Source organism: Balaenoptera ricei, chromosome 17 (genome assembly GCF_028023285.1).
Source record: "Balaenoptera ricei isolate mBalRic1 chromosome 17, mBalRic1.hap2, whole genome shotgun sequence".
Lineage (NCBI taxonomy): Eukaryota > Metazoa > Chordata > Mammalia > Artiodactyla > Balaenopteridae > Balaenoptera > Balaenoptera ricei.
In genome coordinates, this window is record NC_082655.1 from 21730566 (window position 1) to 21802654 (window position 72089).

At 39.2% G+C, this 72089-nt stretch overlaps 1 protein-coding gene across 1 annotated transcript; it reads right to left on the reverse strand.

The window, feature by feature from the left end:
• Window positions 1-8925: 8925 nt before the first annotated feature.
• On the reverse strand, window positions 8926-45408 carry SLC30A8 (solute carrier family 30 member 8). The gene is made up of 8 exons (XM_059901867.1): window positions 45338-45408; window positions 34037-34236; window positions 24021-24167; window positions 20769-20922; window positions 16739-16889; window positions 14984-15089; window positions 10434-10568; window positions 8926-9148 (listed from the first exon to the last, which is right to left on the reverse strand). Exons 1-8 carry the CDS (start codon window positions 45406-45408, stop codon window positions 9003-9005), a joined length of 1110 nt encoding a protein of 369 aa, XP_059757850.1. The 3' UTR covers window positions 8926-9002.
• Between the last annotated feature and the right edge of the window lie 26681 nt (window positions 45409-72089).

The following is a 72089-nucleotide window of genomic DNA, read 5'->3' on the forward strand; positions in this document are numbered from 1 at the left end:
TCCAGGATACGTGTAACTTATGAATCAGTTTTACTCTATTATCCTCAACCTCTTACCCTTCTCTCTACCATATCCCATTCTCTACCGCATATCTCCACTTTCCCAGTTTATTCTATTTCTGTGCACAATAGGAAAGTAATTTACACTTATCTTATTATCTGGGCTGGTGCCCTAGCAAAACAGGCACTGTGCCAAGCATTTTAGAAGCATTATCTCAATGCAATTTGCTTTCAATACCTTCCAGATATTGTCAGGTCCTATAAATTTGCATTATAACTCCTTTTGAGGTTATATCCAAAAAAGTTATTGCCCAAAGCAATGTCAAGCTTTTTCCCTATGTTTTCTTCAAGTAGTTTTACAATTTCCGGTCATACCTCTAAGTCTGTCATCCATTTTGAGGTGATTTTTGTACACACTGTGAGATAAAGGTACAGTTTTATTTTGCTGCATGTGAACCTGCAGTTTTCCCAATATCATTAAAGAGACTATCCTTTCCAAATTGTGTGTTCTTGGTACCTTACCGAAGATCAGTTGACCATAAATGCATGGATTTATTTCAGGGGTCTCTACTCTATTGCATTGGTCAAATGTCTGTTTTTATGCCAGTACCATACTGTTGATTCCTGTTGCTTTGTGATATGTTTTGAAATCAGGAAGTGTAATGCCTACAGCTTTGTTTTGCTCAAGATTAGTTTGGCTCTTTAGGCTCTTCTGTGGTTCCATATGAATTTTAGGATTGCTTTTTCTATTTCTGTGATAAATTGCAATGGAATTTTGATAGTAGTTACATTGAATCTGTAGATAACTTTGGGTAGTATAGAGATTTTAACAGTGTTAATTCTTCCAATATATGAACACATGATATCTTTCCATTTGTGTCTTCTTCAGTTTCTTTCATCAGTGTCTTATGGTTTTCAATGTACATATTTTTTCACCTGCTTGGTTAAATTTATTCCTAAGTGTTTCATTATTATTTATTCCAGCACGAACATTCCAAGCCTATCTAACCCTCAAGTCATTGCCCAATAATTGCTATTGTACAGTGAGAGACACTGATATCTCAGTAATTGGAGAAGGAAGTGAAGTGAAATACTTCACCAAGTTTTAGAACTGTCAGTAAAATTTCATTAGGAAATGTGCCTAATTTCATGATTTGATTGCACCTGAGCAATATCTTTATAAAATACATTTTTTAAGGGAGAAGCAATGCAGGTGTGTTTACTTCTCAGAGTTGATATCTAGCATATGAGTATTAGGATTTTTTCAGGACCTCCAGGGTTTAGTCATTCAGTCATTTCTTAATCTTTGATATAAATAAAAGTCTTCTAGACTAATATAAATGTATCTGACCAATATCATACTCCCATACACTGTGCCTGACATGTATTTGATCAATAAATATTAGTAAAATCAGTTGAAAAAAGGAATTACATGAATTAACAAATTAATGAAAAGGTTCAGGGTAGGAAATTAGAAGTTTTCTTTAAAAATCTATATATTGCAGTATATATTGTGCAAATATTTATACCCAGGTAAAACATCCTCCATAGTTGGGGTATAAGTGGTAAAATCTAAGGTGTTTAAAAGCTATCAAAATAATATTAATTATGAGAAGAAGAAGAAGGAGAAGGAAAATAATTGCATATTCTCATCAGCTATGTTTGATCATAGTGCCTCCTTCAGAATTTTGTCTTTAGTCAACATTAAGGATGATCTCATCTAAGATCCTTCTCCATGGTTTTCTGTTTGTAAAGGATTGGAGATTGAATGGAAAAAGAATCTGCTTCTTATTTATGAATTCAGGGCTTACTGAGACAGGGAAATCTGAGCTGTCCTTTCCTCATCCAGATTCATACAAGGTGCTGAACTCTATGAGAAAGTGGAAACCAGAAAAGGAGGCTTCATCTTTCTGGGCTATTAATTACTCATAGAAGGTATTGCTCTAATGAAACGTCAACACAGAGTACTCATATTTTTCTGGTTGTGGCTTCTGCCATGTCAGAGACACATTTGGAGTGGAGAACGGGACAGTAAAAGAAATTCTTGTTGATAAATCCTATGTACAGGCCAAAGAAAATCCCCTATTCATCTCTGTAAAAAAAATAGGGGAGGGGATGGAAAAGAAACAGGGTATTAGTTTATGAAGTTCCTGCTGAATCCCATTTGAAGAATTCGGTTCAACTTCAAAGAAGACCCCAAGGTCACATCTGAAGCTGATTCCATTGTACAGGTTAACTCACCATGGTTTACAATATCTTCAGTGCAGCTGGCACCCTTTCTTCTTCTGTAGTACCCCAAAACACTCCTAGACTCTACAGGTCTAGGGAAATAGCATGTGACGGTGCCATTGGACTGTGTACATCAACCACGTGGTTTTAATGGCTGCAAATAGGACAATTATGTTTTCAACAAATGGGTACCCCTTTGAAGAAAGGAAATATAGGGCAATTATATTGATACATTATCTCCTGGGGTTTGCTTGACATACCTGAAAAGGGTGCAATTCAGTTTGACATCTCTCATCACTTCCTGGCCTTTATGGTTGAAGAAGCACAAGTGTGTTTGATTTTTTACAACTGTCAAGGGCTACCATAGCCTCTGACCACCATCCTCTTCCCCCACTGGGGTTTCATAGCAATGACCAGGGTGATTTCAGAAGTGCCTCTGATTCTTAGGTCACCTTTGATCTCTCTTAGACCAATCTGCTCCTCAAATGGGTTCTTCCCTCCAATAAAAGACTGAGAGTGGATGTGTGTATTCTCAATACAGTCCTGATTGGTGTCATGAGAAACATTTTCTGTCATGATTTTCGTGATCAAAAGACGATGACTTAACCCAAATTCTCTTTTTCCTCATTTTGTTTTAAACATATATTAACATTTTAAAATAGAATTTAAACAGATGCCCAGTAACAGAATGACAAACATGAAGTGTGAAATCTGAAAGTTAGGAAACTGAACCACATATGGTCACCGTTTTTTTCTTAACATCCGCCTGCGCTGGACTATTAGGTGGTTTCATCACTTTCAGGCCAAGCAGGACTTGTAAAACTGAGGAGGTGGGTATTCAAAGACAACATTTGCTTGGTGCCTTTAATGATTTCTGTAATTAGTCATTTAAGCAGATTGCCCTGTGATCCCAAACAGGGAGTACAGGGAGATGAGCTGAGAAAATCATTTCCTTAAGGTACTTGAAAGCTAATTGCAGAAAATGAGGTCTGTCTCTTTGCGGGGTTCTCTGGCTCCCATTTCATTGGGTGGGGATGGCGCAGGAGAGCAACATTCTCCAAGAATCTATAAAATGTATATGCCCAGGAGCACTTTTTTTTTTTTGACACCAGAGTGCTAAAGGCCTTTGTTGGCTTGCAAAATTTAACAGGTAAGTAAATGATCCGAATATGGCAATGACAATTTAGAGACCAGCAGAAGGAAATGCACCTGGTTAGAGCAAGTCTCAACTCCATGAGAGAAAGAGACACCAAGAAACCAAGGAAGTGATGTTTCATAGGAACAGGGTACAAGGTCTAGGGGGTCTATGACTCTGCCTTCATTGAACTGGACAGTTAGACTTTGCTAACAAACGCACTTTGAGTGACTCATTCAGCTTTTACTTCAAAGATAAAAGTAGAAGTTTTCAAAGCATGTCAGAAAGGGACGTAACTATTTTAATGAATCCAGGACTCCCTTACTAGGTAACACTCTCTCAGACAAGCCTTCATCTCAGCAAGCCTCAGTCGCTCCCTGTGAGAGAAAGCCCTGTTTAATTCTCACCGATAATTGGGCCATTCTCTTGTGGGAGTGTGTTGATGACTCAAAACCTTTTAAAAGTTGGCATGATATAGGAGATACGGGGATATATGTATATGTATAGCTGATTCACTTTGTTATAAAACAAACTAACACACCATTGTAAAGCAATTATACTCCAATAAAGATGTTAAAAAAAAAAATCTCTGTGCACACATGCATACATACTCACTTTGTACATAACAATAAATAACAGTTAAGATTTACTGAGTGCTAACTACCTGCTATGCACAAATGCAACTTCCTTAAGTGTCCTCATTTACTAAATTCTCATGCCTCTGAATAGGGAAGTTTTGCTGATCAGGAAACAGGGACAGAGCATTTAAGTAACTAGCTTGAGGTCACAGAGCTAATAAAGGGACGATTCAAACTCAGGCAGTTGACAGAACTGCTGTTCAAAGGATAAGCATTCTTTCCTTCATGTCCTTCAACATTCCCATTTTCCATCTCTAACCAAACATATGGAACCCATAAATTTCTTTTATGGGCCCTAACATCACCATGGAGTCCTAGATAAATCTTGACAGGCTACTGGATGCCAGTGAAGCATATTAAGGATGGAGGGGGGCAGCAGTACAATTGGCCTGATTTTAGTATTCTGCTGAATAAAGCATGTTGCTTTGAAAGTCATGAAAGATCGTTAATGTTTCAATAGCCAGAGAGAGTACAATGCCACGAAGTAAAGAATTCTACTACACTATTCCAGTAACTTCAATGGCCTGGAGTTCTGACCACGCCAAGGAGGGGGAAAAGGGAGCAGCAGACCTTCAACAGTGATGCCTGGCACATGAAGTCCCTTGGTGGCAGCTGCTCTTTCATCTCAAATCCTTAAAATCCCGATTGCAGATTGTCTTGACTTTAACACAAAAACATCTACCATCCAGAGTTTTCAATCTAGTCAACTAAAGAAGTAGAATTTCAGGGGAATAGTAGAAATGGCTTGGAGCCATGGGCCATTCCTTTGGTTGACATACAAGTCCATCTCCCTTATGATTACCTGGCATTCAATGTGTTTCTGACATAAAATCGAAGATTAACACGATTTCAAAAAAGAGCAGAGCAGACAGTGCCACTAGAACTTGTGTGTTTGCCAGGTCATCTGTCCTTTAGAACTCTGTCCTGTACAAAATATAGAAAAGCGAAACCATTCAGCGGCCCTTCAGACAGGAGACATGAGTTGGCGTGAACCATCCCTTCTGTTCCGAGAGCCAGCTGAGGCAGGAGCCACTAGGAACCTGAGTGCCCCTCATTCTGGTTGCCTAAGCGTGCTTCCTGAGGTGTGGGACAGGTCTGTTTGTCTCCACCGAGGAGGGCGAGCCGTCAGCAGAATGCTAAGTAGCTCTTTCAGCGGCACTGATTGATTTGCAGAGATGGCACAGATGTGACCTCCTCAGTCAAAGTCAGTGTTTTCTTGGCCCTCACAATTTCAGAAAAATACAAATGTAAATGAAAAATAATGACAAGGCCCACATATAGCCCCAGAGTCATTGCCTCAGCAATTATTGATGCCTGCTAGGTTTCCAGCACCCTGCTAGATGCTGACAATGACATAAAAATCATCAAAGGCAGAACTCCTGTTCTCCTCAATATTAATAATGACAAAGTAGCAAAAATTACATCGTTTTAAACATCACAGAGTTGATCGTTCTCTTTGCCACATATATTCTGCTTTTCAAATTAAAAACCAGCAGAAAAACACAAGCATGACTTACTCATAGTCTTCCCTTTGTCTCAAATGCCCTTTTATTCATCTGCCTGGAGGACCTCCATATATAATTCAAAGTCTAGCATGGCTGTCAGCTCAATGGCATGAAGTCTCAATGACCATGTCCACACTGCAATCTCAACCACTCTATGCTCCCTTCCTACCCCATCCACATGGCTGCAACTTAAGAAATTATTATAGGTATCTGGGTCTGTGTCTGAATCCCCCACTTAGTGACCTCCTTTGGCTGAGGTTCTTCTAGACTCTGGCTGTTCTTTAGAATCATCTCCGGGTATGTTAAAAAATACAGAAGTTCAGGTTCCAAACCAGACCCACTGAGGCCTGCACATCTTTATTTTACTCTCCACAGGTGAGAGCCACACAATAATAGCAGAATACAAATCAAAATAGTACGTCCTTAATATCTGAGGCAAGATCCAATAACCCAGTGAAATGTTTCCACATTCAGAACACAGGGCTCCAGCTGGAGGCTGACGTGAGCCTTCCATTTCCTTCCTACTACTTAAATCTAAATCTTGAGACCAGCACATTCAATTCCCCCTGTGCAAAGACGGGGTGGGAAGGAAAGATGGATGGCCAGATCTGCACAACAGGCCTTGGTGTAACTTACCCACTCAGCTCTCCGCTCAGGGGAGTTGGAAAAGAAAAGAAGAGAAGCATGCCTGGCCTGGACCAAGGAGACACACTGTGCCTGGGTTTATTTACCATGAGGCAAGGAGAGAAAAAATGAGATCATGTGTCCCTGGCTATAAGACACAGTAACCCTGTCTAGGAGAAAACCACAGCCCAAAGAACGTCCTAGTCTCAGACAAATCATGTTAAATACTCCTGTCCCCTTGTTGGAGGGTCTGGAAAGTGAACAGAAGTGGACCTGGAATGTAAGGAGCAGCCTCAAATTACTTCCTCTTATCCCATTGGCTTCTTGTCAAGAGGCAGCCATCCTGAGTGCCAAGACCTCCATGCCCCACTCAACTGCTATATTTTCCCTTTTAGTCTATAAGTGTGTGTGTGTGTGTGTGTGTGTGTGTGTGTGTGTTGTAGAGTGCTAGTAGTAGCTAGTGGGTAGAGCCCAGGGATGCTGCTAAACATCCTATGATGCACAGAAACAACTTTTTGCTGTTGTGTTGGAACAGTTCGTCCACAACAAAGAGTTGATCCAGCCCCAGATATCAATAATGCCAAGGTTGAGAAACCCTGGATTGGAAAGAATATCTATGGAGCACTCACTTTTTACCACACAAAGAACCTTGTTCTTTTTTTAATATTTATTTATTTATTTGGCTACACCGGGTCTTAGTTGCAGCACGTGGGATCTTTGTCGGCACATGTGGGATCTTTTAGTTGCGACATACGGGCTTCTTAGTTGCGGCACGCGGGATCTAGTTCCCTGACCAGGGATTGAACCCAGGCCCCCTGCATTGGGAGCTCGGAGTCTTAACCACTGGACCACCAGGGAAGTCCCAAGAACCTTGTTCTTTACATTATCCCATGTAATTCTAACAGAAACCCATTGATGAAAATATAATCCCCATTTTCAGATGAAGAATCTAAAGCTCAGAGAAATGGAGTAGCCCCTGAAGGTCCCAGATCTGGAAGGTAGCAGAAAGGGACTCACACCAAGGTTTCTAATTCCCTCTCACGTTCATTCCTTCACCACAGAGTCCCCTGTTTCCACCATGTCACTCCTCTCTCCCTTTCATGTCCCCATTGCCACTGGTATAATTCAGGGTCTGGGGGCAAGGTCTTTTGGTAGGTCAGCCTACAACCACTTCCATTAGTTTAGGTTTCCTCTTTCTTTCGCCAGACTTTTGTATAGACAAGATACAAATTTAGTGCTACCTAAGACAGGATATAATACAGAAGCACTGTCATGCCTTTACTTTTAAACTCAGCAATTTATTCATCCCATTCTTGGAGGAATGTAGGCTCGTCTTTAGCAGGCACTTCTGAAATAATGGTTGATTGTCAATGCAGATTACTTGGTCAAAAAGAAACAGCCAAAAAAAAAGTGTTCAAAGGGAAAGTGTAGATGGGATTTTGGCCAAATTAGATCTGGTTTCAGCTACTTTCTAACTTGGACTTGCTTATTCCTCCTGCTCTGGTCCTTCATATTGTTTAACTCATCCTTCACTTAGTATGCTTCAGCCACAGGGACCTTCCTCAATTCCTCAAATGCACCCAGTTCTTTCTTCAGGGTATCCACTCATTCTCTGGCTTCTTCTAGAATGTGCTTCCCTCTACAATGCATTTGGCTATCACCTGTCTTTTCATTCAAGTCTCAACTTGGATGCCATTTCTTCAGAGAGGCCTTCCTTGACCTCCCCCAATCTCAATCAGCCTCTTCTTTCATATCACTTGCTGCTATTTGTAGTACATTCTTGGTGGTGTTTATTAGAATAATGCCCAGCTCCCCACATAGGGGAAAGAGTCCTATGAGGGCAAAGGCCATGTCAGCTTGGTTTAACCAATGCTCAGCCCATAGCCTGCATCGAAAAATATTTTTAAATGAATGAATAAATGACATTGGTTACTTTACTTAACATTTACACCCATATCTATACAATGATGGTATTAATTTGAACTTTTTAAAGTTATCATTAGAATGAAATAAGAGGACATATCTAAAGAGCCAACTAGGACAATAATTGGTGCTCCATAAATATTATTCAAGACCTGGGAGCTCTTATCTTAATTCTTTGACTAAGTTATTTTCCATGTGACTTGGGGTAAATACTCTGCCTCTCTGTGCCTCCTCGTTTTCTTTTATTATTAGGCCACACCATATGAAAACACTCAAAAAGCAGCAGTTTCATCATTTTTCATTTGTACAGGTGCCTTATATACAGGGAAGTAAAATATAATTCAGCAGTTTCAGACATATCACAACATAATGTGCAAGCAAGATAAAGAGAGGGAATTCTATCCCATTTAGTGAATAGTGATATTGATAAGGAGTAGAAAGATAATGCCCCAAATTATATTACCGCTTAGGGGGGAAAGTCAAGCTCTAATGGAGTATTAGACCTCCAAATTCTCTTTTACCCCTGACTTGGCTCCTCTCATTTTTGCTTTTCGTGTTTCGGAAAAAATTTGTGACTCTTTCCTTGCCACTGATTCCTGATAAGGCTTTCCTGAGTTCAACTTTACCCACTCAGCCTCGGGATGTGTTATTGAAGGGAGGTGAACTTTTTATTACCTGTGGTTACAAACAGCTGTTATTTCAGCCCCAGTCAGGAATAATCTATACACACATTCCTGGAATTGAACACAGCTACTGATGGGTTGATAATCCAATGGACTGATGAATCTAAACGCATTTTCATCCATGGTGGATGGAGCTAAATAAAGAAGGATAAAATGTGCATTGAACTGTATCATGAATTTCTCAAACTTCTTCCTTTGGTTTCTTAGAAACTGCGGAGCAGCACGTAGTGGCCTGTCAAACTTGGGGAGCTGGCAGTGCGACTGAGCTAGTCCCGGGGATCTTCACAGAAAAGGCAGTCGGGGTCTTGGTCGGCTAGAGGTTCCATCTGAATGGTGAGTGAGTGCACAGGAAAGCTACTGCTGAGGGCTTTCGCAATTTCTCTCCGAACCACCTGGCTGTCCCGGCTGGCTGCTGTTGATAAAGAACCACAGTGAGATTGGCACTGATTGTACACACAGGGGCGACGTCTCAGCTGCAGCTTTTGTCTTTGAACTGGTGGGGTGGGGCACAGGCAGTGCACTCAGAAGGAGCCATGATGGCTCTGACCATCAGCTACATTCACACAGATAAGACAGGGGACATCCTAGTGCTGCAAAGCACCCCGTCACTATGGGAACTCTTCTCGCCCACAGCCTCTCTGGAGTCTGGCGCTCCTAGGAGCTGAGTATGAAAGTGGAGACAAGCCATGAAAAAGCCAAGTCAAAACTATTATTTCTTATACAGCCCTGCTCACCAGTTGCCTGGGTTCTCTGGGTTGCCACCCTTATAGCTAATCAGAATTTATATCAAAGATAGTGACAAGAGCCAGGAAGCATTTAGAGCAGCAAACCGCACTGCCATCTTTTCTCTTGTCCCAAAAGGTATCTGGAGGCTGTAAAGTTCCCGCCATAGTAACCTGATTGTTTACTAGATTCTTCCATTTGCAGTGAAATATTGGTGTAGTAGAGGCTGTAAATTCCCTGCAGCCAGGTCCATGCCTCTCAGCAAAGATGAGGATGTCTGAGAAAGCACAGTCCTCAAATGACTCTTCCTGTTCCCTGCCTCTGAGTAACTTCATGAGTTATTTCTTAGCAGCCTAATGTGTCATCCTTAGCCTGAGCTGTCTCCCGAGGCAGTGCCCATTTTCTCAGCCCTAGGACGTATCACGAACAAAATCACCTTCTACTTGAAAAAGTAGTTTTTAGGATAAACCCCAAATCCTAAGAGTTATCTCACATGGTTACAGAATTTCTAACCATTCAGTAAAGGAACCACTATTAATTCTGACTAGAATATCTTTTAACTTTTTAGAACCTTAAGGATGGGACCATCTTTCTGTCTTTGGTGATAGGCAAAGCATCTTACACACCAAAGATACTCAATGAAGATTTCTTCTTAAATTCTTCCTCTTATTTAACCGATAGGACATCAAGTCAAACAGAGTTTAAGGCCTTGAAGTTTGGGTGGCATTTTAGCCTTTTGTTCTACTCTGTAACCCTCTGCAGTTGGCCTCCAGGGTTGTCATAAGTATCACTGTTGCCATGACAACACTGGCAAGGGGGATGATTTTCACAGGCCCTTGGTCACACAAAACACTTTACAGTTGTTTTGTCAGGGGCAACAGACACTAAGGGCTACTCTACCAAAAGGAGGGAAACTACGGACTTTACAGGACAAGGACTGAATTTCGTGCAGGGTGTTTACAAAACTCACTGACCTGCAGTAACGTGAGCTGAGAGGATCACCTGGTTCATTGTTAGCGACCAGACGTGCAAGCTGTGCACAGACACCACCCCATCCACCGCTAAAATGAGCTCTTTCACACCATTGTAACTCAGGTTCTTTGGCACACCTGCCAAGAGGACAGAGTGGGAGGCTGTTGTTATTTCACTAAATACAGCTCAGTGCAATGGCCAATCGAGGATGCAAAGTCCTTAGTAAAATATTAACTTGCCCTTTCCATTTATGGTTTCTTATTTCAGATGTTTACAAAGCAGATTCACCTGACTATTTCAGAGGTTTTACCATCAATCACAGGTTCACAAAGAATATTTGCAGATTTAACTAGGCAATCATCAACAACAGTCATCACCCTTCATTTTCAGAGTGTATGGTTTACCCAGTTATCTTTGAAATTATCTGGAAAGGAAAAGGAAATCACATGGGATTTGGTATCAAATTATCCCGGGTTGGCATTCTGACTACAACTATTGTGAATTTACCCAACTCTTGGAACTTGTCTAATCCTTAGAACATTTGTAGTAAAATAAGGATGATAAGAACAATATGTAGTTAACAGAGTCCTTTGGGGACTCTGAAAATATCTCAGAAAATATCTGTCCTTTGTAAACTCTACTGCTATACTAATGTTAGTTATCCAGCAGGTCACTTAGTGAACGGTGTTAATAGGGGATCCTAATGTTTTAATACCATCTCATTATTCAGTCTGTAGAATTTCTATTATTTTAGGTATCTTAGGGTTTAATATTTGGGCCACAGAATGCAGTAGTTTGACTTTCATCCTTGTTTCTAAAGGAACAGTGTGGGACACACAGGAAGGTGGGAAGTCTGGCAGCCAATCAGCTATTCTTTGGGACTGAAGGAACTGGGGTGTCTCTAGCCTCGAGATGAGAAGGCTAAGGGAAGTAGGATCACTGTTTTCAAACATTGCCAGGATTGTCACATAGAAGATGACAGGATATGAAAGTGTAAGGGCCTGAGTCAATGGTTGGTTAAAATCATAGATGACATCAGTTTGATATAAGAATTAAAAAAAAAAATCAACTCAACTAGTACAACCGTGGTAAAGCCATTTGATGCAATAGGTAAATCCTTGTCAACTAAAGGTGATCCAAAGAGGATGCTGTAGAAGAGATTTCTAAGGATAAACACTTTTTAGCTTCCACTTCAATTGTATACATACATCACAAACACCTGGTGTGTTTGTTAAACATAAATATGCCTTGGCTCCTTTAAAATGCTCCTGAAGAAAATGTCTATGGATGAGGCTCTGAAATCTATATGCTTTCATAGTGGTTCTTGACCTTGGATGCACATTAGTGTCACCGGGGATTTTAGAAATCCTGATGATTTCTAAAATGATCAGGAAATTTAGAAATTTCTAAAATGAATTGTTGGGTTACACCCAAGATCAATTAAGTCAGATTCTCTGGGGATAAGACACAGCATCAGTATTTTCTTAGCTCATTTAGTGATTCTAACTGAGTCAAGGTAGAGGACCATTACACTAATATTTACCAGCTACTGGGCAGCTCTACCTTGCAGTGGTTCTCAAGCTTGGCTGCATGTTGAAAAACATCAAAGCCAGCCCCTATTAAATCAAAATCTCTGGGTCTAGGGCCTGGGTATAAGTATTTTTTAAAAGCTTCCCAGATGACTGTAATGAGCAGCTAGTAGAGAACCACTTACTTAAAAGGAATAGGGAATCCTTAGCTCTCCTTTTTCAGGATTTAAGAACCTTGCTCATGGGGATTTCCTCCTTGAGGATAACTTAAAGTTCACTACAGTTTGAGTTTAGTTTAGTCCCACTTCATATTTCATAGAACTGGTCAACATGGCTTTTTACTCTATGAGCTGCACAAAGCTCAGGGTACTAGAAACAAAGAAGTTCTTGTCTCAGATTAGCCATAGAATGTGCATGGAGTCATGGGTGAAAACGTTACATCATAATAATAATAACACCTTTATTGAGAAGCTACATGTCAAGGTTTGTATTGAGCACTTTATTTATAGTGATTATTTTATTTAATAGTTATAAGAACTTTAAGAGCTAGTTAATGAGTGTTACAACTCCTGTTTGACTGGAGAAGAAAGTGAGAGTCAGAGGTTAAGAAGAATTGCTAAGGCCACATAGGTAAGTGGGATGTCAGATTCTAAGGTATGTGCTCTGGGTGTGGAGTGTCATGCAAATGCTAGACTCCATGTACTGTAACCCAAAGTTGACTATTATGCCCAATGTGTCATCTCTGGAGAGTTTCATTTGACCCTTTGAAGACCTGCTGTCATTCATCTAGGACCCTTGAGATGAAGTCATGATCCCACTACCTCTTTTTCTCTTGCCTCCTTTATCACTTGACTTTTATGGAGAATGCAAGTCCACTGTTACTTATTTTACTCTATGAAATAATATTGACAAGCAAAAGGATATGTTCCCATTGGCCTCAATGTTTCATCACACCTTAGAAAACTTTTTCTTTCTGGGGGAGAGCCTGCAAAAATATTAATGCATCCAGGAAAATACCCAGATTCGTTTTCAAAAAAATAATTACCCAGGCTAATAAGTGTATGAAAAACCACTCAGTATTCTTCATAATTCAAGACTTGTGTATAGAATCAATAAGATAATATTCACCTATCAGATTAGAAGAGAATCAGCAGTTTGACAATACCCAGTGATGGTGAGGATGTGAGGAAATAAGCACTCTCATATGCTGTCAGTAAAAAAGAAATTGATATGGTATCTTTGGTAGAAAGGGCAATATCTATCAAATTTTAAAATGCACATAACTTCTGAAACAGCAGTATACTTCTAGGAATTATTCCACAGATATACAAGTGCTAAAAATGTAATTGCAGCATTATTTGTAATGTCTGTCAATAAGCAGGTATTGCGATACATGCTTACAGTAGAATAGAATACTATGTATCCGTGAAAAAGAATGAGGTGTATCTATGTATGTACTAATATGGAAAGATCTCCAGTTGAAAAAAGCAAGGTACAGAACAAAATATGTATGTAATCCCAGTTTGTATAAAAAAGACATACACACATGCACTATATATATACACACATATACACACATGTACATATGTATATTACATGTACATATATGTGTAAATGCATAGATATTTTTGGAAAGATATATGTCAACTTATTAGTAGGTGTTACTCCTGAATAATGGGACTGAGAATTCAAAGGTGGAAAAATGGAGAGACTTCTTCTTATCATTTTATACCTTTCCATCTTTTTTTTTAAATTTTACCAAGTACAAGTATTATTTTATGCTAACCTAATTTGAAAACCTAATTTAAAAATTAAGCATCTTCCAGACAGGAGTTACCTGCCAGTTTCAATAATTAGCTACATTTTTGCTTAAATAAAAAAAAGATAATCGTGAGAGAAGGGCTGTACTGAGAGATAAAGTGGAATATGGTCATCTCACATTGTACACACATTTGTCTTTTCTCCACCTTCAAGTCAGTAAGTTCCGTAACAGCAGTGACAGCTGCAGCGCAGCACTTGGCCCTCAGAAAAGGAAATGGATGCATCTGTGACTTGACAAACCAAATATTGTCCCCTTCTGAGCGAGGACATTCACTTGTTACTCTGTGATGTTTGACTCCGTTTTCTGTTTCACTGTGGTCAATCAACATTATCACCTACCAACGATTATCATGCCCTCTGAGAACAAAACCTTTAAACGTGTACTGGGCAGTGAATGCTAAGCTAGGGAAGGGTGACCTGTTGTGAAGGCAGCTGTACTCTTGAGACTGTGTCTACCTTCGGTCAAAATGTGCTGGACAGGAAAGAGAAGCTCAGCCGACGTATGGCTATTTTTGATCATCTGAATGTTTGATAAGATGCAAACCTCTGGTTGTGATTGAATTTTCTAAGTGCCGCTCCCAGTGCCCTCATGGAAGAACCCTTTCAGGGGTATGAAGAGACTAGTCCAGTGGTTCTTAAAGTATGGGCCCCCGCCCAGCAGTGGCAACGTCTTGTTAAAATTCAGATTCTCAGGTCTCACCCCAGGCCTGCTGTCTCAGGAACTGTTGGGTGGGCCCAGCAGTCTGTGTTTTAACAGACCCTCCAAGTGGTTCTGATGCCACTGTCTGAGAACTGCTGGCCTAGTCTAATGAGCATTTTAGGCAAGTCTTTCATAGTAGCTATAATGCTGCCTGAGGGATAGATTTATTCAATATTTCTTAGGTATTTGCCACGTATTTAGGGATAAATTTATATTTTTGCTGTATCTCCCTCACTGAATCACTCATTCTAGTGTTTGTAAGTATTGTTTTTATACTATGCCATATCATTTAACAGTTGCTGAAGAAAACAGAAGCCAATCCTTTTTATTTATGTATTCACATTTGAATAAAAATCATAATTTTTTTCACAAAAATTTCTTGTAAGTTTACATTTTCCCTATAATGCAAACTTACAGTGAGCATGCCTTGAGGCCATTCCCTTTTGTGATTATAAGGAAGAGAAAACACAGATGCTGGGAATAATAGGGAAATCATTCCTACCTTCCATGAGTAAGATGGAGAAGTCCTTTAAGATAGTGATGGTGCTGGCCAGAACCAGGATGGAAAAGACAAATGTGCAGATCGGGTCAGCCATTTTATAGTCTGGCTAGAAAATATGGGGATTTCAGTTAATTGAATCCAGGCCTCCCATGCGGAAAGTCTGATTGATAAAATAAGTAAACCTTCACGCTTCCTTCCCTCCCTGTCACCCATTCACCCTCCTGACACCGAACATCCAACTCAGAGGCAAGACTTCCTGAAGACTCAGTCCTTCTTCTAAGCTTTCAGCTCTCAGTGACTCAAGAAAGGGAGACCATAGGACATGCTCTCCCCACAATTTAAGAAGTAAAAAGAGAGATATCCTTGAGTGCTCTCTCAAAAGGCCTGATTTAACTTCTCTCAAATTAATAGAAGTACAGAGAATGTGATGAAAATATGCACACATTTGTACAACGTTCAATGACTTTTCAGCCTTAATTATGATGAAAAGAAAGGATATCATTTGTTCAGAGATTGCATGTAACCAAGGTATAGCCAGAGCTTGGTCTTGGCAGACTGGGTTAGTTTACTTCTTTCCCTCTTAAATATGACACATACTCAAGGCAGGCATCTTTGATACAGTCCAAAGAATATGTACTGAGGCCTCATTCTCATGCTCTCTCACCACTGGAGCCCTTGGCCTCAGGGTGAAACACCTGCTCTTCTGCCCTTGATGAAGTTTTGTGCCACAGAAAAATTTGTGCCTCATTACTTCTAAGAAACCCGGGAAGAGTACCCTTGGTAAGAGTACTCTCAAACTTCACTCACCCTACAATTTTGAAGGATTTTGTCTTAAACTTAAAGCTTTTAGGGAGGATTTGCTCAATTGAATTCAGAAATGTCTTTGTAATTTTTATTTACATGTTTTCATTTTCCAGTAAAAATAATAGAGTCCTTGCTAACTAGGCAGTCCTGATGTGAACAGACAGAGCTATATGCTCCTCTCCTCCATTACCCCCCTACCTCCACGCTCACCCAACTCTGTTGGTTCTTGGTATTACCAAATAGAGATCTGTAGTGAATATTTGTTTGGGGTCAGAGGCCCACTCAGGATCTACTCCAAGTTTCAACTGACACCCTGACTTTTTGGAAATAAGTTACCTGTCTCCCATGGTGGGAGAGTCAATCAGGTGCTCTACCGTTCCCAGCCAAACAGCAGATACAAGACCCAACCTATGTCAATTGGGCTCCATTTCCCAGAAATATGAATCTTCAGCAGAGTGACAAGAACAGGAAAAAAATTAGTTGAGTCACATTCATTTCAGCATGGTGCCTAGGACAGAAGTTGGATAGTTTCTGAAATCTAGATACCAAAAGTTGCTCTTTATTCTACCTTGATTTCTGTAGAGGAGTACATCCAATAAATTTCAGCCAATGAGTCTACTTTTTGCTTAAGTGAGCTACAGATCTTTTCTGTTGCTTACAACCCAAGAACCCTAAGTTATTCATGGTTCCATTGCAATCCATCTTAACCGCAGAACAGAAGGAACTACTTTCTTGAAAGACTGGCAGCCCTACAGTTAAAGACATAGCTCTTAGGAATTTGGAAAGTCTAAGGTTTCAAGCTTTGAAAGTTTCTTTGTTTAAACCTTGTAAAGTAGTTTGTGTAGGCAAACCGGCTCTCCACCCTCATTTAAGTTAATAATGGAGGGTCAGCTTCTGTACCACCTAATCTACAAAATCACTAAGACAGTGAGTAAACTCAAACATACTCACCTTAAAGTAGATAATAAGTGCACTGATTAACACACTGATGCTCTGAAATAGATCTCCAAGGGCATGTACAGAAGCAGCTCTGACACTGGCATTAGCTTGCACTTCTTTGTGATTGTGGCCAGGGTGTCTCTGGTGCAAAATCACACTTAGTCTGGAAGAAAAAACAATGTCCTTGGCCCACGAGATTAACCCTTAAAAATCTATGCAGCATAATGGGGGAGTTGACAACAGCATGTATTACCCAAAATGGCAAAGAGTTGAAACATTAATGCTTTATAGTGGACTATTTTGAACTAATTTTGAACACAAGGGTATCATGGAATTTAAAAAATTTCACACAAGGATAGACAATGAAGATTCACCTCAGTTTTCTTTTCCATCTAATTAATGTTACTCTGTTTCATTTTAAAACTGGAAACCATCACCTCTTAGGTAAATGCCAAGTATTTGACAATGAGGAGGGGAAATATCATTTATTGAGGGTCTACTGAATGTCAGGCACTGAGCTAGGCTTAAAGCTGAGCTTTGGTGGGAGCTTAATTAAATGTGCTGGTTTCAAATGCAAAAAAAGCAGCAGAAAACAATAAAACAAAATAAGTAGTGAATTTCATCAAAGTCGGATTTTTTAATCTTTTATTTTACTTAATTTTGTTCATTTCCATGAGAATTGGAAATTTGAATAATTCCCTAATGGCCAATGATGAGAGTACTGTGCTTATGTATATGTAGCTATTTATCAAGAGACTGAAATATATTAATGTATTATAATGTATATAAATGTTATATGTATATATAACATATCGCAAAATTTAACAGCTCCAATCCAAGTCAAAGAGACTAATAGTGGGCCCTATAAATTATGTACCTGATTCTATTTACCCACAACTTTAGGAGTAATATCTCTTATGTTTTGCCTAGAAACACTGTCTGTACATTTTGGAACAAAGGTTTAAAAAAATAATTTTTTAGTACCATGTATCCCAGTCTATTTGCAGGTAAAGTGTCTGTTAAATCTCAGGCCATCATCACAAAGCGGAGAGACTGCTATCCACCAAGATGTGAACATTACATAATTTACAGTTTTTAGATTGTCAGTGTTTGGGCAAAAATTCACCCTCAATTAGGAGTTACCATTTGAAGTTCTTCAGACAACCTAACATGCCTGGCCGTTAATAGACTTTCTTTCTAGGTCTGCCATGTATGCTCATCACATTGTATTCATTCTTTTCCTCATTTTATATTAAAAAAAAAACTTACTTAGGGATTCTTATATGCCAGGCACTATTAAATGCTTGGGGCATAAAGGTGAAAATAGACGTAGTCCCTCCCCCATTGTAGCTTTAAGTATGATGGAGATGGCAGAGATTTTAGAAAGACACACATAAATGGAAAATTCTAATTATACTAAGTCTATTAAGAACTGGTGCTACAGATAGTACAACAGGGGACTCTGATTTAGTTAGACAGACAAGGCAATTGAGTTGGATTTGAAAGGATATACTAGAGTTAAATAGGCTAGGAAATGTTGCAGGCAGAGAAAAACTTAGCCTTAAGGCGCTGTCAATAATCTTCATCCGAGAATCCCTTAGCAACTTCTGTTAGAACTTTCTGCCTTGATTTTGGGCTCCCAAGGAATAGATTTATTCCCGAATTATGGTTCTGATATCTCTGTGGTCAGACAATACAGCATCTAGCAGCACTTGAAACCTGTAATCCCAGTTCTGGGAGTAAACATTTAAGTCACTCAGTATCCTTATCCATAAATAACTGCCTGCTTGCACAGGGAAGTCAATGCTTTCCAATTCCCTGGTCTTTGTAAGTATGAAAAGCACATGCAATATTAGGGTCGAAGTTCGAAAGCAGTTGCAGTAAAAAGAAAATTTGGATGGTGTATCTATTTAGAAAGTCACACTCGATCATCAAGGTGCCAGATTTATGTGGTAGTTAGCTGGGTGCATTCTTCATGTTTATGCAGCATACACACTACCTATGTGACATATGACTCGGGAAATTATTAACATTTTTATTGTTCCTGCTGCCCTGGGGACATATTGTTCTTCTTATGCAAAGATGATGATATTGACTCCCAGTCAGCAGGACATGTGGTCTGGCTTATTTGTCTCCTAGTAGTGATAGATTTGCATTGATCTTCCCATACTTTTTCTCCCAGTGCCAATATGAAACACATTTTCAAGTTAACTGGGTAGAAATAGTGATCTAGTCAGAGCCAGCAGATCAGATACCACTCTTCTAATTGTTTAGCTTAGAGATTTTGAGCAATGGGTCCCAAACTAAGGGATGAGGAACTGAGGCAGGTACAAGCTAAGGACATGAAAGTGCCTGGAGGAACTTATTCAAAGTACACACGCTCAGACTACCCTCTAATTCCAGGGGTTCCTTTGTGCCCACTCTCAAAAAACAAAAACAAAAAAACGCTGTTTAAAATGCCATTCTTCGTCACTATCTTCTTCACTTTCATTCGTGAACCTACCTCACTGAATGTATCATGTTACATTGCAACATAGACAGACAGGTGATACATAGATGGTTTTCTATTGCTGCTGTAACAAATTACCACAAAGCCTTTGTGGCTTAGAACAACATAAGTTTATTATCTTATAGTTCTGGAAGTCAGAAGTCTAAAATGAGTGTGCAGGACTGCATTCCTTCTGGAGACTCTAGGGGAGAATTCATATTCTTACCTTTTCCAGCTTCTAGAGGTCACTTACATTCCCTAGCTCCAGGCCCGTTCCTCCATCTTCAAAGCTGGCAATGCAGCATCTTCTCTCCCCTCTGACCTCATGCTTCCCTCTTATAAGGACTTTTGTGGTTACATTGGGCCTATCTGGATAATTCAGGATAGTCTCCCCTTCACAAGATCCATCCTTAACCACATTTGCAAAGTTCCTCTTACCATGTAAGTTGACATATTCAGAGGTTCCAAGGATTAGAATGTGGAAATCTTTGAGGGGCCATTATTGTGTCTACCACAGATGATAGGTAGGTAGGTAGATGGATGGATGGACGGACGGACGGATGGATGGATGGATGGATGGATGGATGGGTGGGTGGATGGATGGATAGATAGAGTTTTAAGTAATGTTGCCCAAAATCAGACTATCAAATAGGAAAGATCAAATCAACCAAAAAGGATCAAAGCCCTGGCTTCAACTCCGCATTGTCATGAGCAATCAAATAGTTCATTTGGGAAGACCAGACCAGTATGGCAATGATCACATGTCCAGCAGGGCATGATCACATTTCCTCTAAGAATGATTTAAGACTGCTTGGATGAGAGAATGGACCAAGAGATGGAAACTAAAGAGAGAGTTTAGCTAGCACAGCTTAAGAGTTTTCATGCAGTCATAATGATGCAAAGATAAGATAGACTGCTTTTGAGAGAAATAAATTCCCTATTATTCTGTTAAAATATATGAAACTAATGACCACTTTATGGGGATATTACAAAAGAGAATTCAAAAGTAGAAAGGGGACTGAAGTAAATAAAATTTGTGATCTCTTCCAACCCAGGTCTCTGGGAACTCATAATGTGTTCATATAACAAAAAGAATAGGAGTAAGTCACATTCCACATGGAACCATCAATTTGTGTGAGAGAGTAGAACGGCTAGAAGCTCAATTCTGCGTTTGGTGGGTCTATTTTCAAATCCTGCTCTGCACTGTCTCATTGGCAGTTTATTTAACCTCACTGAGCTTCAGTTTCCTAATCTGTGTGGTATGAGTGTTGTGAACATGGAGCTTGATATTGTAAATAGATCAAAAGATCTCAGCGCAGTCTCTGACACATAGGAAGCATTCAAAATGGTAGCTATTAGAAGCCAATATTAAAACACACTGTAACTTAAACTAGCACAACCAGCCCTATTTTCAGTCTTAGAGCCATTTGAACACTCTGTCAGGTCTCTACCATCCTCACAAGTGGAGGAATTAAAAACAAACAATAACAACAACAACAAACCCACAAATCTATGTCCAGACAAGCTTCATGGGCAGTGTGTGGGGTGACTTACATAATGTTCACTGCCACCGCACAGCTCGAAACAATGATCATCACGGTCGCCTGGATCTGGTAATTGGAGTACAGCAGGCGTTCACACGCTAGGTACACCAACACACCAGTCACCGCCCAGACACATAGGATGGACAGCAGGGCACCAAGGATCTCTAGGGATTCAAGCACACAGACACGCATAAACAAAGAATTTGTGAATCACCTTAACCTCCCCAAGAGTCATAAGATATTAATGCTCCATCCCCCGCCCCAAAAAAAGAGAGGCTTCACACTAGCTCACTCGGTGATTCACAAAGCAAAAGTGTGGATGGATTTTAGCACTATGATGAGACACTTTAATGTTGTATTCATAAAACACCAGTGTCTGAGTTCATTATGCTCCATATTACTAAGTAATTTTCAGCAAATTTTAAAAGCATATTAATGGCTGCCTGCCCTTGCTGTTTTCCTGAGGGATTTTAATTTAAACAGGTGCTAAAATGATTGAAACTTATTAGGAGATGAAATAACGGGACACAAAGAGTAAAATGTGTTTAGAAACTCTTAATTTTGCCATAAAACATTTACAACTTGCCAGCACTGTAAAATAGTAAAAAGGGAAGCCTTCAGAGACTTAATGAAAATGAGTTTCACATGCCAACCCAACATATTATAAACACAGAGGCAAACTCCAAGGTATAGCAACGCTCTAACTGCATTTTACAAGCAAGAGTAAGGAAAAGAAGTGTCAGAATGGAGACATTTACATGAACATTTAAAGATAAGATAGTGTTCAAGCTTCCCACTAAGTGAAGTATGTTTGCTCACTTAGAAGTTCCTTACACCTCACCTTGATCTTTCACTCAACCTTGTAAATAGGTTCTAAAAGCCTACAAGGCTCTAGAAACATTCTGTGAGTCAGTGGTCAGGCACATTTCATAATTCTGACCTTCCCCCTTTTAAAGCAGAGCAATGTAACATATTATTTCCCAGACTTCAGTCATTTACATACACTTTCATGATTTTTTCATATTCACATGCCCCCTGTCTCATTGGCCACTTAACACTCTTTTTTTTTTTTTTTATTGAGGTGTGGTTGATGTACAATGTTATGTAAATTTCAGGTGTATGAGATAGTGATTCAAAATTTTTAAAGGCTATATTCCATTTATAGTTATTATAAAATATTGGCTAGATTCCCTGTGTTGTACAATATATCCTTGTAGCTTATTTATTTTATATATAATAGCTTGTAGCTCTTAATCCCCTACCCCTATCATGCCCCTCCCCGCTTCCCTCTCCCCACTGGTAACCACTAGTTTGTTCTCTAAATCTGTGAGTCTGCTTCTGTTTTCTTATATTTACTAGTTTGTTGTATTTTTTATATTCCACATATAAGTGATATCACATAGTATTTGTCTTTCTCTGTCTGACTTATTTCACTTAGCATAATGCCTTCCAAGTCCATCCATGTTGTTGCAAATGGCAAAATTTCATTCTTGTTATGGCCAAGTAGGATTCCACTGTATGTGTATGTATACGTATGTATATATGTGTATATATATACTACATCTTTATCCCCTCATCTGTTGGTGGGCAGTTAGGTTACTTCCATATCTTGGAAATTGTAAATAATGTTGCTATGAACATTGGGGTGCATGTATTAGCATTATCTTTACATAAACTCACTTTTTGTACTTAGCTTCTTCCTAAACAATGTTAACCATGAATTTACATGTTTGATGTGCTAGCTGATTTTCACCTATATGTCTATGGAGGTGCTGCCTAATATGGTAGCCATCAATCACATGTGGCTATTTAAATTTAAAATAAGTGTAATTAAAAATCCAGTTCTTCAGTAGAACTAGCCACATCTAAAGTGCTCCATGACCACATTGTATTATCTATTATACAACATTTCCCTTGAAGCAGAAAGCCCTATTGAACAGGCATGGTCTTCTACAGTGTCAATGCTCATGGACTTCCATCACCAGGATGAGAAAGTTCAAGCAGCAATCTAAATTCTGAGTCTTCCCTGTGTTTACAAAGCAGCTTTGACCAATGGTATGAGAAAAAGGGTAAAATACATGTAAAAATTTATGCAGATAAACGATAGGTGCTCAGCCAAAGGTACATGTTTTCCAAGTGTAGCCCTATTCAGGGACTGAAAAGCATCTTAAATCACATTGTCACCAAGTCTTTTTATTGATGTTTATTGCCTCACCCCTCTCTTTCTCTCTCTCTCTCTCTCAGTGTTAAAGGAAAGGCAATCCAAAACACCTGTGTTGATAAGTTGTTTGACATGAAATTAGAACTTCCTATCATTCTAAACTTGAAAAACCACAATCCACAATTGTCAGCCTATAAGCTGTGGTCTCTGTCTATTGGCACCTTTCAGTGAAGGCTGGCCATGTTAGCATGTTGCCCAAAGCTCTGCCCTCAGATCTCCTCCACATTGATTTTCTCAACTGGTGTGAAAATACAGAATTGTAACTCTTTGTACACATGATTTGTACATTCAGCCAGTAGCTCCTCCAGCTGATATAAGGAATAATACAGAGGAGGAGAAGTGGAGTGACAGTATGTGTTGGAGAGAGGGGTGGATTGTAAAAATGAGCCAAAGTAAAAGCTTCCCAGGTAATAAACCCTCATCATACCTGGGCCCATTCCTAGACAAGAGCAAGCCATAACTCGTCAAAGAACCAGATCTAAGAAAGAGGAAAAATAAACTTTCATTTCCTCTTCCTCCTCTTCCTTCTCCTTTTCTTGTTGTTGTTGATGGCTGATTGAACAAGATATCCAGCTGAGCCATTCACTGAATGGCTAAATGCTGTGTGAGCAGGAAAGTCCATATTCTATTCCCAACCCCCCATAAGAAGTTCTTCAATCTCTCCAACTCTCTTGGGCTCTCTGTGCTTTACTTTGCAAAATGGTGGAAGCTTCACCCCACCCTGTCTCCCAGATGCCGAGTCATTTAATGAATAATATCATGGCTGTTACCACACACTGAGATTCTTGGACTGGGGTGGTTGCTAAAGTGAGGTATGTGTTCCTGTTGTCCCATTGGAGTAGAGGTAGCGCCATTAATCTGGCTCTTAGCGGAATTAGTGTTGAGAACACACATTACCACGTACACATCTATTTCACTCTGTGAACCAGAGATGTGCCTCCAAGGGATTTTCAAACAAGGCTTTGCACTGTCCCTTCCATTTTTATCCTCGGTTTAACTCTGCAGCGTTACTCTGTGTCAGTGCTCAGTTGATGAACGTACCTGCTCGGTGCCATCCAAATGTTAGCCGCTTGGAGGGGGGTTTCGATGACAACCACAAGGAGAAGAGACTGAGCAGGAAACTGGTCAGGTCAGTTAAGAGATGGGCAGCGTCTGTGATGACAGCAAGACTCCCAGCAATGTGTCCACCTCGGGGATGCAGAATAGGATATGGGGTTAGGGCCCCAGAGTGCAACTAGATCATATACATACTAACCGCAGCTGGTGAAAATGCCACAGACTCACAGAACTGAAGACAAGGAAGGGTCTTAACTTTGATTTAATCCACCTCTTTTTCCCAATTTGACAAGTAGAGAAACCACGATCCAGAGAGTGGGTAGGATTTGAACATGTAGAAGTGAATTACACAAGAGAGGCCATTCCTGGTAGAGCTAAGGTACAGAGATAAGAGAATGTGGGGAACATTTGAAGAACATCCCGGTTAGACTGGGGCATGAGGATGCAAAAGAAATATAAAAAGGGGAGGCTGGAGAGGTGCAGGCCAGATTGAAAGGGTCTCCAGACTGAGGACCTGGACTTTGGTCTGTAAACCAAATGACACAATCTGGCCCACCGATGTGCTGTTATTTGACTTGTAATTTTACCATAGTCTTTACCGCTTCCTTCTGTTCCGCTAATTTATGTTATCCGCCTGGTTTTGAGATCGCTGTTATGAATAGTGGGGAGGAGTAAGAAGAAAGGACAGGTACCTTCCAATGAGATTCTTTTTTTTTAATTTCTATTTTATATTGGAGTAGAGTTGATTTACAATGTTGTGTTAGCTTCAGGTGTACAGCTAAGTGATTTAGTTGTACATATACATATATCTGTTCTTTTTCAGATTCCTTTTCCATATAGGTTATTGCAGAACACTGAGTAGCATTCCCTGTGTTATACAGTAGGCCCTGGTTAATTATCTATTTTATATATAGTAGTGTGTATATGTTATATATAGTAGGTTGTATATGTTATATATAGTAGTGTGTATATGTTAACCCCATACTCCTAATTTATCCCACCCCCTATCCCTTTGGTAACCATAAATTTATTTTCTATGTCTGTGAGTCTGTTTCTGTTTAGTAAATATGTTCATTTGTATCATTTTTTTAGATTCCACAGATAAGCGATATCATATGATATTTGTCTTTCTCTGTCTGACTTACTTCACTTAGTATGATAATCTTGAATGCATCAACAGTCCAATAAAGCACAGAAAGAGAACCCAAGCCATGGGACACCTGCCTTGTTTTTCTCTCCATTTGGTGTGTTCCCTGTACTTCTGTCTAGTTCTTCTTTGTGTTTCACAAAGACCTCCAACCTCTAAAATAGAAGTCAAAAGGACAACCTTGTCTTTTCCTTCTCGAACAGGGCTTGTTGTATGAGTGCAATAACCTTTATTGTTCTTACTACAATCTCCCAGCAAAGAGCTTCCGCTGACTGATTAGTCCTCCCAGAAGCTGTTTATTGCCTTGTGTGCAACAAAGCGACGGAGACTGTCAGTCATCAGCCCCTCCATCATCAGACTCACCTTGTCTCAACAAATGATTTAAAAAAATTGCATATAAGGTTCATAATTGCAATAAGCCCCACAGATCACTGGCTCTAGCTATAGTTAATATCTGGTTTGTCAAAGTTTAATGGTCTGAAGCAAAGTGGTCTTCAGGCTTGTTACTGAGCTGTCAGGGCAAAAATCAGAATGATTCATTAGCCAAAAAGCAACATTTTGCTAACAAATCAGCTGTCCTTCCAATTATCCTCTAATGTTGCTCTGTCTGCCAAACTTGGGCCTGATAATAAAGCTGTGTTAATAATGCATTATTTCTTGCCCAGGGAATGACTACATGCAGATAAGCAGCATGCCGCAATCTTAGCAATGAATGATGGTGATGAATGATGGTATGCTGGGCTAAAATTTTAGCTTAAGTCAAGGAAATGAAATCTTACAGGGGTTCTTCAACAGGCTTAGCTGAGTCAGGAGGTAACTGGGAAAGAAAAAGGGCTTGCTTTGGAAGAAGCATGTTTATATGGAGACCCGGGAACTGAGAACCATTCTGCAACCATCCAAGCTGCTTATAAGAACAATCCAAAAAACTGTGGGCAATCATGCTGAATCCTATGGAGTAAACTGTTTGCAAGTCGTAGTCTGTGACTGAATTTGCATTTGCTTCTGAAAGCATGGGGTATTATCGACAATTAATTCAATCATCCAGCCAGGATGTATTGAGACCTTACTGTGCACATCACAGGGATAGGGTACACAAAAATAAATAAAGTTAAACAAAGCACAGTTCCTCTCTTCAGTGATCCCATTGTCTAACACTCACTGTATAGAAAACAGGCATCATGGTCTAGGGGTCTAGGGGATCAGAAAGCCACTCTCACTGGGAGCCCTGAAGAACTTTCCACAGGAGGGAGGGGTAAGAATTAGCTAGAAGGGAAGAGTTTTTCAGAAAGAGATAAGAGCAAGAACAAAAACAGAGAGAAGTGAAAGAACAGCGCACCTTTGTGGAAAAGTAGGAGGTGTGGTGTGTTGGAGAAATAACGGGAAATGAGACTGGAAAGGTGGCTTGGGGACCCTTGTGTACGGTGTCACACGTAATGCTAAAGGATTTGAATGTTATCCTGTGGGACAAAGGGATCTTTTTGTGATTTTGAGGCAAGGTTGTGACATGTTCAGATCTGTATTTAAGCGGGAGATCTTTGCCAGCAATAGGGAGGATGACTTGGGCTGGGGGCGGGGGAGGGAGAAGCTGGAGGTTAAGACACAGCAGAAATAGCCAAAGGAAATTGAGATAAAGGCATGAAGTAAGGCAGTAACAGACATGTTCCTGGATTACATGGCAAAATGCAGAGAGTCATGCAGTTAGAACAAGATAGGAGAGGCACTAAGGACTGGAAACAGACTCTTCTAGGGTCTGTGGGATGAAGAGGACAGTAGGAAAGCAGGGGAGCCACTGGCCCTGGGTCTCATATTCACCCCAGCTTTGGAGAGTTGCTGTTAAGTACATGTGACGTTTTCTGTGGAGAACAGACATGCTAACAGGATTGGGAGAAGTAAATATTCATCTGACAATTGTAGTCTTGTGTCCCATTTCTAGACAACCCCAGTGTATGCTATTAATTCATATTTTTAAAATTCTTTGTTTTATGAATAGTATTATTACACTAGATATGATGTTATGTCAAAAACTCATGAAGTCATTATTTAACATGTATTTAAAACACACCACAGTTTGCATTGGCACGTTTTGACATTTCTTAAATTTTTAATACCAACAACCTCAAAAAAATAAGTAGCCTAAGCCACTGAGACGCCCTGGCTCTAGTACAAAATAAGCACCCTTAGCAATAAAGCTTGTGGTTATCACATCACTCAGCTTTAGCTTTCTCTTACTACGAGAGAGGTTTTTTTTTTTTACTCTGAGATACTTACCATCTTCCCCAGCCTGCTCCCAGATCTGTACGCCTTTCCAGCAAACCAATGCTTCCTCCATTCTTGCTTAACTCTAAATAGTCCTGCTTCAAGATGTCTTTTCCTGACTACTCTCATTTTCTTCCAGAAATGGCCATACTTGAGCTTGTTTTTGTGAGTTCTTGGTTTCTGTACGTCTGTCTTCTTAAAAAGGGATGCATGTTTACATATGTAGTGTAACTCCTCTTTATGGCCTTGCTACAATAGGAATTTTCACATTCAATCAGAAAGTATCCCAATTCAGTAGGTTCAAAGCCTTAGCCTCCTTTAATTCCCTCTTCCTATCTGCTCTGCACCCTGTGACCAGTTCTTTCTCTAAACACAGCTCTGTGACCTGGTTCTCCCCTGTTCTAAACGCCAGTTACTCCCCAAAGCCTACAGAATAAATCCAGCTTCCCCAGCCGGGCCTCACAGCCTCCTAGAACCCTCAGCCACCATTCTAGTTTCATTCCTCACTAACCATGTTTTACCCCACACCACTGCCTTAGGTTCTTTAAGTTGTAAGTCATAAATGCACAACTCAAACTAGCTTAAACAACAACAAAATGATCATTTATTGGCTCAAATAACTGAGAACAAATCTGGGTGGGGTTGGATCAGGTACAGCCTAATCGTAAGGTTCAAAAAATTTTTGTTGGGGCTCTGCTCTGTCTCCAACTATTGCTATTTCTTGTTCTGCTGAAGACAGGCTTCCTCCCCCTCAGCAAAAAAAAAGGTGGGCCTCTGGGTTTATATCATTTCAGCATAGTATTTTAAAGGAAAGAGAGAGAGCTTTTTTCCCAGTCTCCCTATATAAAGACCCAGAGACTCCGATTAATCCAGCTTGCTGTCTCACAGCCAGCCGTGCCTGTGAGCATGAGGGACTTGGGCCAGGAGGACCAGAGCTGCAGCCAGGACAGTAAGTATGAGAAAGCTTGCTGGGCAGGCAGTGCCAGTCCACTGCAAACGGTGCCACCCAAATGTGGCTAACACATCAGAATCACTTGAATTTCCTTCTAAGAATACAGATTTCTTGTCCTATTGCTGACCTAAGAACTCAAAATCTTTCCAGGTAAGGCTGATATTTACTAACTCCTGGACCGCATTCAAGCCCCTCCATCTGAAAGGCCCTTCTCATCTCCCTCTTAGTCACCTCTCCATTCCTACTCATCCTTCAAGGCTTTGCTCAGATCCCATATCCTGCAGGAGGACCTCCCAGATTCCTAAAAGTCATCTGAGAATACTACTTGCTTTCTCTGACATGGTCAAAAATAGTTTTAGGAAGGAGGTGAGTTGTGGGTTGGGGTCTTGAATGATGGTCAGGGTTTTGATGGCTATGGAGAATGAGAGGGTTTTCCATGTAAATCAAAAGGCATAAGCAAAAGTTACAGAGACCTTAAGGTGCAATGATTATTTTGCATAGAATGAATAAATAGCTGAAACAGAAGAAGAGTCATATAGGGAAGTAGTAAAAGAAAAAGATTGATAGTCAGTTTGGCAGGCAAATGGTGGAATAACTTGAAAGCCAGAGTAAGAATTTTTCCTTTTGTGCAGGATGCCAGCATTTTCCAGTATATTGATCTCTCTTCACTTGGTGCAGCTGAGTAGGGCCTACCACAGAGAGGGCCCCTGAACCAGCCTCTTTCTGCTACGAGAATACTTGTCAGTTTGCCCCTGTGCTCAGTAAAATTTCCTGTGCTTGACATGATGGGGAAAAGGTTGTGAAGGACTGAAATGGCAAAGGTGAGCCACTGAAGAATTTTGAAAACAGAATTAACACGATGAGAGCAATGTTTCAGGAAAATTAGCTCAACACCAATACAGCTCAAATTCCAAATGATTTTCTGTCAGTATCTACTTAATTCCTTTACTGACAACATCACTTTCTTCTGACCCTAAAGCCAGATTTGAACTCATAGACTAATTATTAGGAATGAGAAGGAAAGGAGGAGATTGATTTGCTCACTCCAAGTGAATAGCTTCCCATTTCCCCTCTAAAAATTTTAGAAACAAATTGACAGGGCATACGGAAAGGTACAAGGAGAAAACTGAGTTTTGTGAATGGGAGGCCATCTCATTTCAGAATATTAATTAGATATCAGCTGGGGAGAATATGCGTCTATTCTCAGCATCCACGTGTTTTCCGGGAAAAGCAAGAGAAGAAAGTTGTGCAGAAAACAAGCCAGTTTATACATCCTGCTGAGCTGTGTTTGCATGGGGTTGTGCCAGTACTTTATTTGGAAGGCTATGAATGTCCAGAACATCAGCTTTTCAAATCATGTTTCAAATGGATTATGTTTTTTAGATTTTCCGTTTTGTTGATCTCTTATGTGAGCAATTGAAAATTGTCCATAGTCTCGTGACTTTCAATAATAAAAAAGAATGCCTCTCTAGTATAGATATCAATGGATTTCCAGAGGGAGTTTTCCAGATTGGAGCTGCTAAGAGTAAATTCTTTGCAGCTCTATCAAGCTATTAAGTCATTCATTCAAAAGACTCACCCTGGCTCTAGAAATTGTGTGGTATCAATTTTTAAAAAAAATTTTAACTGGAAGGTTATTTACCAACTCTGGATTCATCTTGGACCGGATTGGGTCTAAGCTCTCTTCCAGTTTCCAAAAGCTATAAAAGTATACGTGTATAGGTCAGAAGACTCCATAACTTGAAGAAACTAATTCTAATTGCTTGCTATTATAGTGCTAAAAAAGAAAAAAAGCTTAACAGATTCTCCCCCACTATCAGATTATCATTAATTTAGCACTCTTCTGGGGTAATAAAGAGAAAATGAAGCCAAAATATTGGTAACAGAGTGTAACAAGTTATAGTGGTAAGAGTGGTAGTAGCCTATCGTACTTATATAGGTAGCTTATAGTGTTCTTGTTAATTTTTTGGTAAAAAAATTATAAATAAAATACCACAGCATACCAAAACCTTTAGATTAAGTTTAAAGCTGTACATAGCTTTATTATTAATAAAAAGAAAGGATACAAATATATTAAATAAAGATATAACTTAAGATATTAAAATATGCAATAAGACTACAACTCTGAGAAAAGAAAGAGGAAATAAAAATATTTTTAAAGCCAAAATTATGAATTAGAAAACAGAAGGAAAATTAAAATAATAATATATTCAATAAAAAATACATATATCAATAAAGTAAAGGAAAGTTTTATCAAGGAAAAGAAGTAAAAATATACAAACAATATTAAAATGAGAAAGGAGCTGGAATAAATAAGAGAATACCAATATAAGACTATCATGTTCCATTGTATGATAATAAATTTGACAATTTCAGTGAGATGAATGACTTGGGAGATTTATAAATAACCAAAATTTACTCAAGAAGTAGAAATTTTGAGTATGTCCATGAATGAGGAAGAAGCTAAAATATATGAAAAATTATCTCCAAGAATGTCTCTGAAGTCAGACAATTTATCAGGGAGTTCTTAAAAAGGAAGAATAATTACAATGTCATATAAATTGTTTTAGTTTTTTTATAGAGTTGGCCAAAAAGTTTGTTCTGGATTCTCCTTAACGTCTTATGGAAAAACCCGAATGAACTTTTTGACCAACCCAGTATATAAAAAGGAAATTATTAAAACTAAACTTTTCATTTTAATATGCATAACTCAGATTCAAAAACCGAGAAAAATAGCTCCAAAACAGAAAACTATAGTTAAATTTCAATGATCAAAAAAGTTACAATGATTTTTCAGTGTAAAAATTCTAACAAAAATATTAGTGACTCAAATTGAGCAATGCCTTGGAAGAATGGTCCACCGAGGTCTAGTCACCATAGTGAGAGCCTAAGAACATGAGCTCTGGAATTCAGACCACCTGCTCACTGATAGGTATGTTGTTAAAGTTGAGTACTTTACTCTTTGTGCTTCAGGTTTATGGTCTATAAAGTGCAATTCATAATAGGACCTACCTCTCAGGAATTTCATCAGGATTAAGTAAGGTGATACATAGAAAGCACTCATCACAGTTCCCAGCACATAGTAAGCATTAAACAAATATTAGCTGTTGTCATCATAATACCAGAAATGCATCATGATCTCTTAATATAATACACATCGACAATGGGTAAAAAACTTTTAAAACAGAATGAATTTAAAAGATAAGGTTTTTGGGCTTCCCTGGTGGCGCAGTGGTTGAGAATCTGCCTGCCAATGCAGGGGACACGGGTTCGAGCCCTGGTCTGGGAAGATCCCACATGCTGCGGAGCAACTGGGCCCGTGAGCCACAATTACTGAGCCTGCGCCTCTGGAGCCTGTGCTCCGCAACAAGAGAGGCCACGATAGTGAGAGGCCCGCGCACCGCGATGAAGAGCGGCCCCCACTTGCCGCAACTAGAGAAAGCCCTCGCACAGAAACGAAGACCCAACACAGCCATAAATAAATAAATAAATAAATAAATAAAAATTAAAAAATAAAAAAGATAAGGTTTTTGATAAAAGTCAACACTCATCCTTGATTATCCGTTAACCATTAAAAAACTAGGACAAGGAGAATACTTCATTAACATAATAAAAATACTTAACCCCTCAGGAAACATTTCACTTAACAGCTAAATAGTTGAACATATGATTTGATTTAGCATATTATTTAACATGATAAAAATATGAAACATACAGAAGAGACATAACTATTGAAAGCAAGGAGAAATATAATTTTTTTGAACAAGAGAGGATTATCTCCTAGGAGGAGAGATGAGAGAGGAACAAGGAAAATTAACTGAGATACATTTAGAATGACAATAGTTCAAATACACTGTTGAGTACAAAATGAATATACAAAATGAAAACTTTCCAAAATCCAAAAAGTAACCATTTAGAAAGCAGGACATGAGAAAAGGAAGACCCTACTCACCTCTGGAAAGAATAAACCAAACACACAAAATAACTATAAATAACTCTAGCAAGAAGTAGGTTGTCCTTGTGTTAAAACAAGCAAACTAAAAACATAAAACCTTAACTTGATGAGAGATGTAGAATATCTGGATAAATGGAGAAACATACTGTATTCCTGGAGGGAAAAACTGAGTATTTTAAGAAGATTTGTGTTCCCAAATTAATTTATATACCAATAAAATCAAAATTAGATTTTGGAGGAAACTGAACAAAATTATTCTCGTGTTTAATTAGAGTAATAAACAGGAATGAACAGCCTTTACCTTTTTTCTGTTAAACAAAGGATAATGAGGAAAGAACAACAGATATTATAACATGTAAATCTACATTAAATATGTTACTACTGACAGAGATCAGCAGCACAGATAAAACACCTTAGAACCCAACTCTATTATTTATAGAAATTCGATAAATGATAAAGTAATATGGAGAAAAATCAATGAAGGAAATAATGAATTATTCCATAAATGATGTGTAAATCTTTGTTAGCTCTTTAGAAAGAGAATTTTCAATGCTAAGAGCATAGATAATTTCACATTGATTTAAAATTAAATGCAAAAAATTGAACAACAACAAAATGATATTTATCTTCTCAGTAGATAGGAAAGGCTTACTAAGCACTAAAATAGTGAAAGAGTAGTAAAAGAAATCAGCTCAAAATGAAATGTTTGATACAATTACCTCTATAAAATTTGAAACTTCTCTAAGTCAAACCAAAAATTAAACAAAAACTGAAAAGTAAACAACAAACTAGAATAGTACTTATAACAGATATAACAAAAGTTTAATAACTATATAAAGAGCTCCCAGAGATCAATATAAAGAATTACAAATTATCTGAAAAAACAAGTGAGCCACAGATATTAAGAGGCAAATAGGAAATGCATTAACAGAGGGAAATACAGATCGTTAATAAACATGCAAATAATATTAATAGTAACAAAGGAATGCATATTAAAATAAAGCATATTCATCTATACATTAGCAAAGATTTTTGAAAGACTAAAATAAGTTCTGGGAAAGATTTGGAGAGAGAATCATTCTCATGTAGAGCTGGCAGACATAGGAATTGTTTCAAGCTTTCTGGGTAGCAGTTTGGCAATGTGCATAAAGTAGTAATAAAAATATTCATGTCCTTCAACTAGTTATTTCCACTTTTAGGAATCTCTTTGAAGGAATTATCCAGAAAAGCAAGCAGAGTTTTATTCCAGATTTTTCATTGCAGCATTGTCCATAAGCAGGAAAAAACTCCCAGAATTTCTAACAATAGAGAGATGGTTATGTAAATCACAGTAGAGCATATTATAGAATATTGTTCAGGCATAGAAATGTTTTTGAAGAGTATTTGATGGCATGGCCAAAAGCACTGTGTGCTCTCAGTTATGTTAAAAAAAATTGTGAGCTATGAATAGAAAATATACTGTAGAAAAATACTCCATAATGTTATTGAAGATTATCACTCAAAAGGGGATTGTGATGAATTTTATTTTGTTTCCTTCTGCTTTCCAACTTATCTACAATGAGCATATTGTTACTTTATATTTACAGAAAATATTCAGTCTTTTTTTAAAAGAACTTAGGCAACTCTTCTGTAATGATGCAGGGTTTTGTTGGTTTGCTTGTTTAATCAGAGAAGTCTTGAGAAATACTCACCGATGACCTCTGCAATCATGAAAACTAAGCATGTTCCTGAAGCAGCACAGAGTTTCCACTTGGCATAGACTTGCTCCTTTGCCCTGTTCTCTGTGGCCTTGGAGTTGCTGTGGCAGTGATACATGGTTCCTGACTCTGGCACCTCTGGCTTCTCTCCAGGACGTTGATCTTTATTCAAGGGTTTCTGCTGGAGTTCCATGCTGAGGATGAGTTTGACAGAAGCAAGAAGTGAACATGGTTGCAAACAAACCTCTCACTGACAGCCCTACCCATTATCAGAACTGCTATGAGGACATTTGCTGACTAGCTAGGAACTTATCATTCATGGCTCCTTCTACAAGAAATATCAAATGTAAGGAACAAGCGAGAAATTTCCTTCTGAATTCTCAACTACAAACAGAGTTTTGCTTTTATTTAGGCAAGCTCTTATTCAGTCTATACTACCAGTGATTAAAAGAAAGTAAAGGAAAAGGAGAAAGGAAGCAGATACATTTTGGTGCATTTCCTTCACAGTCACTTCACTTTGAAAACATTTTGGACACTGCTATAAATTTTAAAAGGGGCAGTAATGAGGTTATTATTATTAACGAGTAATGTGTGTATGAGTCAGCCTGGTGATTCAGACACTCACTATTGCATGGCAACACTCTCCCTTTCTTCTGCACAACAACATTGTTAATAGATCATAGCACTTTTTCCTGCTGATTCCATATGAACCCTCAGAAACCTTCTTAACACAGCTTTGCAGAAATCTCTACCAATCTATCAAAGTTGTAATGAGAGTTAAACCTACTTATACTTCCAAAAGCAGGCAATGCCTATCAGTTCTATTCAAATATAAAGCATTTATAGAAATATAGAGCCATTTATAGAAATACAGAATTTCACAAATGCAAAGATTGTAGATAACATTTAGTCCAACCCACAGTTTCTTACCTGAAGTAATTAAGATTCAGAGAGGTGAAGTAATTAAGATTCAGAGAGTTTAAGTAATTGCCTGAGGTCAAATGGCCAGGAAATGGGAGAGCTGGGACTCCAAGCCTAGTGTTTTTTCCACTATGCCCCCACTGCCCCTCTACCTGAACATCGGTACACCTAAAACCAATTTTTACTGATGCCATGATCTTGAACTAATCAGATTTGTATTTTTTAATAAACTTATTAGAAGACATTAATAAGATTCTTAGGAGTAAGAACTTTACATTCATGACTTTGAAAGGTATAAAAATGGAAATAAATTATTTTCCTCCACTTGAAGAGTTACTTTGTCTTATCACCATCCACAAAAAGATCTGATGGTTTTGGCTTAAATGATGATTATTATTACAATTCTAATTATCCTTATATTTGGGGGGTTTTCCTGAATAAAATAACATACATATTCATTATAGAAAACCTGGAATTACAGAAAGGCACAAAGCAGAGGGAAAAAAAAATCACTAATAAATTACCAGCAAGAGACAACTATTATTGATAGTTTTTTGTTTAGCTTTGTAATAAATAAATACTGTTTTTACTTAGAGTCCATATTAATTAGGATGTTTTTGATAGCAAGTACAGAAAACAAAGCTCATGCTAGGTAAATTAACAAATGGGAATTATTGGTTCTGCAACTGAAAACATCTAGAAGTATCAGGCTTCAGCCTGATTTATCAAAGCTCCAGATCCATTGCTCTGCAGTTCTCAACTACTCTTCAACCTCAGGCTGGTTTTCCTCATGTAGTGGAATAGTTGCCCAAGATAATCAGGACAGTGTACTTGTTTTTTATTATACAGCGAGAAGGAGTGTTCATTCTCCCAACTGCAAAACAGGGGTCCTGAGTTGCATGCTGATTTGGCCAGCCTCTGTAGCCAGAGGACTATGGATGTGCTAATTGGCTTAGACCTTGTTACAGCCAGAAGATTGGCTAAACCCAACAACGCTGACTCCTGGAGCTGAGAGTGGGGTAAATGCTACCCAAATCACATGACTGCAACTCGGTGGGGATGGGCTGGAATAGATTGTGGATGAAATGACAGTGTCACAATAGGATTCCACCAAAGATACAGCTTTGGAACCTAATTTTTAGCTGTGTGTATTGTTAACATTTTCTCAATTTATTAAATATTCTATATCATTAGTTTAACATACAGAGAGCATTATATTTAGTATAGATATGTCACAACATAAGTAACTATTTTCTATTATTGAACAATTGACTCTTTTCCAATTATTTGGCACCACTGTGATTCATATCCTTATAGTTATCCTTTGGTAAATGTATTATTATCTCCTTAAAATGCAATCCTGAAAGGGGAATTACTTGGCTAAAGAATATCTACATTTTGGGCTTCCCTGGTGGCACAGTGGTTAAGAATCCGCCTGCCAATGTAGAGGACATGGGCTCGAGCCCTGGTCCGGGAAGATCCCACATGCCGCGGAGCAACTAAGCCCGTGCGCCACAACTACTGAGCCTGCGTGCCACAACTACTGAGCCCCCGTGCCGCAACTACTGAAGCCCGAGCACCTAGAGCCTGTGCTCTGCAACAAGAGAAGCCACTGCAGTGAGAAGCCCACGCACAGCAACAAAGAGTAGCCCCGACTCGCCGCAACTAGAGAAAGACCGCGTGCAGCAACAAAGACCCAACGCAGCCAAAAATAAATAAATAAATAAATTTATTTTTAAAAAAAGAGTATCTGCATTTTTAAGGATTTTGATGTATATTGCCAAATTGGCTTCAGAATGTTTTTGCCGATGATGTTAATAGCACTCAGGATTTTGAGCAATTCCAAGTAATCTTCATATTGGAATAAGAACTATTTGGCAAGAGGCACATAGAGTACTCATACCTATAAATTTTCACCTTTGTAATGTGATACATACCCTGATAATAAACAACATATATAAGGTAGTAGTGTTAGTCACCAATGGTCATCGACTCAGAGGAGCCAGAGAACTAATAAGAAAACATGGTGGAGGTTTCCTTTTTCCTTGTGCTGAGAAGGCAGTGTGAGCAGGACAGGGTCACCAGATATTCTGGCATTGTTCATATGACCACTCTGGCCATATGAAGCTTTACTTTATTTTCTATTTTTCGTGAATCTTGTGGGCAGAGAAAACCAGGTGGTGAGTGACTGAGAGAGAACTTATCCTGGAACAGTTTAGGAGGCAGACCAAGGCAGGAATTCCACCAGGGGAGCAGCCTGTGAGCAATGCCACAAGAGGAAAAGTGCAAGAAACCTGGCCAATTTTTACTTTTAAATGCTGCTACCTTGTCCTAGACCTAAGATTAACCAATTTGGATACATTTTGAGCTGAGATTGTTCCTTGAAGCACTAAGCCAGAAATCCAAAACAAGACTGAAATTGGATACAGTGTGTTCACATGTGTATGTATGTGTTTTATGAGGGGAGGTGGGAGTCCACCATCTTCGCTGGGCTCCCCAAAGGGTCTATGATTCCAAAAGAAGTTAAAAAACTGAAGTTAAAATATATTCCTCATCATCTCGTAAGAGCAAAGTGGTCTAAGTGTCTCTAGATGCAGTACAGGCTCTTGATCTGAAAAGTGATGCAAATTCTAAGAAGAATTTTAAAACGAAGGTTCTAAAAAGCAAATGCTAGAATGCATCAAAATATGAAATGTGAATTTACTTTCAAAGAATAAATCACCAGAGGTCACCACACACTCAAATATGGCTGCCGCTTTGAAGAGTAGGAGCAATAGGCCAGAGCAAAGAAACTTACTGTAGCATCAAAAAGAAAAAACGGGGAGAAACAGAGAAGAAAAATAGGGAAATATTACAAAAGTTGATGTCAATAGCCTAGAACTTAGAGTTCCTCTCTTAAAATAAGAATTATAAAATGGAGCTTTATTTTGTGATCTTGGAGAAGCATTTTTTTTTTTTAATTTTGTATCTTATTTTTGTCTGTTGGTAGAAGTCAAACCCCTTTGGTTCTATATCTCTTAAGTGGAGCTGGTAATATTTTTCACACTCTTACTTCCCATGTTGACTATATAAAATCACTTAGTTTTTGTACTTTCACATTACCTTTCCCAAGAGCCTTAAATCACTCCTCCTGTTGGGAGAGGAGATAAAATCTTAGGTCCCGCCATGCATTTCCAACACTTCATGTATTCATTCGTTCAACAACAGTATTGCATGCCTGCACCATCAGAGGTGCTAATGATACCATGCCTTTGAGACAAGCAAAGTTCTTGACCTAAGAAGCTTATATCCGAGCAGAGGGGAACACAGCAAACCAGTGGATAGTAACAGAGGCTGTGTAGTATCATGGGCAGTGACTGGGAGAGGAAAGGTGAGGCTACCTGCAATAGAGTGGTAGGGGAAGGCACCTCTGTAGATGATATCTCAGCAGTAACTTAAAAGATAACCAGGAGCAGACCCACATGAAGGAGGAACATCACAAGCAGAGGGCATTGCTGGTGCAAAAGCCCAAAGGCAAGAAAGAGCTTGTCTTGTTCAGAAGCTTGTCTTGAACAGAAAGGAAACTACATAATGGGCACTGTAGCATGAAGAGAGAGTGAAATTGGATGAAGTCAAAGAAGGAGGCAGAAGTCGGGTCATGCAGAACTCTGTGGGCCATTGTAAAGGGTTTCATTTTCTTCAAAATGTAAAAGGAGGAAGTTGGAAAGTTTTGACTAGGGAAGTAACATTATGTGGTTCACATTTCTAAAATCATTTTGGGTGTTGCTTGGAAGGCTAGAGTATAGTGAGCAAACTGTGGAGACCGTTTATTTGATTAAATGTTATGAGGGAGTGGGGAATAGAAGTGTTCACCTAACAGGTGTAACTTCTTGTCCCAGACCAGCTATCCAATGTTCCACCCCTTTTTTAAACAGCTTTATTAAAATATAATTCATATACCACAAACCCATTTAATGTATACAATTAATGGGTTTTAGCATATGTACAAAGTCGTACAACCATCACCACAATCTAATTTAGAACATTTTCATCACCCCAAAAAGAAATTCCATATGCAGTAAATCCCCAGTCTCCTTACACACAATCCTACCTCAGGAAATCGCTAATCTTATTTCTGTCTTTATAAATTTGCCTATTCTGGACATTTTCTATAAATGGAATCATACATTATGTAGATTTTGTGACCGGCTTCTTTCACTTAGTGTAGTGTTTTCAAGGTTCATCCACGTTATAGCAAATATCAGTACGTCAGTACTTTATTGCTTTTTATTTCCAGATAGTACTCAGTTGTATGGATATACATCTAATGGACATTTAGGTTGTTTACATTTTTTCAGCTATTATGAATAATGCTGCTTTGAAAATTTGTATACAAAGTTTTGTGGAAGTATGTTTTCATTTCTATTGTATGTTTTCATTTCTATTGTTTTTCTATCTGTGGAATATTGAACTCATAGAATAAGTTGGAAAATGTTCACTCTTATTTTTTGGAAGAATTGATATTAATTCTATTTTACATCTTTGGTGGAAGTCATCAGTGAGACATCTGGGCTTTCTTTATGTGAAGCTAATACAATCTCTTTACTTGTTATTGGTCTACTCAGATTTCTATTTCCTCTCGAGTTTGGTAGCTGATATCTTTCTATGAATTTTTCCGTTTCATCAAAGATTACATGCATTTTATTTTATGTGATTTATCTTTAAATCAATTAAGAGAAAAAAGGAGAGTAAATATTCTGTCTTTTGTAATTATCTACATAATTACCTTTACTGATGCTGTTTGATTTTTTGTGTGTTGACTCCAGTTAATGGCTGGTGTCATTTGTTTTAAGACTGAAGAATTTCCTTTACTATTACTTGTAAAATGAATCTGCTAGCAAAAAGTTCTCTCAATTTTTATTCATTTGGGAATTTCTTTGTTTCACCTTCATTTTAGAAAGATAGCTCTGTTGGATAAAAGTTGATTGATTGGCAGGGTTTGTTTTTTCTTTCAGTACTTTAAATATGCTGTCCCACTGCCTTCCAGCCTCCTTTGTTTCTGATAGAAGTCAGCTGTTAATCTTACTGAGAAACTTGCTCACGATGAGTCTTTTTTCCTCTTACCGCTTTCAAGATTTTTCTGTGTGTTTTGCTTTCAATATTTTAACTATGATGTGTGTGTCAGAGTATAGATCTGTTTGCCTTGATTCTTCTTAGAGTTTGTTGACTATCATGGATGTATAAATTAATATTTTCACCAAATTTTGAAATTTGTTCCTTTGAATGTTATTCTGCTCCTTTTCTGCCTCCTCTCTTTCTGGTATTCCCATTATGTATATGGTAGGACATTTAACTATGTACCACATTTCTCTGAGGCCCTGTTAATTTGTATTCATTCCTTTTTCTCTCTGTAGTTTATGCTGCGTAACTATTGACCTGTCTTCACAGTCACTGATTCTTTCTTCTGCCAGCTCATATCTACTGCTGAGTCCCTTTGTTCTATTTATTGTACTTTCCAACTTAAGAATTTGGTTCTTTTTTTATAATTTCTATCTATTATTACTGATATTCTCTATGTGATGAGACATTGTCATCCTGCCTTTCTTTAATTCTTTAAACATGATTTTCTTTAATTCTTTGAACATATTTATAATAGCTGCTTTAAATCTTTGAATGCTAAGTTCAACATGGGGGTCCTTTCAAAGGCCGTTTCTATTACCTGCTCTTTTTACTGTTTATAGGTTATTCTTTCCTGTTCCTTTGCATAGGTTGTCATATTTTTTTGGAAACTGGATGTTTTAGGTAATATATTGTATCAATCCTGAATACTGATCCCCAGTGGGCTTGTTATTGTTGCTGCTTACTTGTTTGCTTTTTTATTTGGTTAGTGAATTGGCTTGTCTAGTTCAGTGGAGTATTTTCTTTGACATTCCCTGCTGTGTAGCCTCTATTGCCATTCCTCAGAGAGTGCAGCCTTGGACATGTGCACAGTTATCCTTACCTCCCCCTACCCCCTTTCCCAGGGATGGTGATCATTTTCATCATGTTTGCTTTGACTGTCTTTTTCCATGCTCTCACTGTTAAGCTTCTGGCTGCTCTGCCTGGGTTGGTATCACACTCAGCTCTTGTCCTCCTTAATCACTTGCTGATTGCTCTAATGTTTTCAGCAGTATCCTGAGGCATAAATTACAATATTATCTAATTAAAGTTGGGCCATGTATTAGTCTACTCTAGCTTCTATAGTAAAATACTACAGACTGGGTAGCTTAAACAACAGAAATTTATTTTTTCGTAGTTCTAGAGGCTAGAAATCCATTATTAAGGTGCTGGAACATTTGGTTTCTGGTTTTGGTGGTCCTGGCTTGTAGATGGCTGTCTTCTTGCTATGTTCTCACATGGTAGAAAGAGAGAGATCTCTGGTATCTCTTCCTCTTTTATAAAGATAGCAGTTCTATCTATCAGGACTTCACCCTAATGACCTCATTTAACCTTAATCATCTTAAAGGTCCTGTTTCCAATATAATCACGTGGGAGCTAGGGTTTTAGTATATGAATTGTGGAATGACAAAAATGTTCAGTCCATAAGAGCCTTCTTACAGGGATAGTATTTGAGGCTAATCTTTGTGGCTTGTGCCAACTCCAGGAGGGCTCATTTTACCTGTCTTTCCCTAGCTGTTTCTGTTAAACTTCTAACTGGTCTACCATTTAGCTTGTTGCTCTGATGAAGCAACCAGCCTGCTCTTGATTGCTCAACAGCAAAATCCTCATTGTTTTTGACACTGCCCTTATGCTTGAAATATCCCATGTTCTGTTCCAAATAAACTTTTAGCTGATGTATCATCAGTCCTCTAAGGGAAAGATGCATAGCTCTCTGTTCTTATAGCCTGATTCTCCCATGGGCAGAACCTCTGCATCACTGCCCCAAAACTGAGAGAAGGAACAGTGACCCACTTATCCTGGAGTGCCACCTCTGCTCCATAAGTGGGTGGTGAAGAACCTCACCCTATGTGTGAGCCAGGGCAGGGGTGTTCAGGAGCTTGCTGCTCCTGGACTGTGAGCAGAGACTGGGTGAAGGAAGGGGGCCCCAGTCCTCTTGGCCATGTCTGCATTGAATACAGGTTCTATAATATGGAGCTGGGGCCATTAGAGATTCCAGCAGCCCTTTGCTCTAGGGGTGAACTGTAGCCCCAGTTGGAAGCTGGGAGAAAAAATAAATTTCTGTTGTTTAAGCTACCCAGTCTGTAATATTTTACTATAGAAGCTGGGAGACAGAGATCCCTGTCTTTTGGCCACATCCAACCAGAGTAGAACTTCCATCACAACAAGCTTGGAGGGGAAAGAGGTTAGTAGGGCAGATTATGGCTCAAATGCCACAGACTCTTTTTTTTTACTGAGATTTAGTAGATTTTCTTGAATAAATCTCAGTTTGCTGTATACCCTTAAGACAATTTCCAGAGACTAAACTGTTGGAGTTTTTTTAATATTATTTTTACCAGTAAAATGGTAAAAATGTTTCACTGGGGAAGGAGGTCCATTGAGCTACTTACACCACCATTCCAGAAGTCCTGCCATCCCAAACACACACACACACACACACACACACACACACACACACTTTAAGGCTTCACATTGAAAAGATTCCAGTACTTTGTCCCTACCATCTGGCCCTGCCCTCACATTCCCTGCACTTCTTTAATATACAACTTGGGAAAAAGAAAAGCTTGTTTCCAGTACCAAGAAAACCATATTGAGTATGTAGGTCAACTTTATACAACTATCTCTTTGCTACCATGAGCCCAAGCATAGGGAATCACATCACTGGAAAGAGAATTGGAGGGATTGGTGGGGGAGAGATTACACAATAATACCTACAGGGCCTAATATTACTACTTCCTGTGGGAAAATGTCTCTAAAATTATGTCCAACAATTCCTGTCATCTTATATGCACATGCCAGCAAGAGATGGAATCCACTGTGCCACCCCTTGAATCTCAGACTTGGGACTTGCTTTAACCCATCAAATGTGGTAAAAATGGTGCTGTGCCAGTTCTGGTCTTAGGCTATCTGACACCTGTCAGCTTCCACTGCTGCTCTCTTGCTCCCCTGAACTGCCATATAAAAAAGTCCAAGCTAATCTGATAAAATGAGACACCACACAGAGAGAGAAGCCATGGGAAGGAGAAAGAAGACCAGTCAAAGCTAACACAAAGACCCCAGACAAGTAAGTGAAGCCATCCTTGACCTTCTAGCACATCCCAGACACCAGCAGAATGCAGCCTCACAAGCAAACCTCGGTAACTCCACATGGAGCGAGAACTGTGATTGTTGTTGAAGCCACTGCATTTTGGGGGTACTTTCTTGCACAACAATAGATAACTGAAGCACTCTTGTTGTGTAATTAGAGAATACATATTCCTTCTAGATAAGTTTCTTAACAGGTGATAGCAACTTAAATAGAAAGCTGATGATAAGTAGAAAAAAAGAGAAGGAAGGAGAAAAGAGAAGGACCTTCAGGGGACAAAGTTACCTCTGAAATAGAGATAGAACAAAATATATGAGAAAGGAGATTGGGAGAGGTGAGGAAAAGTGAATTAGTGAGGGGATCAAGGTTCATATGAGCTCAGAAGGAAAGAGATTAAGGACCCAGGAGGCCACATGGTGAAAGTGTGTGTGCAGGAGACGGGGAGGGGAGCAAAATTCCCAAACAGGAGGCATGGTCCACATCTCAACTCTGCCATAATTAGACATCCAACCTTAAAAATGGCATTTATTCACTCTGGAATTCACTTTCCTAACTGGTGAAATGAGGGATCAGGATAAATAATCTCACCTAGGTTCAATTGTTTTTATTTGCAAAGAAAATAAAAATGAGTTTGACAGTTTTTATCATCACTGTATCCTGAAAACCATACCAATTCATGAGGTGAATGAGACCCTATAACCATAAACAGTTGGCTTTATTTGCATAGCAGAGTGCTAATGGTCTAGTTTCATGAGAAGGGAAATACTGCTATTTTAATAATGTAGAGATGCTCTATTAATAGTGTCCACAGGGTTAACAATTTGTTGTTCAAAATTTCTGCCTGACCTAACGTGAGGCTTTGTCGTTTATGATCTCAATAAATCACATCTAATATTATTTTCTTAGAAAAATAATTCTTACAGTGTGAGATAATAGATGTGCTAGACTCTTTGTCATATATATTTTTTAAGCAAAGTTATAAATATCCTAAGAAAAAGTCCCTTTGCAGTTGCTTAAACATTCGATGCTGTCAAACACAATGCCGCTACTCTTTGGAATATTAATTTGTTTTCATGAAACACACAAAAACATTACACATTTTATTAATGGGTAAGTATTCTCTTAAATTCTGCTTCTAACATGAATTTATTTCAGATTCTCATTCATTTATCTATGTATTCTGAGTGTGTTTCTCTTTGCTCCCCACTTGGATTGAATTCCCCAGATGCACCAAAGTCTCATTCTTATTTGTCTCTGTCTTTACCAGGAAATTATCTCAGTCAGGAAAACTTTCCTAACGCTACTTCCTATGTAGGGTTTCCCTAACCCTATTCTAACTCCTTTTTATTTTTTCAGTTCTCAGCCTATCACTTCTGAAAAGCTTTCTCTGACTCCCAAAGTCCAGCAAAGACCTAGGTTCCCTTGAGGTATCCTTACTGTATACCCCCAGAATAACACACATGCTATTTTGTAATTGCCTGTTTCTTATATGCATTCCACATTAGACTCAGGCTTTCAAGAGGACAGAGATATAGGACTAGGAATATTTTAGTCTCCAGTATATATACACATGTTCAATCAATTACTGTTAAATAAGGGGGAAATGAATGAATATATTGCACATGGCACTGTAGGAGATAGTAAAAAGAACTAGAGCTATGTAGAACATTAAGCTCAGCTATATTTATTGTAGGTGGGTATATGTGATAATGATATTATATACTTAAGAAAATAACAATTAACTTAAGATCAGTGTGACCACAATTTGCCACATAGTTGAAAAGCCTTAATTCTTTCTAAATATAATTTAATAAAATTTACTATCTATCTTAAAAGTGTGAATAATTGAGGAAAAGAAAGGGAAACACATCAGATTGTGTATGTCTGTTTTTTAGAAGAAAATCTACAGATGAAAAATATACTAATAAAATATGTCCTTCGTACACTCAGGATATTTAAGGAAGCAAATCAACTATACAGAGTATTGCCTTTTTCAGGATAAGAATTATATAAGTTGGCCAACAGTTTATAAAATTTTATAAAACGCCCCCAAGTTGCAACAGCAAAAGTTTCCAATTCTGAAGCAGTAGGCTCTAGGGACTTAGTGAATACTCAAGACAGAGAATTGTGAAGCAGCATCAGATGTCTGTTACCTGTCTAGTGTGAAGGCGTACATCTTGGTGGCTTTGTCATTCACAAGATAAGTTCTTTCAAGAAACTCCATGGTGGCCAGGATAGAAGATGTTGGTGTTGGTGGTGGTGATGGTGGTGCTGTTACTGTGACGACGGCTGCTGCTCTTTAACTCACTGTCCAGTCTTGGAAGCAAAACAGCATTACGATTATTCACACACTTTCCAAAGAAAAAATGAAAAGGCTTCTGGGATTACATTAACAAGCCTCCCACGTCAATGTTCTTGATAGATCTGCTAAAACTACGGTCTGTTTGGAATGTTACCTGGCTTCATTCTCTCACCCACAGGAACTACCTTCCTGCAGGTAGGATCACATGACGTGTGTGTGTACGCGCGCGCGCACTTCCCACGCCATCTGATTCCACTGTGCTGTCTAGGAGGTAGAGGAGCTCAAGGGTTACCCGCTAATTGCTGATGTAGGGGTTTGGTCTTCAGACCACACCTGGGTGAGCTCAAACAGCTGCCTTTCTGTACACTAATATTTTTTCCCTCCCTTATTTATTTTTTATTTTTTTGGCAGTGGGTGGGGAGGTCTCTGAACCTAAAAGCATTTCTCCTAGGATTTAGTTCTAAAATGCCCTCTAAGCAGCTGTCAAGATTTACTTCTCTTCTCCTAGGACCATTTGGGGGTTTCACTACTGAAGAGAGGACATGGATCATTAGGTACTGAAGTCTCTAATCTGAAACAGTTCCTGGTGCAGCAGCTTTGAAACCCTTTTGACAGACAGGAGAAGGGCAGTCTCAGCTTCTAAATAAATAAGAGCCCTCAAGCACAAAAGAACCAGAATGAGCTGTGTTCTCCCTGGCCAGGGTACCCTCTGCTGAGGACAAAAGACCAGCCCAAGGAACCCCTACCAGGCAAACCCATCACAACTCTTAGAAATGGGCTCGTCTGAGTTGATCCCAAGAGACCTTCAACCCCCAGACTCCTATGAATTTTATTTCATTACAAAGAACTTTCCTTTCCAAATAAGAGAAAGGACTGTAGTCCAAGGACAACAGCCTCGACACACAGCAGGCATTTACATGTGGGCCAAAGAGCATCCAAGACCTATAGGGATGCATGCAGGGGCAGGTGAGTGCAGAGAGGAGAAGAGGGCGTAGACCCTCCACCTCTGAGTCCTCATTTCCTTCTTCATCTGTTGACACTAACTCCCTAGGGAGAGCACTCAGAGTGGTGTAGTCCTGGAGTAGCCCAGTGGCCCAGCATCTTGGAAATCTGCCCATACTGCTGAGCAGAGATCACCCACAATGACCTAGTAGAATAAATATTGTCTCCTGGAAGGAAAGTGGGGTTCAATGGCAATGGCTGTAGGCAGTGAGGGGAGAAGTCACCTTTGGCTGAGCGTGAGAACGCCAGGTCTTCTATCATATCTGTCGTGAAGCTGTACCTCTTGTTGATTTTAACATTTCAAACTCTCTCCCCTGGAACATAAATTCTTAGGTCTTTTCGTATGGCCCTATTGCCTACCTGGTCATTAACTTTGCTCTGACAGATGAAAACTGGAGAAATGGCTCTGGGAGGCCATTTTTCTTTGCAGGAGAAATTCTGGGTCTAGTAAAGTATTTCCTTCTCTTATATTCTTACTCTTAACTTCGCAAAATAATAGGCTATTCTGTGGAGGCAAAAGCAAGAAACCAGAAAAGAATTACTAATCTATCATGTGACGTGTTGCCATACTTTACAGCTTGAATCAATTGTGAGTAGTTTCTAGCACATAATAAGAGAAAAATAATTCGAGTGAATGAGTGTCAAAAAGTGAAGAAACTACGTAAAACCAGGCTGAAATCCATTAAAGATTAGTGCAAAGCAGAGGAGATAAGTATTATTTAAATGCAGGAAAGAGAATATTTGGCTATAGATTTCAACAGGGGAAAAGCAATCTGGAAGTTTGAGGTTCCACACCACAAGTTTGGTCACTAGCCCATATATAGCTGCACATATGTTTATGATTCTATAACTATGAAGATATATACTATTGATAGTTTGTTAATGTGAATTGTTTGTGAGACGAGGATAGAGTGAGGATATATGAGAAGGGCAGAGTAGGGCTGATATAGACAGAGTAAGGTGGAGATGGGAAAAGAGGAAATGGGAACTCAAGCAAAAAAGGACAAGAAAAAAAATGTATTCTATGATGTCTCCTGTTTATAAGTTGAAGTATATATATATATATATATATATATAAAATTGCCATTTTTGTAGACCCAATATAGTCTAAAATCAGCAATTTCATATGATTCTACTTAAATATATATGCACACATGTATACATACTTATAAAATGTATATGTGTACATGTGTGATACATTTAAAAATAAAAAATTAAGTGTGCATGCTTTAAAACTATAGGGAAATTAGGTACTATTTTCCTCAAAGCTTTGTGAATTTCCAAGTGCTACCCTTGGAGATAACTACTTTACTGTAAATCAAAGCTTCTGGTGTAAGAGCAGGGAACAGTGGATTACAACAAATAAAACTTTTATGTTAAAGAAAAGTAAGTTTTGCTACTACAAATTTAAATGTAAAGTTACGATAAGAATTGTAAGCATGTTATGTTATGTAAGATACTCATCTGTTGATTAGCTTATCTTATAAACCCCTTTTTAACTGCACCATCATGCCCTTTCCCCCCAGTATTTTGTCAGCACAATGTTTATGAAAAATTACCCATCCTCCCTGACTAACCTTTGGCCCACTTTGGCATACACAGCCCACCAAGGGCTACTGGCCCAAATCAGACTCCACATGAGTCACAAAATATGTATTCAGAAAGCAATGCAGATCAAAAAAGAAAATCCCCTATCTTGTTGACAAGTCAGTTTTGGTCGGCATTTGCTGCTCATCCCAGTTTCCTAGGCAACCAGCTTCCAAACCGTCCTGAATTACAGGTTGTCCTCTCTGCCCACTCTCCATCACAAGCTTGTAGCAACTGAAGGGGCAACACAATTTATAATAGTTAACTCTGGGAAGAAATATTCTGTCAGCCACAAGAACAAAACTGACACAACCAAAGATCTCGTTCTGCTCCCCAGTGCTGACTATTGTCGACAACAATTTCTTAATAGGATTTTACAAGTGGTAGCTAATACGTGTGCAAAAATAATTCACACACATGTCTTACACATAGTTTGCTATTTCACTTGCAGAAAGGATGTGTGTATTTATGCAGAACCATTGTAATCATCCCTACACACTAAAGTACTGAGTTCTCACTATTTGCATTCCCAAAATTTAAACTCATATTTCAGGAATACTTCATCTTGTCATTGTTTGCATATGACTATTCCTTAAAAAGACATTTGAAAACGTGCTTGTTTTAAGTAATAAGTGTGGATTCTCATCCTGTTTGTATCTTTCTTGTTTATGTGTAGAGGCCATGGAGTGAAGTGGTTTAATGTATGGACTTTCAAATGTACAGACAGACTTAGTTTCAGTTTCTGGTTTGGCCATTTTCTTACATATATGACCTTGAACAAGTTGCCTGACCTCTATTGTTTTCAATTTCTCATCTGTAAAATGGGGACATTAATAGAATCCATCTTACAGACTTCTTGTGAAGAGTAGAAGAGATATTGTGTATAAAAGTTCTCAGCGTAGTATCTCAGCGTAGTATATTGTGTATAAAAGTTCTCAGCGTAGTATCTACGCAATTTTATCTAGATGTGAGTTGCTATGTACTTGGCCATGTCTAAGTATAATACCTTGGCTGTCCCTGAGAAATTGACCCCAGCCTTAGTAGAGGCTAAGAATTACTCAAGGAATGAAAGTAGAGGTTTCTGAAAACAAGACCTGGGAACTTGAACCCGCCATCAGCTGTATGACTTTGAGTAGCTGCCTCAAATTCTCAGGGCTCAACTTTCTCAAATAATAGATTTGTGCCTGCCTTATGCTCCCCACTTGGTAGTAGGGTGCCATTCAGAATGTGTCCTCAATAAAGAGGACACAACAGGAGAGAAAATGCAGACTCAATCAGTATAATCACCTACTAAAGATTCTGGACTTACGTATTCCCACACAGACTATAAAGACATTATTTCTAAGTTGGGTAACATTTTCTTAGCAAGGTGGCTTTATGGTTATTACTACAGTATGAGCTTTTCAAAAGTTCCACCTAGGAACTTGTAAACAAAGACACTGGAAATTTAATTGGATTGTATTTTAAAGAACATTATGAAAATTTCATTTTAATCTAAAGTGAACATGTATAAAACAGACCATCTGATATTTCATACTTTACTTGAAAATGGACTGAAAGCCATCTGAGTTTTATTTTCTTCTTGATAAATTGGCACTAACTCTTTTTTTTGCGGGGGGGGGGGCATTTTTATTTTTAAAGAGATTGAGCTACAGAAATGTTCCAGTGCAAATACAGCTTGTATTTGTTGAGAAAAGAAAGACTTGACAAAATATCAATACTAAAACAATAAAAGAAATATTTTATTAAGGCTGATAGATGCAAATAAATAATATAAAAATAAACAGTGTTTTGGTGGGGAGAAATATTGGGGCTAGGTGGTTAAAATGTTTACGAAGTGTATATTTTATTGATTAGTCTCCATGCCTCATGCTTCCTTTTCCAAATATTCTGCAACTTAAGCTAATTAACCCTTAAATGCACCTTCTGAGCTAGATATAGTTGACTGTGTCTTGCAAACTCCAAAGCAGTTTTCTGCTGACTTCATATTCTCACCACAGTATGTGTCTCTCTTCTTTATTTTATTTACATTGGCAAGCAAGAAAAGGTTCCAAGGACCTAAGCCATGATTTTAAGGCATTGGAATAAGAAAGGCAGACAAGAACACGCTTCCTAATATTCCAGCTCCTTGATCTATAAATGCACAGAGCATCACTGAAAACCAAAGCACTGAATTCCTGAATTTAAAAGAGAGAGGGCTTCCCTGGTGGCGCAGTGGTTGAGAATCTGCCTGCTAATTCAGGGGACACGAGTTCGAGCCCTGGTCTGGGAAGATCCCACATGCCGCGGAGCAACTGGGCCCGTGAGCCACAACTACTGAGCCTGCGCGTCTGGAGCCTGTGCTCCGCAACGGGAGAGGCCGCTACAGTGAGAGGCCCGCGCACTGCGATGAAGAGTGGCCCCCGCTTGCCGCAACTGGAGAAAGCCCTCGCACAGAAACGAAGACCCAACACAGCCATAAATAAATATAAAGATAAATAAATAAATGATTACTAAAAAATAAAAATAAAAAAAATAAAAATAAAAGAAAGAGAGAGAGCACACTCTTGTCATTATCTGGAATGCCACCATTTAATTTTCATGAGTACAGTTTCCTTTCCTTTAGTGAAAGTCTTGAGGGGCTGATGATTCATCTTAGGCAAAGGATTTTCACAGCAAGTCCCCAGATGACTGCCAAGAGAGCAAAGGCATAGCTCATCTTCTCCTCCGAATCTCAAAGCCTGGATTTATTTGACTCGAAGCTGACAAGCCTGCTCTCAGGAGGTAGTCCAGGAGATAAGACAAAAGCTGCCTCGAAGCTTTCCTCTGAAAGGCCGGGCCATCACTTTTTATGTCAAAGCCAAAGTGCATCAGAGGACAGCAGCAGGGTTTTCTGCTTGGAAGCACAACCACAAGACATCACAACTAACTCACCTCTTCTTTCGGTATCAGTGAATTTGCATCCAGTGAGGCCACATTTTTAAATGCTGCTAATCCAACTGTAGCAAATTTCACCACCACCGCCAGGGGATGAGTTCTTTGAATTTGCATCCAGTAAGACAAGTGAGGCATCATATTACCTTTTGCACCCCAAGACTCTCAGTCACCCAGATATTGGTCAGTGAGAAAAAGATGGGAATTTCCATTCCCTTCACAGTCAGCTAACTCTGAAAGAGAAGAAAAATATTTAATTATAACAAGCTAACACATAACACATCATTGAAAATATTATATTTGGCAACAGATTTTTTATGTGCCTAATATTCCCCTTTACCCTTCAGAATCTGAAACTAAGATTTTTCTGAGTCTTCACCAGAATTGTGATACTTCATCATTCACTGAATAAGCATTTCATTTTAAACATTATAAACATTCAGATTAAACTGCTACAGAAATGATACCCAAGACACAGACAATGGCAATCAGTGTCCTCCTATATTTTAAGTATTATTTATGCAACAAGAATCAACATGACAAAACAGTATGAACAGTTTTTGATACAAGTTCGCTAGAATGGGATTTGTCATAACCTGCATTTCCTAGTCACAAGTTAGTTTCCGAGAAAGCTGGTAAATAATAAACTCAGATGCCCCTTGGCCATTTTCAGTTGAAGGAAACAGAAGGAGAAATCCATTCTATGATTAATGTAATGTCCCAATGAGTACTAATTCTCCATCACTTCTTAGAATCATTGTTATTATGGATGTTGCTGTCAGCAGATGGGGAATAGTTCTTTTTTTAATTTATTTTTCATTGACGTAACATTGGTTTAAACATTATATAGTTTTATGTGTACAATATTATATTTTTATTTCTGTATACCCTACAGCATGCTTACCACCAAAAATTTAGTTTCCATTCAGCACCATATAGTTGATTCCCGTTTATCCATTCTGTCCTCCCCTTGCCCCCTTTTCCTTCTGGTAATCAATACTCTGTTCTCTGTATTTACATGTTTCCTTTTGTTTGGTTTGTTCATTTGTTTGTTTGTTTGCTTGTTTTTTATATGCCATATAAAGTGAAATCATATAGTATTTTTCTTTCTCCATCTGACTTATTTCCCTTATTTCCATCCATGTTGTCACAAATGGCAAGATTTCATCTTTTTATGGCTGAGTAGTATTCCATTGTGTACATGTACCACATCCTTTTTATCCATTCATCCACTGATGAGCACTTAGGTTATTTCCATATCCTAGCTATTGTAAACAATGCTACAGTAAGACCTGAAACCATAAAACTCCTAGAAGAAAGCACAGACAGTACGCTCTTTGACATGTCTTAGCAATATCTTTCTAGCTATGTCTCCTCAGGCAAGGGAAACAAAAGCAAAAATAAACAAATGGGACTATATCAAACTAAAAAACTTTTGCACAGCCTAGGGAACCATCAACAAAACAAAAAGACAACCTAGGGGCTTCCCTGGTGGTGCAGTGGTTGAGAGTCTGCCTGCCAATGCAGGGGACACGGGTTCGAGCCCTGGTCTGGGAAGATCCCACATGCCGCGGAGCAACTAGGCCCGTGAGCCACAATTGCTGAGCCTGCGCGCCTGGAGCCTGTGCTCCGCAACAAGAGAGGCCGCGATATTGAGAGGCCCGCGCACCGCAATGAGGAGTGGCCCCCACTTGCCGCAACTAGAGAAAGCCCTCGCGCAGAAACGAAGACCCAACACAGCCATAAATAAATAAATAAATAAAAAAGACAACCTACCACATGGAAGAAGATATTTGCAAATGATATATCCAATAAAGGGTTACTATCCAAATTATATCAGGAATAGTTCTTTTTAATCTGCTTTATAATACATAGTCATTTCTCCTTTTTAATAAAGACCAGGCCCCCAACTAGATTGAGGTATACTGGTTAGACCTAATATCTGAACACACTGGATTCATTGTCTGCTCAAATATACCCTTTCCACTATTGGCTGGCCAGATTACAGGCCTCAGGCATTCCACTCTAATCCACATGGTCATTTGCTACTAATTCAAACTCTTTGCTAGGAAGGTGCAATTATTTAATTTCTACCTAATGGCTTAGACAGCATGGTATACTTCCCCTGTGTTGAACTCTTCTCTGAGGATATTGCTCCTCAGGGCTGGCTTATTTGACACCTGGGTCCAGCCCAGCCACCCATTTTTAACTGACGCTGCTGCTGCACTGACCACGCTGTCATGCTGAATGCGCCCAGTTTGTGATTTGGCTGCTGCGAGTTCTAATTCTGTGCTTTTTACAGATTTTCAGTGCGTCAGTGAATACGTTTGCTTCTTTCTGCCCCAATTTCCTAACCAGAAAATGCTGAATGACAGTACTAAGCTACTTCAGAAGACTCTTCTGAGTAAAAATAATCCCCTTCCTCTTTCAGAGATAAAAAAAGCACTTCCGAAGTATTTAATGTTGTTGAATACTCACATTAAATATTGAGAAGTCGTTTACGTAAAAAAAATCAAAGAAACATACCTTAAGGTAAATATCACCTACATAAAAATTTTAGCCTATTTTTAATTTAAAAAGTAACATATATCCACAGCAAAATAGCTTTAAAATTTAAGAAGGTAGACATGGACAGTAAGTCCTCCTACCTAAGATCCTAGGCTTAAGATACAGGGAATAAACCATTTTGAAGAATATCCTGAATATCTTCATGGAATTCTTTGTGCATTTATGGGCAGACATACACGAACTTTTTTTTACAGTCCAACTTAATGTGTATTTTAGGAATGATTTATAAGGCTGTCAGCAGTTAATTATTTACGTGTCATTTCTTAATTATTAATAGACTTTCTTTTTTCCATCAGTTTTAGGTTCACAGAGAAATTGAGTGGAAGGTACAGATTTCCCATATACCCCCTGCTCCCACATACCTGTAGCCTCCCCCATTATCAACATCCCCACCGGAGTGATACATCTGTAGTACACCCAAAGTCCATAGTTTCCATTAGGGCTCGCTCTTGGTGTTGTATGTTCTCTGGGTTTGGACAGATGTATAATGACATGTGTCCACTCTTATAGTAACATACACAGTAGTTGCACTGACCTAAACACTCTTTCACACACACCTTTATCCACCAAATTTGCCCTATTTTTATGAGGTTGCTGTCTGGTGAATCCTAAGGTAGCATCAAAATAAAGCTCTTTTCTTTCCTTCTGCTCTTGCTGGGAGACTCCCAGGCCTGTCCACCACCTTCTGGACCAAGATGATTTGATGGTTGTGGCTCCTGTCCCACGACCTCCACAAGTCGGCAAGTCCAGGTCCATGTCCCACCTCATGTCTTGTTTACCAGCAAATTGAACAGGCTAAAATTCCCAGCAGTTGCTTTTCGTTGGGAGGAAAGTTAAAGAAGAAAGCAAGAAGCCCTCAGAGATACCTCAGCTTTTTGTTCAACCCAACATTTGGCATCAATCTCATCCTCCCCTTCCTCCCAAGCCTTGATGAAATTCCTGCTGCTAATAGCTAAGCTCCAAGCTTATCCTAAGCTCTAGTGAATTATACAGACAAATTACTGCTCTCTGAGAATGTATAATCGAGGGTAGAACTGCCTTTGCAAAGCAATCCATTCGGTACAGTACTGGGTGACATACTATAGGTCATCACAAACCAGCAAACATGTCCCAGGACTGCCAACATATTTATACTTGAAGAATATATATAGCATTTGTTCACAGAACCTGAACAGAGTGAATATTAAAGTGAATATCACCAGCCCCAGTCACTTTCCTTGCCAACATTAAAAATTAGAACTCCTATCTTAGCCCCTTGGATTATCAGATCTGGCTCTGTCAGTCAAAAACAGTATCACACATCATGCGTTATCTTACAGTTGCTCAGGGCTTTCAAAGAAAATCTCACTCTCTAGAGCCTGAAATTACAGACACTGACACTTATAACATTGTTCTGAAGAGTTAGACAACTTAAAATGAAACGTTTACTTTGTCATATGAGTCCAGATATTTTCCTGTCTTTCAGGGAAATGTCACAAGAAGGTGAATCTCGTCTGGCTTAGTCTTATTGCGGAAGTAATGGCAGTGCACAAGATATAATATCTCTTCCAACACCCTAAGGGCCAAATAATCCTTGTCACTCTGCATTGCACATCTCTTTTATGGAGAATTTCAGTTGTTACTCTTCAGCATAGTGTTTACAAACACTCAGCAAATTATTATTCAGTAGGTGAGAGGAAACGGGAAGGATACCAAAAAGAAGTAATTTAACTAAGACATTAAGTAATGTGAAAAGACTAATTAGAAGTGTGACTTGCCCATCATTTTCCCCAAGAACTTCCACACGAGACTCCTTTCTCCTAAGTTTCAAAAATAAATGTGGTACATACAATAAATAGACTTGAGAGTTATCTAAAATGAACACCTGAAGATGTAATACTGGCCTTAATGTAATCAACAGAAACCAGAGGATTAGTCCAGTGACCTCTCTTCTAGAAAGCAGCATGGTGTGGTATTGATTGTGGATCATTTCCACTGAACTAGGTACCTGGTTTTTTAAATAGACACTTAAAAGAGAAGCTTCCATTACCTGGAATTGGCCCTCTTAGACACCTCCCCGATACTGCATCCTCTTCTTGGGACACTCCTCCTTCTGGCCATGAATGTGGATGCCACCTTCTCATCTTGAGGGTCTCAGCTCAGATATCCCCTCCTCAGAGAGTCCTTCTCAGATCTTTTTGTGAAAAGCAGTGGGGTCTCAGCCATATCCAGTTTCTCTCCTCCACAGTGCACTCTTCATTCCCTTCAGAGCCCTTATCACTATCTGTGTTACCTTCTTTGTTTTTTGTTTCTGGCCTCATCTATTCCTATAAGAATGTAAGCTCTTGGGGGAAGGGGCTTTGCTGTTTCACACTGTTGTATCCCCAGTTCTTGGTACACAGCATCTGGTATATCATGGCTGAATAATACAATTTTTAGAAATCAATAAATGAAGGAATGATTGATTGAATGGATGATTGGATGGATGGGTGGATAGAAGATACTAGTAAGAACTACATTCAGAGTAATGTACTTACTAGTGATTCAGAGTAAACCTTTTGCACTCATGTAGACTTGTGTATCTCCTCAGTAGCTGGGTTATCATAACATTTCTTAACCTGTTTTGTTATCTGTAAAATGGGGATAATTAGATTTTTCTCATAGAACTGTTATAAAGATTAAATGCAATAATTTATATAAAATGAATTTCACATATAAAGCTAATAGTAACTGCTTAGTAAATAAAGGATATCCATATTAATACTTCATATATAAAACCAGCCTGTAGTCACACAGGAAATTTTTGTCTTATCAAATATGAAAAAAAATCACAAAGTACTTTCAGATCTAGTTGTCAAGTTTCAACTAAGTCTGAGAAAAAGCTATAATAGACTGGACTTCTCTACCTTAAAAAAAAAATTGGAGCTGGCAGGGGTATTAAGCTTGAAATTGCACTGCTAACTGGTTAAGTCTTAGATATATCTATGCTTCCTTTGAATGCGGGTGGAGACAGCAAGAGGGAAGAGAAGATCATGCAAGAACATATTATGGCAGCAAAAAAACACAACCTTGACATTTACTAAATTATTATACACCTAGATCCTATTATAATTATTTTTCTTCTTAAAATTCAGAAACTTTATTGCTCATTTCTTTTAATAAAACTTGCAGAATATATTTTATCCCAGTGCTATTTAAATTTCTAAGTACATTTGGACAGTATATATGCATTTTAAAAATGTATGTGGAAAGAGCCAATTTTATTATAAGACGCGAGGAGTTCTGCGTTATTTCTCATTGGTGCAAAACTAATTGGCTTTTCCCATTCATTGCACAAATATTTGTTTTTCCATTTTATCATCCTTATAATTGCAGTTGAAATTAAAAGAGGGCACAACCACCTGGCAAAATCTGGAGCAGGAAGCTTTGCACTTCCCAGCACCCTAGCCACATTGGCTTCCCAGCCTCAAGAACCACTGTGATAGAAGTCATTGCTCTCCATAATGTCACCCCATTGACGGCAGCAGTTTTCCATGTGCATCTCCAATTATACCAGCATTTGCTGAATTTTTTTTGAGCTGAAAAGAAATTCCTAAAATATACTTATCTAAGACTCCAGAAGTAGACATGAATATTGGTGGCATAAACTCCTGGTTCCTCCATTGACCACATTAGAGTCATGCAAATCTGGGCTGGTGTCTCTTCATGTGAAGTAGAGAAGGAATAATGAAAGTATAGGGGAATGGAAACATTTAAAGGAAAGAACCAAAACCCATAAGACAAAGTTACATACCCAAATTTGGGGACTAGATTCAAGAATCTCAATAAATGCAAGAAAGAACTTTCTTAGACACCTACATTTCTTATCCTGACAAAATCCCTGGGTATATACTGATATAACCAATTTGGGATCTCCTGGCTCCTTGAAAGATTTGGCTTTAACCCCAAATTCCATGGCCTATGGGCATCCAAAGTCTTCCCTGTATCTTGGCAACTTTCTTGGGCATAAGGAGTAGGAGGGTGTCTGCCTTCAGCTTCTGTTTCAATGTAGCCATGTATTAAACCAGAAAAGAAACTTTCCTTCATTTTTTTCACAGAAGAAATCTGTGCACACAGTGCATTGATGAATGTAGCAGACTTATTGAAGACTGCAGGCTAAAATGAAGAAGTTAAATTGCAGCCATGTAAAAAATCTAAACTGGACCTGTAGTCATCATTGTTCTGAAAAGATACATCAGTTATCTTACTAAAGGACTTAAGGTTTTCCATGATCTTTTACTCATCTTGTCTCAATCTCTGCATCTTGCTGACATCTATCTCTTTATTCTTTTTCTTTTCTTTTCTCTTCTTCCTCTTGGAATCACAGCAAATTCTTAAATTTATCACACTCAGAGTAATTCAGGGATAATCTTCTATTGCCTGATTAGTCAGCTCTCAACCCTCACACTGAGATGCCTATCAAGATATTTTCCCAAATGAGAAGAGTTTTCTCACTGAATATAATTCTGATGCTAGAATTTTAGGATCACAACTCCCCCCTCCCCATGTCATTAAATAGTGCTATATATGTGGCAGTCTTTACTGCCATTCCCTGATTTTTATTCTCCTCTCTTTCTGGACACAGGGGAGGACTTCTCTGCCCTCTTGAGACTGGATGCTAATTCAGCCCAATGGGCTGAGAGTGAAAGTTACATGAATTACTTTCTGTTTGAGGTATTGAAATGTCAATGTGAGATCCCCCAGTATTGATTTTGCCCCGTGATTTTGACAACCACAAAAATCTGCGTAGAAGTTGAGTCTGCCTCATCCTGGGTACCTGAATGACAACAGTGAATCAGCAGAGCCTCCCTACTGACCTGCACTGGACTTGTAAAACAAAGAGAAGCAAATCTTCACTACTGTGAGCATCTAGGATCTGTGGCTTGTTTGTTTTTACAGCATAACCTAGCCTCTTCTGACTTATACAGTGTACTTATCACAAAGGCTTGACACAAACCTCACTCACCTCTCCCTGCAGTAAAAGACTGCATCCCCTTAAACCAGATTTTACTCTCAGGGGAATGAGCACTTTAAAACAGTTTCTACCTTTTGACAATGTTTTCTTTGAGTTTTAAGGCCTGAAAAGGCATCATTTTTGGAGAATTTGCTCAGGGGGATTAGGGGATCTTTTTGCCCATCCACTCCCCGCCGGAGCTTTGCCTCTGCTTTGGACATTGCCTACCAAGAGCCTGTCAAGTTGCAACTAACCAAGCACTTGCTTCTCAACTGTGAACAGAAGGGAGGTTTCCCCACAGCAAGTCAATATACATTTTTACTGGCCAGTAACACCCAGTGCAGAGTCCTTGCTCATTTTCTTCATCAATAGTTCCCAATGTCTTAGTGTCCTTTCTGTATCACCACATCTCAAAGTGAATTGAGAAATTAAAATAAGCAACTATCTTGTATGTAAGGTATATTAAGAATGATATGTTATGCTCTACATTAGAAAGTGACGATATTGCATATCTGTATAGATGTACTAAAAAGCCTTGAAGTGACTACATAAAACAAGTGGTAGATCAAAGCTCAAAATATCTTAAAAATGACAAAGTGAAATATATGATTTCTTTAAAAAAATTATAATTTTAAAAACCAAATACTGCCTTATGTTATGAAACTTTCATATTACTTTACACACAAAAGATACCATAAACTTTCATTTCAGTATTTCAAGAAGTATGCTCATATCCCCCAGGTTTTAATGACTAGTAATGAAATTAGTTCAGGTTTCTAATTAATTTACATTTAAAGATTCCATCCATCGTGTGTTATTTTAATATTGATGGCCTATTTATGTAAATGTCATCGTTAGTCTTATTCCGACGTCTGTTTATTCGTTGCATAAAATCAGGGAGGTCACATTTGTAAAACATGAAGGCTTGTGGTCAGGGGAATAGACCTTTAGTCTCTGTGTCATCTGAGTAAAATGGGAAAGCTTGGGCTTCCCTGGTGGTGCAGTGGTTAAGAATCTGCCTGCCAATGCAGGGGACACAGGTTTGAGCCCTGGTCCGGGAAGATCCCACATGCCGCAGAGCAGCTAAGCCCATGCACCACAACTACTGAGCCTGCGCTCTAGAGCCCATGAGCCACAACTACTGAGCCCACGTGCCACAACTACTGAAGCCCACATGCCTAGAGCCTGGGCTCCGCAACAAGAGAAACCACCTCACCGCAACGAAGAGTAGCCCTGCTCACCGCAACTAGGTAAAGCCCGCGCGCAGCAATGAAGACCCACTGCAACCAAAAATAAAATAAATACATAAAAATTTTTTTTAAAAATGGGAACGCTTACATGTTGACACATTCTGTCTATTGTCATGTTTTAAAACTTAGGCCCAGGAGAGGGTGGTTAATTTCTCAGTGGCAAGAAGCAAATAGTGTAGGTAGAGGAGACAGAGCCTGGCCTGAAGCCTGCCCTCTAACTTGAGACAGAAGATGCAGAAGCTTCCCTTTCGTTCATTTGACAAATGTCTGTTGCATGCCTACTCTATGCCAAGTAATGTGCTCATTGCTGCCTGCAATGGTAACCAAGTCCAGCAGGTCTCTCTCCTATGGAGTGTGTATTCTAATGGTAAAGAGGAATGCCCAGGACAATGTCAAAAACCATGCAAACTTAGTCATGATTTAAGGAGCAATTGATTCAAGGATTCCCATACAGAGGAGCAGAGCCCCATGGAGGGGAAGGGAGACTGAGGTCCTCTGTGGAATAAAGGCAGAGCGTGATCCTCAACAAGAACACAAGGCTCTGTGGTCCTCACTTGTCAGAAGGGAGACTTAGACTTCGATGAGGGATCAGGCAGGGATCAGGCAGCTCAGAGGTCTTCAGTGGAACACACAGAGATTGAGCGTGGTGTAGATCCTAGTACCAAGTCCTACTAAATGAGAGTGTGAGAATCTTTGAATTTTCCTGCCTCAACTGTGACTTCATCTGGGTCCCTCAGTGGATGTCAGACCTCAGATGTAGAGTCCTTATAGATGGTGAGCCTAGCTGTTGGAGGCTGTGATGAGTACAGACAAGGAGGGTCTGTATGGCAGTGGTGAAGGGTATGAGCCCTGGGGGCAGAAAACCTGGGTTGGAATCCCAGCTCTGCCACACGTGAGCTAGGCAACTTTGGGCAAGTGGTATAATCAGTGTCTTTAGGTGTAAAATGTCAATGATTATAATAGAATCTAATTTATTGATTATAATAATAGAATAATAGAATCTAATTTATTGGATTGTTGTGATTATTAAATGAGATAATATATGAACAGTGCTTAGAATATTGCCTAACCCTCCACAAACTCTTAATGTGTTGCCTGTTATTAAAGATGCCAGGGCCCAATCTTTGAAGCAGCAAATAGATCTCTTGATCTCATTTCCCCACGTTAAGATCCTACTGTAAACCAATTAGAGTGAGTCTTCAGGCCAGACAAAAGCTAGTCTTATCATTGCTTCTAAACCTTAGTTACTAATAAGTAATTAGCTTGAGTATAAATACCCAATGACTCATGTCAAATGTAAATGACAACTCTGATACCCTGCTTTCCATTTCAGTAAAAGTCCACATGCCATAGATGATGCTGTAAGAACACTTGACATTTTATGTTCATATAGCACTGTGCCTTCCCAGTACTATAGCTTCTACCACTTCTCAAGACACTAGGCCTCCTGAGAGCATCTTAAGGATGGGAGTGTAAGTCATGCAGAATGAAACTTAGGCTTAATGACCACACTTATGACCAGATGATGTGAAATAACACTGGGGGGCAGGGAAGGTTGCAGTACAGAGGAAGGAAGAAGGGCTGAATGGGTGGTCAGGTTAAGATAGTAGAATAATTCTTAAGAGAATGTATTCTTCTCACATTTCCCTTAGCTTCCTCTTTGACTAAAGTGAATGTTGCAAATGAAGAGGGTTACTTCAGCAGCCAGAACCCAGGCATTGGCCAGGAGTCTTCTTTCTTGTTTGCAAACTCTGTCTAAATTATGAACACGGAAAAGAGGCAGCATGGACTGACTCCCAAAGAATTCTAGCTCAGAGCTGGTCTCAAATGTTTCCTTAACACAAAGTGAATGAACTAAGGGGGTGAGAGACAATAGCTAATGCTGTGAAGTGCTTTGTGAATACGGTGGAACTCTGAGATTATTGTTTAGAAAACACTCTTAGCTGCTAATCTCACAGTTTATTATACATTCAAGTTTCTCTTAGCTTGTAAATAGAACCTGGCTGGAGACTTTTCAGAACACTCTTACTGACAAAGATGATCAAAACTTGGATCTGTCCTTTCCAAATTAAGGCTTCAATATTGCTTGCCATGGAAGCCAAGAAAAGGGGGCTGCTATACTTGACTTCTACCAACTTTGAGTCTCTGTGGACGTTGGGCCTGTCTCAGAGGCTCAGAAGTATTTGCCTGATTTCCAAACTCTGAGTGACTTTCAACTTTAACTGAATGATTTCCACTATTTTCTCTCTATAAATTCAGCAAAATTTTACCTTCACCTAACAGCAGTGAGAAGATGAATGACTCAAATTATTATTCAGGTAATAAAAGACCAGGCTGATGAGTACTTTCATACATCAGAAGGAAATGATGTCTTTCAAGTGAGGAGGTATGCTTAGGGAATGAACAGGCATGTTTAGAGACATTTACACTTTGGACGGCTGATCTCTTTTAATATGTTTGTGCAAAAAATGTGTGGGGGAGTAGAGGACTTCCCTGGTGGTCCAGTGTTTAGGATTCTGCGCTTCCACTGCAGGGGACACAGTTTCGATCCCTGATTGGGGAACTAAGATCCCGCATGCTGCGCAGCGCAGCCTAATAATAATAATAATAATAATAATAATAATAATAATAATAAAAAGGGGGGACCTGCTGTAAAATATTACCCCAAATCTACATTAGCTTTGGATTGCTGTAGGCTTTCAAGTTCTGAAAATATGACTTACCCAGTCTGGTAATGCATTGAGAATACTCTGTGGTTTAAAAAAAATGATCTATTGATCTTAGAAGATTTTAATTTAGATTAGTTCACTTAAAAGTGCAATAAACGGCAGGTTCCTGTGTTGAATCAGTAAGACAGCAGTTATTTTAAGAGTATCAGTCATCTGTGCTTTGAATTTAATTAAATCTCCTTATAGAGTTTTTAGACAGTATTTGAAATAACCACGTAACCTGTCTGTGAAAAGATGTTTTGAGTTGTATGTCAAAAGTTGAAGAGAAATTAGAAAGACAACTTATAGTTTTAAAAGACCAATAATGACAGATGGGCAGTTGCTTTTATTTTATTTGTGAGCAACTGTTGTTTTGAAAGGCTTTTTTTCCTTTTTTTTTGAGAGAGAGAGAGAAAAAGGGAGAGCGGGTACAATATCTGGACCCAGAAGGTTTCTGAGTTACATTTGCAAGAGTTAAAAGTCTTTACAAAGGTAGTATAAAAGCAATTACACAATTTTGGTAACCTCTAGGAAATGAATTCTTGGTCATGTTCATAAGGAAAAGGCAAATATCATAAAAAGAAAAGAAATGAGACATACCTTGCTGTTAGCATTAACTTGCAATTTTCCCTTAAAAGCCAAATATTTAGGTTGAAAGGCCTTGTACCTCTGACCTTTTCAGGTTTCAATGAAGATTTCATCATCTTGGTTCTTGAGATGCTGGTGGCTCCCTGCTGAGATGAAGCCAGAGGGCCTTCATCGCTAAGCTGAGACCTCTAGCTCTCCCTTAGTCCTATAAAGCTCGTTGAGAGCCATCTTTCCTGACTTCTGTACATAAAGCAATATAAAACATTACAATATAAACTACATCTGAGGGAGTCATCTGAAATTCTATTTCACTGGTTAATAATTAAAAGTCAAAAACCTCTCTGTAGCTTTATAGCACTCTCTATCGAGAATAGATTTTCTTGATAAGGCATCCTCCTCCCAGGATGGGAGGAGCCGTTGGCATATTCTGCAGGAATGAGTTTAGTGATGAGTAAATCCTATCCTCCAGGATGTGACTCCATGGTTGAAGCTCTCATGGAGGTGACATTACATATTCAGAGTTCCCAAATTATCCACCCATTTACAAGTGTTGGAATTTAGCATAAGTGTCTCTATTTTTTCATTCATAAAATGGAGATGGGCAGTAGTACCCACTACACAGGATTAAACGAGTCAATATGAATGAAGTGCTCAGAATAGAGCCTGGCAAACAGAAAACACTACACATGTTGGCTATTGTTAAAATTGTTATGTTTTTGCGTTATTCAGCAGAACCTTTTTACTTCACACGAATGAGAAATTCTCCAAAGGAAAAGCCCTTGTAGGAGGACAAAAATGATGATAGCTAAAAAATTGTTTTTCATTACTTTATGAATCTTAAGCATTTCTAGAATGACACAACATTAATCTTCAAGAGCCTAAAGCCCACAAAGTAGTAGGGGGAAGGAGCAGTGTTCTAAAACGTTAGCATCGTAGGCAACACTGTATGGATGGAAAAGAGCTACAGGACGTAGTTTCAGGAGTTCTAGGAAGGACTCTTGCCCGAATATTGGTCTTCTACAATCCTGACTTATGTGTGAACTCACCCATGTCCAAACACTTTCTGCTGGTCAAACCATTGTCCCTCTTCAAATACATATATTCGGAGAATGAACATCTTCAGTCACTATTTCCCAGGACACCTGAGTGCAAACTAAGCCATCAGAATTTTTCCAGTTTCACTGTAATAGCTACCTGAGAAGAAATTTTAATGGCGGCAAGAAAAAAGAGTGATCTAGAGGACAGCCAGACTACCTACCGGTTTGTGAGGTATGCTGGGAATAATGTGTAATTAATAATTCTAATTTTTTATGTAAAAAAATTAGAGGCACACTTGAAAGTAATACCCATAATTATGCCACTCATGCATTCTGGTATTTTTTTGGAGGAGATCAGAAAAGAGCGAACTTTATAGCTTGGACACTTGGAATGGCCCATATTCTACCCTGTAGTATATCTAAGCCATAGCCCTTCTGAGCAGAGGTCACACATGTGTCACTGACAAGAGAGCTCTTCCCTGCTCATAAAAATCTCTATAAATCTTCCCCAAGCCACTCACAATAAAAGCACACAATCAACACAATATAAGCAAAAAGAATGTGTTTACTCTGCAAATGCAGCTTCCAGTAAATCCTGAAACCCCCCTTCCTATCAGCCTACACCCAAGCACTTTCTGTATTAAAACCAGCCAATGGCTTTGCATCTGCCATTCCTCTGTCTGGAATGGTTTTCTCCAGGTCTCAGGATGACTGGCCCCTTCTCATCATTTACTTCTCAGCTCATCTCCCACAGCCTCAATGAGCATTTACCCAATGCTCTAGAAACTGGCTCCCAACCCATACCCCATCTTCAGTCAAAAGAACTGTCTTTCTTCCACTTGTTGCTAATGAAATGAACTGATTTCATCTGTCGATTTATTTGGCATCTGCCTCCCTTGCCCAGAAAGAATCTCAGGGAGAGAAAGGACCTTGTCTTCTAACACTTAGTAGGTGCTCAATGCCTACTTGTGGAGTAAAAGAAAACTACAATCATGAAAGAATGCTTGTAACACGAATACTTACTTCTATTAAAAAATAGTGCAAAGCTCTTGGAGGACTTCGGGGTGTGACCAGGAGGATCCAGGGTGAAGGGTGCACAGGGGAAGAAGTAAGTACCCTAGAATGAACCAAGAGAACTGGAACAGAAGACTGATGGGACGGCAGAGTGGCAGGTAGGGATAATACTTGGCAAAGATAACCTTTAGCTGTTTACAAGTTTGCGTTCAACACATGCTCACTAGAGCAGTTCCTCTTGCTGGTTTTCCATTTAGAGAAACAAAGAAGGTGGTTATCTCATACAGCCTAGAATATAACTCAGATCTCCTCATTCTTATTTCTGAGGTCTCTCTAGCCGTCATTGTGGAGGGCTGACTTTGTCATTTTTCACACAGCTATGGGATAGTCTATGGCCGGAGAAGCATAGCCTACAAAAGGATGGCTTTCTGTCACCCCCATCCCCACTTATTTTCTCAATATCCTCCAGTCTCTGGGTCTCACATGGCTGAGAATCTGCTGAAGTAGGAATCATGAGCCTCTGGCTCATGAAACAGCTAATTAATTCACTTTTTTAAAACAAAACACTGTGTAATAGGAGGGCTAGGGATTTAAAGCTGACAGGGTTCAGCTTAACCTTTGATGGGGGCATTCGCTCTAGTTGATTACCCCACAGCTTAAGTGTTCAGTCACAAAACTTAATTCCTCCAGATTGATTTTCCAGGCTCTATCATCACCAGATCATTGCTACTCCACCAAGTATACTCCCTTGGGTTCCAGTGCCCTGCTGTGGAATCTGATTAGCAATTCAGAAGAAGGGCAAGGGGGAAGGGGGCTATGAACCGGGAATGAAGGGGTTCCCCAACAGTCCTTTCAGTTGAACATGAGCATTGTTTTTCTCATCCAAATCCTAATCTAATTTCCCCTAACAATCATTTCTAGCTGTAGACAGGCAGTATGACAGCACTTTTTCTGCAGAAACTTTATAAATCATAGGAAAGAAAAGAGCCCCTGTTTTTAAGTGATATGTGTTTGAATTCTCTAATTTAATGATGGCTAAGACAAGGTATCCGTTCCCACCTGGAGCTGGGTCATCACTTTCTAGTGATCTAGTGGTTTTCTCCAGCACCTGTGGATGTCCTAGGCCCCATCTGCCCTGAGAGCTTGCTAAACAAGCAAATGAGGAAAATATAGTCTCTAAAATCTGTCATGTTCTGGTTTTACAAATCTCTTTGCTTTATTCATCTACTGGTGTCCTCACCTATTGTCTGAACCTCTCCCAGAGCAACTAAATTATTGTACCATGAATTTTAATTATTTTGTATATTACATCACCATCCTAAAATAAACTTTCCGTGGGGTGGCGGAGGGGCGGAAACCAAGCCTGCCATACCCAACAGTTTTTCCCAGTAGTCAAGCCCATAATAAGTTTTACAAAAATGAGTTGAATACATAAAACGTCTACCACGACAATCTCTGTATATGTTTGTTAAAAAGCACTAGAACCTGACAGCATGCTGGCACCTTAACAAACCCATTATTCACATCTCTGAATCCTAGAAATAAGAATGCTTTAACATAGAGTCATAATGCAGGAAATTGTTAAATCAGAATCAAATCCCAGTTCCTGGCAATAAGCCAGGCACGATACACAGAAATTTCTCCAAACCTTCAATGTCATATATAATAACAATACCTTGCTTTTGGATGGCACTAACACTTTTGCAACTATTTTCTCATCTGATCTTCACAATAGCACCTGAGAGAGGAAGGGCAGATATTATTATCTCCAGTTTGAAGATAATATGTTGAGTCATAACATAAATAAGTGACTTGTTTCAGTTCCATAGCAAACATCAGAGCAGAAAGTTGGCAGCCAGTAGCACCCAGGCTTCTGGACTAGTAGTCCATTCTTTTCCCGCTAAACTCCATTATGACATATGCCTTCCTAATGCTGCACTTTTCATAGTTTCACGTGCATACAGATTGCCTGAGGATCTTGTGAATACACAAATTCTGATTCACTATGTCTGAGGTAGTACCCAAAATTCTGTATTTCTCACAAACTCCTAGGGGATGTTGATGCCGCTGGTCTTCACATCTTCATTTCTCCATTGCCTGGCACGTAGTACGTGCTCAATAAATATTTGTTGGCTTAATGAAATAATGAATGACCAACCTTGCTTGAGCTACTTTGGGTGTCTCTAGTGCTGCATAAATAGTAAAACACTCAGGAAATAAGTAGTGAATTAATGAATTAGTGGAGCAGTCAATGAAACAAAGTGCTGACTGTGTAGAACTCCATGTGATCATAATTGATAGAAAAATAAAGTACTTCTAGAGCAGGAGCATTCTGGGGACACACCCCAGTGTTCTCCCTGTGCTAGCTTTTGAGTCCATAATAACGCATTTTGCTTATGTAATTGCATCCATCAGAATATCTTCTTGACCCCATAAGTAATGTGAAGGTTTTTTTTCCCAAGTTCTTTTTGTGCTTTGAAGACACTGTCTCCCTAATACTTCCTGCCAAGGCTCAGTGAAGTAAACCAATTTCAGCATTCTCCTTTTTGCTCTGGAAAAGAAGTCTGAGCTGTCCCAGCCTCTCAGGCAGTGCTGAAATTAGAGCCTGGGCTTTCTGCCTCTCATCCCAGATCATGACACTCGGCTGAGTCTCAAGGAGTTTTTCATATACCCCAACTCCTTTATCTGCACAATAAGGCAGGGTGGTGAATGGGGGATTGCACTTCAAATGAAATATTTAATTGTTCTGGACTGAGTTATGAAATAAAGGGTTTTAGTAAGAGTAAGGGATGCATACAACAGAGCTTAATTAAAATGCTCTTAATAGTTGGTGAGATAAAACAATACAAACCACATTAAACCATTTTCTAGGAATCCCATTTCTCAAGGTCTGGGGCACAAGACAGTCTCACACTTGGAGTCTGTCTCAGGAAATCATGAAAGCACTTGTCATTTATAAATTAACCCAGGAACAGTGTTACTTTCACAAACTCTTAGTAGCAGATACATTTTTTTCAGGAAATGGGGTTGGCAGGGTCAGGGGGAACAATAAGTAGAAGAGAGTGGGTGGAATGTCACCCCCTCTTTACAGAGGGGCCCAGTGTGGGTGCTCCTGCTGCTTGGCTGATCTCTGCAGCCTTCCTCTCACCCACCTGGCACACAGACTAGCCTCATTATCCAGGACATTTCCAGATGATGAGCAAGAAAGACATTTTGGAACTGAGAATCAAAAACTCTCCAATTATAGAGAGGAAAAAAAAAGCCTCAACCAGGAGCAGAGCTGGTTTGCTGTCTAGCTGCCTCGAACCGTGTAATCAAGACTCAGTTTCCTTACATCTGTCAGCTCCACATTTCTCCAGGTTGACCTCACTATCAGGAAGGTGTCCCCTCGGGTGGCAAGGTGGCCTCCAGCCCCTCAGACCTATGTTGTACTAGCTCGGCAGCCCCAGTGGGAGAGAAAGGGCCTCTTTGTCTAGTAGTTTGCACAGAAGTCCCAGGACTCACTCTAATTGGGTTAGCCTCGTCCACCTGCCCAAGGCTAAACCCATCACCAGAGCCAGAGAGCGTGGCTTCTATTTAGTTGGTCCTGGGGGAATGCCCCCTCCAGGGCTGGAGTGTCGAGCCCCACTGAAGCACAGCCACCAAGAACTTGGAAGGAGTAGTACCCCAAAGGATACTTGGGGTGCTGTGACTAAAAGAAGAGGGAAGGGATGGTGCACAGGCAAGCAAGAGAGGTCTACTACTAAATCTGATCTTACATTTTGTCTGAATTCCGATAACTAGGTTTCTCCTAGGTTCCAAAACCCAGTACCTAACCTGAACACCATTTCTGATAACTGACTACCTCTCTTTCCTGTATCTGGGTGCCGTCTTGGCAACCTGCCTGCAAACAACAGTAATAATAGCTAGTCATGTTTACCAAATACTTGCTTTGTGCCATAACTTGTGCTAAGTGTATTATATAGTATATGTAATTTTATCATTACGAACACCTGAAAATGTGTTTTTCATAACTCCATGTTTAGTTGAGACAACTGGGGCTCAGACTGAGGTAGCTTTCCTAAGCTAACATGACAATTATGGGAGAACCAGGATATAAAGTTCTGTTTGATTTCAGAGTCTAAGTAATTAATCACCGTGCTGTGTTGCCTGGCTATGCTTTCATGGACTTGTCTACAATTAATGCTGGCAAATCACTTAATGTCCTCAGACCTTAGCATCCTCACCTGTAAAATGAGAATGGTGGTACCTGCCCTGATCTGCCTATCTCATATCTTAGGGCTACTGTGAGCTCCAATAAGGTGATGTACATGTAGCATTGTGATTATGATTATTCCTTATATAATCAAGCAAAATTACAGCTATGGGTATAAATTTGAATATAGAAATACATACACCCCACCAGTTCCCATAGTCACTTCTAGCTTTGCCGAGAACACACACCCTTTTCAGCCAGTTCCCTGATCCTCGCAAATACTCTGGGACTCAGTGTACTTTATCCCTCTAAGAGGAGAAGCTTCATTGTATGCCACGTGTGTGTCCTGGTGTCCCACCGCCTCCTGAATATCCCCCACTCTCAGCTTTTCATACAATCCTGCTCTGCAAGTCTGATGTCCACCCCTGGGAGAACATCTTGCTGTTCTCTGGGTCACCATGCTCTGCCCCCCAGTGCACCGGGACACACGGTAACCTTATGCCATTGCTCCTGCTTGTGTTGTCTTTTTGGCATTTATACCCATAGGACTGGAAGGAAGTCCTCAGTCTGTCACCCTGAATGAGCAAGTGACAGAATACCCATGGTTAGACTACAGTTTCCACCTATTTGATGGCTTTTCTTTAAGTGAATGTTGCTGAATTCCTATAAAATTCACAGGAGTAGACAGAATTTGGACAAGTCTCAGCATGTCTCTCTGGAGTCCACCCCAAACATCAATAGCAGCCAGGTCTTCTGTCATCTCCTCTAGGAGGGTTTTTAATCAACATATTTTTATTCTAATAATCTTACCAGGTATACCTATCTTACAAGCTATAATGGGGATATAAAATTTTTCAGAAACACTTTAAGTGAACAAAATGCTTTGTACTTCAGCTTAGTTTTTCAGAACAGAGAGGGCTTGGAAAAGTCAATAAAGAAAGGGTAATTGTAAGCATCTTAATCACTATAAATGCTGAGCTGGCTCTTCTGTGAAGCTGTTTCCTGAGTGGTATCCAGGGTGGTAATTCTTCTTAGATCATCCCCTCAAAAGAATGTCTTCTTTGAATTCTCAGTATTTGTCCTTAACAGCACTAAGCCTTTTTGTTAAAGACTTTTTACCTTGGTAGACAAAGTTGAAAGCATACAAGACTGTGGAGACAGCAATTTTTCAACTTAATAACAGCGTGTCTTCAGCAAACGTAAATACAGATGTTGTAGTTTAAATGAGTGTTTCAGCATTGTCAGATAAGTGGCCATTCACTAAACACAAGTGAACAAACAGCTTTTCAGCCAAAATAAATTTGAGTATCAAATATTTATAAAATCTGATTAGTTACTTCTCTTGTTTTTTCCTATTTGCAGTGGATGGGTTTAAAATGTGAGTAGAACACTTTTTCTTAACCTCAGTGATCAGTGATGTGATGGATGCTCTGGGAAGATTTTCTCAAGAGCTAGAAGTTAAGGACTTTGTCTCTACCGATCACCACTGTCCTTAGTCAAGCTACTTGACCTCTCTGAGCCTCAGTTTTCTCATTTATAAAATGAAGACTGTTTTAACTTACCTCTAGAGGACAGTTATTGCCTGCCCATCATTATATCCTCCTTTTTCTGATAATGATACCTTAATTTTCTTTGGAGAATCATTCCTTCTCCATGCTAATGAAATTTATATGGGGCTGTCCCCATACACCCTTCACTTAAGGATAGGTGTATGACACAGGCCTGACCAGTCAGTGTTCAATCCCGCTGACCACTGTGATTGGTTCAGGTATGAGCATATGATGCAGATCAATCCAGTAACATTCAGCCTCAGGACTTCTACTGGAATCATCAGTCAAGACACATTCTCTTTCCGTGCGTTACCCAGTTTAGGAGAATGAAGGCTAGAGCCATGGGATGCCACCTCATGGAGAGGGCCTGCCAGAGAGTGACACTGACACAGAGGAAAGAAAATTATCAAATAAAATGGTGACACTGAAACCAGAAATGTAGATTTCAAATAGCCAACATCCCCTAGATAGGATTGTTCACAGTAGATACTCAATTTGTTAGTAGAGTCGATAAGGACATTTTAAATCTTGTGTTGCTCAACTCTTAGAAATTCTGCTCAACATCCTGAGAATTGGTTTATCTTGTACGGTGGAGCCAACAGGACTAAAAGCCAGAGGTCCGTGCTTATCCACCCAACTTCAAGGTTTCTCAGCAACTTTTGGAATCCTCTCTCTGTCGCAAAGAAGCTGTATGAGTGAGGCAGACTACATACCTGACCTTCACTTTGGCTTCATCATCTGTGAAGGAGGGGTAGTGGTGGTTTTCTAAACATTTTTTAGGACAGCTGGGAGGATCTCATGAGACGGTGAGGGGAGGAGTCATTCTCCATCCATCAGTTCAGCTGGGCACCCCCTCCGAGCATCCTGCACTCCCTTGCCAAAGCAGCACTGGCAATTCACTCCCTGAAGCCATTTCTGGAGCTTCTATACAAATAAAATTGGAAAAGTCTGCATATAACATATTAGACCTGCTGTGGCCATTGTTGTATATCACTCTAAACACCATTCTGTTTATTCTTGTCATCTGGGAGCATCTGATTTTAATTTGCCTGCTTAAATATTGGCCTCTATAGATTGTCCATCCAGCAGTCCTTGTGCAGGCAAAGCTCCCATTAACTTCTTTTTTTAAAAATTAATTAATTAATTAATTTATTGGCTGTGTTGGGTCTTCGTTTCTGTGTGAGGGCTTCCTCCAATTGCGGCAAGCGGGGGCCACTCT

Bases quoted from the DNA above. Each gene is read 5' to 3' on its own strand.
- SLC30A8 (XM_059901867.1), bottom strand. From the start codon at position 45,408: ATGGAGTTTCTTGAAAGAACTTATCTTGTGAATGACAAAGCCACCAAG. The intron at 24,168-34,036 runs GTGAGTATTTCT...TGCATCCCCGAG, and splicing joins CATGATTGCAGAGGTCATCG to GTGGACACATTGCTGGGAGT. The intron at 10,569-14,983 runs GTAGGAATGATT...TCCTCTTGGCAG, and splicing joins CTCCATCTTACTCATGGAAG to GTGTGCCAAAGAACCTGAGT.